Below are 72089 nucleotides of genomic sequence, written 5' to 3'. Positions count from 1 at the left end.
AAGTGTACCATCATGATGCCCTGGACGTCTCTCTGATCAGCGCTTGGATTCTGTAAGTGTCCGTTTATTATCTCTACATGTAAATTTTGGCGTGCGTCACCGTACTAACTTCATCTTCCATTTCATGTAGGATGCTAATTCAGACATGCCGCCGAGAGGCGTACCTACATGTAGGCTTCATGGATCCATCTGTAGTTAACCAACAACAGATACAATTAGCGCCGGAAAAAACCTTTGCGGAAATATACAATTTCCTACACAAACAAACATTCAAGGATTTCATACTACTTCCATACAACTTCAAGTAAGTGTGTGTATACCGTCTACTTTCGATGTCTTTTTCCTTATCTCTACATGTTAGTTAGCTCTAATATGCATGAACATTTTACGCACGCAGCTTCCACTGGATCCTTATTATAATTGAGCCTGAAAGAAGCCACGTCACTGTCTTTGATTCGTTAAGGAAAGATCCGGTGGACTACCAAGAATTGCAAGACATGCTAGGCTTGTAATAATTCTGGACCTTTATCTCTATGCAAAAATTTATTTCCTAAATTTTATCCCTGTTACACTATGTCATTCATTATTCTAATCCGCAGCGCATGGAAACAATTCATAAGGACACATAAAGGTCCATTCAAAGAAAATCTTACATGGAACATAGACTTCCCGGTACGTATGCAGTCTGCACATTTATTACATTGTATAACACGAATATTTCATAACTTATTTTTTTCCGCACTGAAGTGCTTAAGATAGGAACCCGGGAATAATCTATGTGGCTACTACATCTGTGAGCACATGCACAGTTTTTTGGGACCCAAGGGACCGAAGATGACGCCGCACAACTTTAAAGTACGTAAAATAAATATATTACTAGTTAATTATTTTCTAGCTCCTTATATGTATTTGTTCATGTAACATTCACAAATTTCCAAATTATAGATGTTAAATATTCAACAAGGACTCTTGAAGGAAGAAAGAGTAGCGGCAATATGTGAAGGTCTCATTGGATTCATAATGGACGAGGTGGTAGATCCAAGAGGAGAATTTTATTACGATGGACGACAATTAGACACTCCGATCAGCAACACCACGACGGGAAGATCGTAGGAAGATACTTTGATTTATTTGTATATATAATACGCGCTAATTATGATCGATTTGTACTAATTAAGCTAGAGTTGAATTGTGTATATGAATTGTGTATAAGTGTATATATATAGTAATTGTATAATTACAAATCCCATTTGTTTAAATACTAGTTGATTTCGTTCTAAAAAAATCTCAACTACAAGGTTAACAAATTAAAAGGGCCGCGGTACTACTATACGTATACGTGATGCATGCATGAAAAATTTAGGCGTCACGGCAGTGCCATGCAAGCGCCATTTAGTCCCGGTTGGAATCGAGCCGGGACTAAAGGGGACCCCTTTAGTCCCGGTTGGGAAATCCAACCGGGACTAAAGGGACCCCTTTAGTCCCGGTTGGTGTCACCAACCGGGACTAAAGGGGGTCCTTTACTCCTGGTTAAAAGACCCGGGACTAAAGACCCCCCTTTTGTCCCGGTTGGTTTATCCCGGATGGATATCCGAGAGATATGCACCCTACCAACCGGGACTAAAGGTCAATTCTCTACCAGTGCCACCTAGGCCGGCCGGTCTACACTTGCGGCTTCAGACCACATCCCGTCAATTAGAAAACCACCTCCAAAAGCACCGAGCCGCGCACGAGCAAAGACAGCAGCCCCCAGGCCGGTCAGCCCCCAGGCCGGTCAGCCCCACCTTGACACCGACCACCTATAGACTATAAATAGGGTGAAGGTCTCGCTGTTTCGACACACACCAAGAGGAGTTCTACGTTCTTCCACTTTCTAGAGTAGTAGTCGAGATTCCGAAGTCGTCCTCACAAGTCTTGCATAGCTCTCTTGTATCTTTCCATTTGACATTATGAATACAAGTTATCTTCTATCTTTCGAGTCAGCATTACATTCCGACACTTTACCTTTCCCATGTTATTTTGACTTGAGTTGTGGAGTATTTACCTCTAGTTTAGATTCTTGCTTTCTATCTTGCATTTCGGTGTTTTATCTTGCGGGTATTCTCACCCGGACTAGGAGGCTGAGGGGGCCGCAGCTGCGCAAGACGAGGATGATGCCACTTTGACGGATAAGCGGCGCAAGAGGCTGCTGCTCTTCGCCATCTTCGCCGCCACCATCACCTATCAGGCCGGAAGCGGTCTGGCCTGAGGACGGCGACGGCTGCCGCGCGGGTGACACGATCCTCCTCTACAACTACCCGCGCCGGTACGTGGCCTTCTTCTTCTGCAACACGAGCAGCTTCATGTCGTCCATCGCCGTCACCATACTCTTGGTGAACCCAAACCTGTACCGGCCTGCCATCCGGAGCTATGCGCTCTCCGTGTGCACGGTGGCTAGCTAGCATGTTCGGTCTCCTGGGCGCCTACGCCGCAATAAGCTCGCAGCACCTGTGCACATCCATCTACGTGTTTGCCCTGGTGATTGCTCTTGTCATCTTCCTTGGCATTTCTTGTGCGCCATAACTGTCAGGGCGATCCGAGGAGCCAGGGTCCTCTGCAAGATCAAGGGCACCTCAATATGCCGGCCACGGCCAGGGCCAACCAGTGATCAATCACTTGAATGGACCCAAGCCTCACACCCAGCGCAAGTACTTGATACTGCTGGGGATCCTGGCCGCGAGCGTGACCTACAGCGGCGGCCTAAACCCACCGGGCGGCGTGCGGCAGAGCCACGGCAAGCAGCACGAGGCGGGCGACCCGGTCCTCCATGGCTGCAGGAGGGGCTGGTACAGCGCCTTCTTCTACAGCAACTAGCCAACTACACCTCCTTCGTGGTGTCCGTCGTCGTCATCGTGCTGCTGCTGCTGCCGGAGCCGGATCGGGAATCGTCGCAGAAGCAGAAACATAAGGAGTGGATCGATGCTCAAGGAAATCAACAGGACCATCGTGCTCGCCACCTTGTGGGGCTGTGGCCTACGCGGCTGGCTCCGGCAGGGATTGGGCGGCAACCGGGTACGTCATCGCCATAGTCGTCGTTGCCGTGCTGGGCTACATTGCGGTCTACGCCGCCGTGTCCTTTCTCAGAAGGCGTGGTCAATGCTGCTGGCCTGCTGCTGCCAGTGCCAGATGATGCCCTTGCAGCGTGCATATGAAGACGAGAACCACGAGGCCGCGCATCAAGTTCTACCGTGAGTCCATTGTGGCGGTGTGCTGTGTGTTGTCACTGAGAGAGAATGTGATGCAGTTTTAATTTGGTTGGGCTGTTGGACAACTCAACTGAACTTGGGTTGTAACCTCGTGTCTTCCTCTGCTCTCTGCTCTCAACTGAACTGCAGTACTGCACTCATTTCTCTCTCTGCTGCCTGCTCTTTGCTCGACTATCTTTGTTACGCTTCCAGTTGGATTTTTTTCGTGAAACGGGAGGGGTTACCCCTACTACTTCCGTTTGGATTTTTTTTTCCCTGAAACGGAAGGGGTTACCTCTACTACTTTCGTACTTCCGATTGGAATTAGTCGGCATTTCGGATGGCTAACTCAACCTACATATAGTCACTAGTAATTGTTTTCTCATTTATTGATTACCTTCAATTCTTCATCGGTTACTGATATTTTTCTAATTTAGTTTGTTGCTTTTTAATTGATGAAACGGGGAGGTCTATTTATTTCTCATGTTTTCTACGGTTAGAAAATATAATTCCAATAATAAAAAAACATAAGAAGAACATTTTATAGAGGCTCACACTTCAAAAAAATTGATTCAGTGTTTTCTAATACTATAGAGCCACATTTTATATTTTGCACCAGGGTCTCACAAATTTAGGTACGGGCCTATGGGTGAGCACGGGCAACACCCGCTCGAGGATATTGCTCGGGTTAGTTGTTCATACTCATAGGTCAATGTGGCGTGTCTGTCTGCAAGAGGTCGGTATTGATTACTGCAGTGCATTTGTTTCTAATGATGTGCTCGAGGATGGTTGGCGTCTATGGGTACCTGTGGATTCCGTCTAAGGGGGAGTTTGAATACTATGTGCTAAATTTTAGCAGTGTCATATCGGTTGTTAGATGCTAATTAGGAGGACTAAACATGAGCTAATTATATAACTAATTGCAGAACCCCTATACTAATTCACGAGATGAATCTATTAAGCCTAATTAATCCATCATTAGCAAATGGTTACTGTAGCATCACATTGTCAAATCATGGACTAATTAGGCTTAATAGATTCGTCTCGCGAATTAGACTCCATCTCTGCAATTAGTTTTGTAATTAGTCTATGTTTAATACTCCTAATTAGCATCTAATATCTAAATATCTGATGTGACAGGTGTTAAATTTTAGCACGGGATATCCAAACACTCGTAGAGCCGGACACGAAAGAACAGGTGCATCCCATCGCGTGGCTCAGACTGCATGCATCAATAACAAAGGCCGATGTCGATGCCATCAACCATCCTTGACGTCAAGCGAATCTGCGCGGTGGTTGCTGTTCTTGAACCTGAATAGGGAAGGTTTGGATTGGTTGATGGTGACGGTGATGTCGCCCTGTTGCAGGTGGAGCTCGCGAGTAGCACCTCTTCAATCTCGCGTGCCCTAGCACCCACGGGAGGTGCATTGCCCACTAAAGCATGCAGAACTCCAAATCTCGGACGAAGAGAAGGCGTTCGTCCCCACATCGGCACCTTCTTTGACCTTGTGCCCGAGTTCTTTGTGTCCAAATCTCTAATAAACAAAAGCTTTTGGACGACGTGGCCCAATGAGAGCAGTTCTTTGTGTCCAAATCTCTAATAAACAAATGCTGTTGGACGACGTGGCCCAATGAGAGCTGAGAAATTTAACCGATTTTAGGTCTTTAGAATAGATGTCAATTGAAACTGGCATAAATATTGAGAATGCTGCAAATTTGTGAAAAAAAGATATCTGAATGTATCCAAAAACTAAGAAACATTTCACATAAGGTGCTGGATCAAAAAGGTACTCCAGATCCAGGCAACACTATCCTGGCCCAAAAAATTGCCTATAGTACGTAGGCCAACCGGCCACATACACATTGTAAACTAGTGAAAAGGAGAGCCCACAGAACACAGTACAGAGAGCCCATCAGAGGTTGCAGGGTGCTAGGTGTTATCAAAGAATTTTTTCCGTTTATCAATTGATACAACTATCCTGTTATTAAATTGATACAACAAAAAGAAACGACAACCAACCAACATGAAGCCATGTATTACTTGCATTTGTTGTTGATTACAAATTTGCTGTGTTGCGTGCCTTGTGTTGACTTTTGCAGAGTGTAGTTGAGATTTCCATGACCTAAGAAAGCGTAATTAAAGTGAAAGAATACAATCATATGATCCTATTGTAGTCCTCTAGTTGTAAAAGTCCTTATTTCATAAATACATTATTTAGAGGACAGTTGTTAGGCCATCTTCAATAGTTGACGCGCTAGCTCAAAGCTTGTTCACCTCATATAAGAGATAGTAAAAAGATCATATGTCCAATGGTGTATCTAATGGCACATTGCTCAAAGTATATTAAATCCCACATCTCTCTCATCAATAAAGTGTGCAGCTCACTATCTCTCTATGAGCTAGTTCTGAAGAGGAGATACACTCTCTCCTTATCTTCTCTCTTCCATGTAAGCAGAATGATGAAATATCTTTTAATGAACTAGCTGAAATGGTATTGTTGGAGGAGACCTTATGGTGCTCGGAAGAAACCTCAGGTTCCTCCCACCGTAATTATTTTGTAAATCAACGTATTATAGTAATTTGATCCTTTACTAATTAATTTCCACATAGTTCCAAATCACGAGAGCTAGCGGTTCGAAGAAATTAATCTCCCTAACCTGCATAGGGGTTTGGTGTTGTTTGATGTCCACTCGTGCGTAGGAGTGGTAAAGGATTCTCTAATTTAATCTAGCAAATTTAAGAATTGAGCTCACTAAAGATTGGATTGAAATACTATATGATTTTAAACGAAATATATATAAAGTTGGGTTGGATTGTGAACGAAGCATGATGACCATCATCTATTAGCACGTGTGTAGGGAGTCGCCACCGACCATCCAGTCCGTGTGAAACATCCGCAACAAATAGAGCAGGCACGATTTCTCTCCAACCTCCCTTCCAGGAAAAAATCGTGTGCGGCGTGGGCGGTGGGATGCGACTACTGCTGCTTTGCTTGCCTCGCGCAGCCGGCAACAGCAGCGTGAACTCCGTGATCAGCTCCAGCGAGGGCGACGCGGCAGTGCCGGGAGTCTACGACTCTACGTCGTCACCGGTGTGTGACAAACGGATGGAGATTGCCAATAGGCCTCGTTGTACTGGGTGTAGACAATTGGGCCGATTGAACTTATGGGTCGATGATCTGATTGAAAATACCATTGTATCCTTTGCTTTATTTTTTGAAATAGTTTTTAATGCACAATGGTACGGATCCACATCTTTGGTTCCTTGTAATATGTTACTTCCACTTTTTAACCATTGGATCTGTACCAATGAACAGCTCTTAAAATTTTCGAGCACCATAAATTTTCTCTATTTAGATTGTAGTTTTTTAAAAAAGAACTTATTCGTTGAAATTATGTACTGTATTTTTGACCAATTTTATATCGGTACGTCAAACTTGCAGTATTACAAAATTTACTGCACAGACCCAACACAAAATCCTAGCTATGCCATCTTCACAGCTCTAGGTAAGATCATTATTAACTACATGCATACAAAAAAATCAAGTCCAAATTCGATCATTTTTAAACGGACAAATTTCAGACAATAGCTCTAAAAGTCACCTAAATTTTGTCTTTTTATCTTTTAAATGTGATTGATTTGGGAAATAAAACCTGGATAAATGTAGAACATAGGTTAAATACCTTGGGTTGAGCAAAGTTTAAAATTTAATATAATCTAAGTCTAGTCATCCATATCATCATTTGAGGGGCACGCTATAAAGTCAAGTAACGACGTCTCCAATGGAGCGGAGACTCGTCAGCAAGAAAAAAAGTGATATATGTCACCTAGGTACACTACCGGAGAATCGACATTTAGGACCGGTAACCTCTTAGTACTGGATGCCTGATTTGGTATTAAATACCACGCCATCTAGTACCGGCTGAAGTACCCGGTACTAAATGCGCTATTTAATTCCGGTTAGTAGGCTTTGCGCCTAAAAAATAAAGAAAAAATTGACGAACAGCCAGGAGGTCCCGCACACACGCATCATCGCAAGTTACAAGTCACGTGAATTTTATGCGTAATATGTGCATGCGTGGTTCGTAGGATTCGAACCCACAACCTCAAGCCTCACGCGAATCTTTCTTACTATCTGTTAGGGGGAAATATTAACGACCTCCTTATACTCCTTAAACAATGGTCATAAGGGCCCGGGCCCACCTGCGGCGACAGTAACCTCCGCCGGCCTGGCACATATAAGAAATATTCCACTCCGCCTCGCCCGACCTATAGTCCTAGGGTCGGACGCGCCCGACCCCGAGCACAAGGGGTCGGACGCGCCCGACCCGAGGCGCTAGGGGTCGGGCGCATCCGGGCTCACAAGACAGGGATTCGCCTCGCCCGAGGGTGGGCGCAAACCAGCAGATGAGAGCGCGGATCTCGTGGGTCCCCACCGACCTCGCCATAAATGCGACCTGTGGGGCGCCTACCCGGAATGCGGCTCTGACGCGCAAAAAGGTGCTCGCGCTCCTCGACGTGACCCGCCACATGTTAGAGGTATGCCCTAGAGGCAATCATAGAGATGATGATATTCCATTTGTATCCATGATTTATATTGTGTTCCTTGAATATCCATTAAAGGCTACTTGAATTGATTTGCAATTATGTGAATTGTATGTGAAACTCTTTACTTGTATGGTTATTCTAAAGTTGTCCCTAGTCGGTGTTCATGTGAAGACACACATGAATATTAGACTAGCACATGTATTAGTTGACGACTATGTTTCACAAGTCATGGACATGGAGATGTGGAACTAATAATGTGGGCACATGTGGAGACATGTGCTAGGACTGACCCAACACGAGAAGTAGTTCTCTCTTTACACAACATATACGCTTTGTCCTTAGACCTGAGATTGTCGCATGTACTCAAGATGTGGATCGACTTACTTAGGGGCTATCAAACGCTACGCCGTAACAGGGTAGTATGTATCTTGTGATCAGTATGGCCCCTTTGTGTATGCGATGCATGTGTGTAACTCATTCGTGACCTGCGTGTCGCGCGTACGGCAACACGGCTGGAGCCATATGTGTTGTCACTTTAATGTATTTAATGGTCTGCGTACCAATCTGTGATGATCCAAGCAACTATGTAATCTTCATTACTAGCTTCTTTACTAGCTATTAGGCGTAATAGCATGTTCTAGTTCTTGGAGGACTCATCACCAGGAGGATGGCGCACATGGAACATGGAGATGGAGATCACCATGGTGAACAGGTTTTGTGGAGATGGAGATCACCATAAGAAAACGGGCCATACTGTGTCACAACTATGTGAATGCTATTCTGTTTATGTTTTACTTTTTGCATGCTGTGATGTTAGAAGTAGAACGATCCCTCACAAAGTTTAAGTTAGTATGCCCTCCCAACTAAAACTTGCACTGTCCCATGTCTTGTACAATTAGTGGTGGGTCTATGAAATTAGGGTGCCACTAGTTTTCCTTGACTAGACGGGTTTGTGTCGGACACTTACACACATAAGGGTTGGTTTGCTTAACAAGGTTATCTTAACGGTTAAGGACCTTGGGGCATAAAGGTTGGGCACTGAGACATGGAGATGTCACCCAACAACAGGAGTCATATGTGATATGATTAGCAAGAAGTTGCTTACCGATCTACCTTGTTTGCTAGCGGTGATGGTAAAGCTCACTAGTAGACTTGTTAGTTGTGGATCCTGAATCACTAAGTATCAATAGAGGGATATTGATTTTAGTGGCAGTAGATTCTGTTAAAATAGTTTAATGTGATTTGCTCTATCATGGATACGTTTGTCTTAGTGTATTTTGCATTACTTTTATTGTAGATTAAATGGCACCTAGCAGCACTACACCATTTGGTTTGCGTTCGGTCCTTGAGAAGGACAAGTTGAATGGAACAAACTACTCAGATTGGATCCGTAACCTGAGAATTGTTCTCAGAGCTGAGAAAAAGGAAGATATTCTAGACAACCCACTATCAGAAGAACCTGCTGATGATGCACCTGCTGCTGCTAAGAATGCTTAAAAAAAAGCATGTGATGTTAACCTCGAAGTAAGCTGCCTTATGCTTGCTTGCATGGAACCCGAGCTGCAGATGCAGTTCAAAACAAACCATGAGGCGCACGATATGATCGTGGTACTTAGAGATATGTTCCAAGCACAGGCCAGGATTGAAAGGTTCAATGTGTCTAAGGCCTTTGTGGAGAGCAAGCTAGGAGAAGGCGCAGCAGTAGGACCACACGTAATCAAGATGGTTGGTTACACTCAACGGTTGGAGAAGCTGGGCTTCCCACTGGGCCAAGAGTTGGCCACTGATTTCATTCTTTCGTCTCTTCTGCCTAGTTATGGAAACTTCATCTCGAACTACCATATGCATGGGACGGAGAAGGGTCTGAATGAGTTGTGTGGCATGCTTAAAACAACAGAGGCTGACATCAAGAAAAGCACTAGTAGCAGCCATGTGATGGCTATACAGAACAAGCCTAGCTTTAAGAAGAAGGGCAATTTTTGGAAGAAGAAGGGCAAGGCTGGAACGTCCAAGCATAACCCAGCGCCCAAGGTTAAAGCAGGACCTGGACCTGCTGTGGCGGATCCACTTCGGATTAGCTTGATTAAACAGGGTTAAGCCGCCTAACATGCGACACCTATGCCTAAGCCAAGTTAACACGAAGTGCCGTCGGATTTCATCCGATTAACCACTTGAACAGGATCGAGTTAGCAAACTCACATGAAGGTGAGTGGTTCCAGAGAATACAACAAGTCCACTGAGTTAAACAACTTAACCATTTAGTTCGGCCATAAAAACCAACACCAGAGTTTACAAGGTTCAAAAGAAAAACAACAGAAGGTAAAACCACTAGCGGAAGCAAAACGTCGGGGTCGGACATCCCTGGTGAGGCCAACCGGGGCATCACTGATCCCTCTCCTCGCCGTCCAAGGAGGGATCCCACTCGACCGTCCAACCCGGAGGCAGTTGGGGCGGCCAAGTGCCAACAGGAGGAGGCTCAGAGGCAGCAACATCACCTGAAAAAGGAAGCCACAACAAGGCTGAGCTTCTAAGCTCAACAAGACTTAACCGACCGGGGGTGACTACTCCACCACTTCTAGACATGCAAGGCTCTTTGACTGAGGGGTTTGTTTGCCAAAAGCACTAGGTAGATCCCTATTTCAAGTTTTAGCTCCGGTTCTAAGTTCATTATCCGGTCTAAGTTAGCAACTTATTCTAAGCAAACATAGAACCAACCAAAAGGTATATATATATATATATATAACATCATCAAGACCATGTCATCATCATATTTCTTTCTTACTCAGGGTAGCATAACGATCAAGCAGTCTCAAACTGTGAGAGGCAGACGAATCGATTCGAGTTCTTTAACCATGCATGGTGAACCTAACCTCACGACATCCGCCCACCCGGAGGTCGCTTCCTGTGTCGGCCTTCCCCATCAATCCCCTAACCCATGTCGGGTCCATTTCCTCTGGTGCAAGGTTCCACAGACCCAGCCTCTGCTGTTCTATGACCACGCTTGCCACCACGTGCGACAGCTAGCAGGGGAAACTCCGTTCCAAGAACAATGGGGCGACCGCTCACGTCTAGGTTCAATCCGGTACTAGGCTTCCTCATCCCATACTAAGTATGAGGTTAGTACTTTCAAACACTTGATCCGGCCTTAGCAAGTTTCATAGACAGACAGGGCGATCAACCGACCACCAAAGAGTTACCCAAAACCCTGCCCCGTCCATCGTCCTTATAGTTGTGACAGGAGGAAGACAAGCAACTCCTACAACTCGCGAGTGACAGGAAATCACTCGACTTTTACCGTTTCCTATTTAAGCAAAGCAGCTACTCGGTCCAACAGCTAGTGTTCAAATCAAGGGATCTAAGTTATATATCTATGGTTGCAAACAACTCCTATACGTAAATGCACAAACAAGATGCAGAAGGCATGCGCAAGTTTGGAAAACATAGGGGTTTCATGCATCCGGGGCTTGCCTTCGAGCAAAGAGGAAGAGAACTGCTCGACTTCTGGGGCAGCTTCGGCTTCTGGGGGCAGGAGCTCGGCTACACCGTCGTCTTCTGGCGCCGGGTGCAGCTTGTAGTAGCCGTCAGCAAGACGCAGCTCTACACGAAATGCAATGCAAGAGTTAGCATTTAGACGGTTATTTCAACAACAACACTTGCAAGTCTGAGCCCAGAAACTTGCGACAAGTTACAGGAGGGTGGGGAGGTTCAAAGGAGTTGGTGGAGATCAAGAGGTAAAGGTCGGAGGAAAGGAACTTATGATCTGACCCTTAATCTAGAGGATTTGGTGTGCTAGGGGTCCTCAGACTCAACGCTGTAAGGTCCCCAAGTTTTACACATACACCCTCGGTTCAAAGAAAAAGATATAGCCGAGCCCTCGGGCGAGGTGGAGAAGGGTCGGCGGAACAGACAGGGTCGGGCGAGACGGAACCGGGGTCTTGCGGATAAGAGGGGTCGGGCGAAGCGAACAAGGGTCGGCAGAACAAACAGGGTCGGGCAAGACGGAAAAAAGGGTCGGACGAACAGAAGGGTCGGACGAGGCGGAAAAAGTGTCAGGCGGACAGAAGGGGTCGGACGAGGCGGAAAAAGGGTCGGACGAGCAAACAGGGTCGGGCAAGACGGAACAGGGGTCGGGCGGACAGAAGGGGTCGGACGAGGCGGAAAAAGGTCGGCAGCTTACCTTCGGCTCACAAGTAAAGTTTGGGGTCGGGAAGGAGCAGACTTGAGCGGAAGGACTGAAGCACTAAGACTTGGGGGGGGGGGGCGACGTCCGACGGTGCTCCGGCGGCGGCGGAGCTTCTTGTGGACAACAAGCAGCTTTAGCACAGCGCGGAGGAGCAAGCGGCTGGGTGGATTGGGAAGGGCGGCTGGGGAGCGGAGAGGAGAGTTCTTCAGGAACTTAGGCTGTAGCGCTTTGAGCACGAAGCAGAGGAGCAAGGGAGATGGCAGCTAGGGCAAGGGAAACTCTGGCGGGGCTTGCGCATCCCGTTTTATAGCTGCGCGGAAGAGGGAAGGGGGAGCGGCACGAAGGTCGGGGAAGAAGCAATGGAGTGCTCTGCCGGGGCGGCGATTGAGCGACGAGGGCGGTGGAGCAGGACTTCGGGGATGACGCCTTCAGCTATTGGGCACTGGAGACAGGGCGGCGCAGGCGGGGACTTGCCGGTGGTTGAGTTTTGGCGGATGTGGGCATCGTCGTGCGGTGGATATGATGGATGTGACAGAGGGAACGGCGCTAGAAGCGAGGTTGCTCAGGTGAGAGGTCAGGCGGGCTGCTGCTGCGCGGGCGAGCGCGAAGCAACACTCTGTCGGGGCGCAGATCTAGCAAGGCGGAAAGGAGCTGTCGCGGCCAGGGCCGGGGTTGGCGGAGGAGGAATCGTCGCGTAGCGCGGACCTAGGCAGCACGACTGTGAAGGGGCGACGGAAAAACCGGGAAACATCGGGACTTGCAGCCGAGGGTCCGGCGAGGTGATGATGGGCGCAAGCGACGAGGCGCTGCAGAAAAAGTTGCAGAGGGCTTTCGCTGCAATTGGGGAAAAGGGGCACGGGAATCCACCTGGTCGCGGCCGGCGACGGGGCGGTGCGGCAGGTGTCGGAGGAATTGAGCCACGCGGCGGAAAAGCGCTGAAGCGAGCATGCCACTCGAGTGCATCTGCACCAGGAGATCTGGGAAAAAGATTGCGGGTCCACCGGTCAGTCTCGGTTGGTCCACTGCTCAGATTGAAAAGAGGAGGTGTTGTGGAAGACTTAGAAAATCCGGCGGGTGAGTTTGGGTCGGTGGGGTCGGAACTGGAGGCCAGCGGAAAGGAGGGGTCGGTCTCAGGGGTCGGAAGACCTGGAGGTTGAACACTTAGGCTTGGAAAAACTAACACAGGTGATCATGGGCTCGGATTAAGATTGACGCGAAGGATTTTTGTCCGAGGCCATCACACCTGCTCTAGACAAAGAGTGCTTTTACTGTCATGAACTTGGTCACTGGAAGAGAAATTGTAAGCAGTACCTAGCTTCGTTGAGGAATGGCGGAAGTAAGAGTACTTCCACCTCAGGTACACTTCTTATTAATGTTATAGACAACATATTTCTCGCTAATACAATTATTAATTCTTAGGTATTTGATACCGGATCGGTTGCTCATATTTGCAATTCGATGCAGGGAATGGTGAGAAGTAGAAGCGTGGAAAGAGGAGAAGTTGATTTCTGCGTGGGCAATAATGCAAGAGTTGCTGCGTTGACCGTCGGGACTATGCAACTCCACCTCCCGTCAGGATTTATTATGGAGTTGAATAATTGTTATTTCGTTCCTAGTTTAAGTCGAAACATTTTGTCTCCTTCATGCTTGATGAAGGATGGTTATTCATTTGCGAGTGAAAACAATGGTTGTGTGACCTCTAAGAATGATATGTTTATGGCTTTTGCACCCATTGTGAATGGATTGTTTGTTTTAAATCTTGATGGTTCACCTGTCTGTAACATAAGTGCTAAAAGGTCTCGGCCTAATGATTTCAGTCCTACCTATTTGTGGCATTGTTGTTTGGGTCATATAAGTGAAAAACGCATGAAGAAGCTCCATTCTGATGGACTTCTAACTTCGTTTGATTTTGAATCATACGAGACATGTGAAGCTTGCTTGATAGGCAAGATGACCAAGACGCGTTTCACAGGTTTTCCTGAGAGAGCAGTAGACTTGTTGGAACTCGTACATAGCGATGTATGCGGACCAATGAGGACGACGGATAGAGGAGGATTCCAATACTTCATAACTTTCACTGATGATTTTAGTAGATATGGCTATGTCTACTTGATGAGGCACAAGTCTGAAACCTTTGAAAAGTTCAAGGAATTTCAGAATGAAGTTGAAAATTAGCGTGGCAAGAAAATAAAGGCCTTACGATCTGATCGTGGAGGCGAGTATTTGAGCCACGAGTTTAGCAATCATCTAAAGAGTCGCGGAATTGTCCCACAACTTACGCCGCCTGGAACACCTCAGAGAAACGGTGTACCCGAGCGACGTAATCGAACTTTGTTAGACATGGTTCGATCAATGATGAGCCAGTCGGACCTACCATTGTCATTTTGGGGATACGCTCTAGAAACAACAGCTTTCACACTTAATAGGGTACCATCTAAATCCGTAGTTAAGACACCATATGAGATGTGGACTGGAAAGGTTCCCAGTCTGTCTTTTCTAAAGATTTGGGGATGTGAAGTGTTTGTCAAGCGACTTCAATCGGACAAGATCACACCCAAGTTGGATAAGTGCATTTTCGTGGGATATCCAAAGGAAACTTTGGGATATTATTTCTACAACCGGTCAGAGGGCAAAGTGTTTGTCGTTCGGAACGGGGTTTTCCTAGAGAAAGAGTTTCTCAAAGGAGAAAAGAGTGGAAAGAAAGTGCACCTTGAAGAACTTCAAGATGAGCCGATCGGGCAAGACTCAATGAGTGATGCTAACGTAGAAGAACAAGTTGAGATACCCATGGCACCGCCACAACCACAAAGGTCGGCAAGGCTCCGCGAAATGCGGGAAATATTATTGTTGGACAATGATGAGCCTGCGACATATGCAGAAGCAATGATGGACCCAGACTCCGAAAAATGGCAGAGTGCCATGCAATCCAAAATAGAGTCCATGGGAGACAATCAAGTTTGGAACTTGGTTGACCCGCCTGATGGTGTTAAAGCCATAGAGTGCAAGTGGATCTATAAGAAGAAAAAGGACATGGATGGAAATGTTCACATCTATAAAGCACAACTTGTCGCAAAAGGTTTTTGACAAGTTCAAGGAGTTGACTACGATGAGACCTTCTCGCCCGTAGTGATGCTTAAGTCCATTCGGATCATTCTAGCTATAGCTGCATATTTCGATTATGAGATATGGTAGATGGATGTCAAGACAACTTTCCTGAATGGAAACCTAGCTGAGGACGTGTATATGATACAACCTGAGGGTTTTTTTGATCCGAAAAATGCTGGAAAGGTATGCAAGCTTCAGAGGTCCATTTATGGATTGAAGCAAACATCTAGGAGTTGGAACACTCGTTTTGATGAAGTGGTCAAAGGGTTTGACTTCACCAAGAATGAAGAAGAGTCTTGTGTTTACAAGAAGGTTAGTGGTAGTTCTGTAGTATTTCTAATCTTATATGTGGATGACATATTGCTGATTGGAAATAACATTCCTATGCTTGAGTCCGTAAAGACTTCACACTGAAAAATAGTTTTTCAACGAAGGACTTAGGGGAAGCGGCATATATTCTAGACATTAAGATCTATAGAGATAGATCAAGAAGGCTTATAGGATTAAGCCAAGATACTTACATTGACAAAGTGTTGAAGTGGTTCAGCATGGAAGAGGCAAAGAAAGGGTTCTTGCCTATGTCACATGGCATACATCTCAGCAAGACTCAGTGTCCTTCGACTGCTGATGAGCGGGATCGCATGAGTAGAGTGCCATATGCCTCGGCTATTGGATCTATCATGTATGCAATGATAAGTACTCGCCCAGATATTTCATATGCGCTAAGTATGACAAGCAGACACCAGTCTGATCCAGGTGAGAGTCACTGAACAATGGTGAAAAACATTCTTAAGTACTTGAGAAGGACTAAAGATATGTTCCTCGTATATGGAGGTGAGGAGGAGCTCGTTGTAACAGCCAGGAGGTCCCGCACACATGCATCATCGCAAGTTACAAGTCACGCGAATTTCATGCGTAATATGTGCATGCGTGGTTCGTAGGATTCGAACCCACAACCTCAAGCCTCATGCGAGTCTTTCTTACTATCTGTTGGGGGGAAATATTAACGACCTCCTTATACTCCTTAAACATTGGTCATAAGGGCCCGGGCCCACCTGCGGCGACAATAACCTCCGCCGGCCTGGCACGTATAGGAAATATTCCACTCCGCCTCACCTGACCCATAGTCCTAGGGTCAGACGAGCCCGACCCCTCACTACAAGGCTCCGCCTCGCCCGACCCCGAGCACAAGGGGTCGGACGCGCCCGACCCCAGGCGCTAGGGGTCGGGCGCATCCGGGCTCACAAGATAGGGATTCGCCTTGCCCGAGGGTGGGCGCAAACCAGCAGATGAGAGCGCGGATCTTGTGGGCCCCCACCGACCTCGCCATAAATGCGACCTATGGGACGCCTACTCGAAATGCGGCTCTGACGCGCAGAAAGGCGCTCGCGCTCCTCGACGTGACCCGCCACATGTTGGAGGTATGCCCTAGAGGCAATCATAGAGATGATGATATTCCATTTGTATCCATGATTTATATTGTGTTCCTTGAATATCCATTAAAGGCTACTTGAATTGATTTACAATTACATGAATTGTATGTGAAATTCTTTACTTGTATGGTTATTCTAAAGTTGTCCCTAGTCGGTGTTCATATGAGGACACACATGAATATTAGACTAGCACATGTATTAGTTGATGACTATGTTTCACAAGTCATGGACATGGAGATGTGGAACTAATAATGTGGGCACATGTGGAGACATGTGCTAGGACTGACCCAACACGAGAAGTAGTTCTCTCTTTACACAACATATACGCTTTGTCCTTAGACCTGAGATTGTCGCATGTACTCAAGATGTGGATCGACTTACTTATGGGCTATCAAATGCTATGTTGTAACAGGGTAGTTATAAAGGTAGCTTTCGGGATTGTCAAGAAGCATGCTATGAGACATGGTCAATCAAGATGGGATTTTCCCCTCTCTGATTGAGAGTGATATCTCTGGGCCCCTTGAGTGATCGGATCCGAAAATGCATGACCATGCTACGTACGGTTAAGAGTTAACCTAGAAAGGGATTCCGAATCATAGGATCGAGAAAGAGTGGTCGGCTTGAAGCTAGACCAAATATCATGAGGTAAAGCGAATAGCATGTATATAATGTTGTGATGGTTCATTTGATATGATCTTCGTGTGCGTATAGGAGTTGGCACGTCTTGCTAGAGGCCGCTACTGACTATTGGGCTGAGTAGGAGTACTCGGGCCATGTCTATACGTATCCGAACCCATAGGGTCACACACTTAAGGGGTTGGAAGCCCAATTCGGATGTGATCCGAGTTGGATTAGGTTTAGAAGTACTAATGGGCCTCGAACCCAAAGGCCTATTAGGAACCTCTATAAATAGAGGGGTGGGGGCGCCCTAGGGTTTACACCTTTTGGCGAAACACATCTGCTACGCCTCCCACTCCCTCGCCTGTTGCAACTCACGGACCTAGCAGTCCGGCTTGCGACACTTCCTCCCTGCACGTGTGGATACCTTGGAGGTGTTGCGCCTGCAGCACTTGGACGAGCCACCGACGAGCTACGACAAGCCGCCAACGAGCCACGACGAGCCGCCAACGAGCCATGACGAGCCGACGACGAGCCACGGCACGAGGGAGATCTTGCTGCACGTGGACGAGCTGCTGAGGAGCTGCTGGACGTTGACGTGATCGACTACATACGACTACGCTGATCGACTTCGCTGCATCGACGCGAATCTACATCTTCCGCACCAGTGTGTCGAGTGGTAATCCCGTGATCCTTATACGACAGTTTTTCTGGTTTACGCGGTAGAAATTTTTTTATTTGCGCTAGTGTAGCCTACCTCGTATCCCAACACCACAGTCTTCAGGCGATACACTGTAGCCACGACCGCACGGGGCTACAGCGGCACCGTCCTAACTCTCCCCTGTGGCCTTCGTAATAGGGCACTCATTGCCCACACCGCCTAGCAATGGAGGGAGCGCCATCCGGTTTACCGCACGGCCCGACGGCAGGGGCATGTTGGCCGCGCCTCCCGGTCAGCACACGAGGCTACAGGGGTCGACCGCCCTCCACGACGTGCACAACTACAGTGGCCAAACATCATCATCATCACGCATGGCTACAGCGGACGGTCGCCACGCATATCTCGCATGCCCGGCTACAATGGCCGACCGGAGACAGACAACCATCCCCCTCCGGTGATCATGCTGACAGAGGACAGAGACCGGGAGGGAATGCGATGACCCCGGAGGCTCGGTCTTTCTCCCTGCGCTGTTACTTCCCTGGACACCTTCTTCACTCCCCTTCGGCTCCAGGATCAAGTGTAACTCATGTGCCCTCCTTGCGCTATAAAAGGAGGACCAAGAGGCCCGATACAGGGACGGCTCTCAAGTAACCGAACACCCCCCAACTCACACTCTCTCCTCACGAGCATTAGTGCACACCCACAGAGATTTGGGACCAGCTTCCCTCTCTCGCCTGTTTGTAACCCCTACTGCAAACCCTGCGTGAGTAACACGAGCAGCTTCCCACACTAGACGTAGGGCTATTCCTACTCGAACCAATATAAATCCCATGTCCTCTCACGCAACCATCCGAGCCTTACGCACATAGAAACAAATTCACTTGCTGTAGTCTTGACTCGTAATTCTTGACAACGACAGTTGGTGCGCCAGGTAGGGGACCTTTGCACGTACGACGATCATCACCGGCTTCGGATGGCCAACCGCGACATCGGCTTCACTCCCGGCTCCCCACGGGAGAAGGAATCGAGCTAATTCCTCTCCTCGTCCTACCCGCTCACCCCATCGCCTCCGGCTCTGCCGCCGGAATGGTGGTGAGCCGCCGGGCGCGCACCACGGGGCCTCCTTCGGAGGAGTGGCCCCTTGGCCTGCGCAATGCCGCGGCGACTTACGATCATCTCCTGGCACGATCTATGATCGTGCCACCTGCAAACAACGAGTTTGTGGGCGTGATAGGGACAACCTCTGATGCTTGTTCCGACAATGGGAGCCACCACCCCTCGCGTGAGTGCTTCATGGCTAACGTGCACTCCGAGGGATCCAACGACAACGACACCGAAGGGAGGCAGTGCACTCCCCCACCGCACACCGCAACTACAACTGGGGCCCTCGCCAGGGTTCCAGAGCGACCACGTCTGCCGGAGGCGCGCGCGGCGCTCAATCAGGAGGTCGAGCGCCCTTGCAACGAAGGCGGAGCACGTCAACAGGCGCACGATGTCCAGCGGTGCATCTGCGAGGACGAGGATTGTCCTCAACTCTTCGCATGTGGTAGCCAGAACATCGCTGCTGCACCGGCCTTACTCCAACGACTCCCTGAGCGAGCGACGCCCGAGGAGTGACAGGCTCACCAAGAGGTACGCAACTTGCTTGAGTGCGCTGTAGTCCAGCAGGCAGAGAGCTCCGTGTCCGGGTGACGCAGGCACAATGTCAGCAGGGCAGTGCCCACCGCGCCTCCTAAAAGGCGTGGGGAGTCCCTCCACCAGCCTTCCCCTGGGGGGAACTGGGCTGCGCCCGCTCGACAGACCCCACCGCCTGTAGGCGGTGGGGCACCATCCGTCCACCGGCGCGTTGGTCCCGTCCACGATGCTCGCGACACCTTGGACGCACGGAGGCGCTCCCGCCCGGACAGGGAGGATGGAGCGGACTGCGGCTACCACGTCCACCGTGGTGGCCGCTACGATAGCGAAGAAGATTGGAGCCCAAGCCTCGACCCAGCAGGGCCCAAGGCCTTCTCCGCGCGCATCCTGAATGCGCCGTTCCTAGCGCGCTTCAAGCAGCCCACCAATGTGGCCAAATACTTCGGGGAGACGAACCCCGAGCTTTGGCTCAGCGACTACCGGCTTGCTTGTTAGGCCGGTGGGGCGGATGACGACCTGTTCATCATTCGCAACCTCTCGTTGTTCTTGGCCGACTCGGCACGAGCCTGGCTAGAGCACATTCCATCAGGTCGGATCCGTAACTGGAACGACCTGAAGGAAATCTTTGTGGAAAACTTTCAGGGCACGTACATGCGCCCCGGAAACTCCTAGGACCTCCGGAGCTGCCGCCAGGGGTCGGATGAGTCCCTCCGGGACTACATCTGGCGCTTCTCCAGGAAGCGCACCGAGCTCTCCAACATTACCGATGCCGATGTCATCAGAGCCTTCTTAGCGGGAACCTCCTGCAGGCCCCTGGTCCACAAGCTGGGACGAAGGGGCCCGTGGACCACCGAGGTTCTCCTCAACATCGCCACCAGCTTCGCCTCGGGCGAAGAGGCCGTCAGGGTGATCTTCGACTGCTCCAAGGGCAAGGCAAAGCGGGAGGAGGACGCCGACGAGGGCACCTCCAACCGCCAGCAGAAGAAGAAGAACAAGCAATGGCACGAGGCTCCCCTCGTGGCCGTTACCGAGCGAAAACGGGGATAGCCGCCTCCTGATGGCACCCCCAGCTTCTTTGACAAGTTGCTTGAGGGACCGTGCCTAAACCACGAGTTCCTTGCCAAGCACGTCTACAAGGATTGCAACTTCATGAAGAGGTACTTTGTGGGCAACCCGGTGAAGGGTGACCGGAGACGGAAGCCCGAAGAGGAAGAGAAGAAGGACGTCGGAGAGAAGGAAGATGGCTTCCCCAACATGGACGGTTGCTTCATGATCTTCGGTGGGCCGGCGGCCTACGACTCCAAGCGCTGCCGAAAGCTAGAACGCCGTGAGGTCTACACGGCCGACCCCGTTACGCCAACCTTCGTCGACTGGTCAAGGTCCGCCATAACCTTTGACCAGTCTGACCACCCGGGGCATGTCCTGCAGCCAGGACCCTACCCCCTCGTCGTCGACCCTATCGTCGGCACAAAGCGCCTCACCAAGGTGCTCATGGATGGTGGCAGCGGCCTCAACATCCTCTACGCCGAGACTCTCGATGCCATGGGGATCGATTGATCCCATCTCCGTTCCAGTGAGGCGTCGTTCCACGGCATCATGCCGGGAAAACGGGCAATGCCCCTCGGGCAGATCGACCTACCTGTCACTTTCGGGACTCCTTCCAACTTCAGGAAAAAGACCCTCACTTTCGAGGTGGTGGGTTTCCGTGGGACCTACCATGCCATCTTGGGGCGGCCATGCTATGCCAAGTTCATGACCATCCCAACTACACCTACCTCAAGCTCAAGCTGCCGGGGCCCAACGGGGTCATCACCGTCGGCACGTCTTTTCAGAAGGCGTACGAATGTGACGGAGTGTATGGTTTTCCCGGTTCCCTTGCACCGTACAAGGGTACGAAGTACCATCTCCCAGAGTTTCAAAGTGGCCCAATGTTAAAAGGTATGGGAGAGACCTTTAATTACGCACATTCGTCCCTTAGAAATGATATCAAGAGATCTTTTGGAGTTTTGAAGATTTAGTGGAGGATTTTATTGGATATACCAAGTTTTCCAATGCACAAGCAAAGCAAAATAATAGTAGCATGCATGGCAATTCACAATTTCATCGAGAGAATGCTATTGCCGATAGGGGGCCTTTGATATGTGCAATCGTGATGAAAATTTTATTCCTTTCGTCGAACCATCAAACTCTCAAGGACATGGACGAATACCCAAGCAGGGGACGAAGATCGTAACATGAACGAATTTCGTGATGAAATAGCTAATGGTTTGTACAATAGATCATAGCTAATGTGTATGGTTGTGTTGTAAGGATATTGACAATGCACTGTATTCTTTGTTATTTCATGTTTATTGGACAATGGAAATATTTGAATGTGTATGGTTGTGCTATTTAAATGTATTTCTCCTTCACTATTTGGAAATGATGCCGGTCAAATGAGAGAAAAAGAGATAAGTTAGAGGGGCAGCGCTACAACCGGCCAAAAAGTTGGTGCATAAAAAGAAGAGATGTCATTTGCCACCAAAGATGCTAAAGTTTAGCACTCTATCAAAACATCCTAATATCCTAATGTGCTAAACTTTAACCCTCCATTTAAGATGCTAAAATTTAAGATGCTAAACTTTAGCTCCGCAACTTGTATCAAACGCAGCCTAATTACTACAATTTGGCCCAACCTCAGGTGCCAGACTGTCGTGGGTCCAACCTCAGCGGCTTGTTGGGTCAGCTGCAACAGCAGCAGGCAGCCAGCAGCTGGCCCCAACCATGTGCGCCGCTGGCGTAAAGCTTCGGGTCCCAGCGCGTTCGCTATCTGCCTCCATCCGTACAAATACACAGCTCTGTCGTGTACCAAGAACCAACTACCAAAGCATGTTGACAAATAAACTATGGCTGAAATAGATCAACCTGTTTCTCGCACAATGTAATGCCCGGTCGCTTGAACAGACAAGCAAAAGAATGAATGTGTTTGCCTCCCCCTCCATTGGTTTTAATTTGGACACTGTCTGCAAACGGGGAATCAACTGTCACCGTTGGACCCAGAAGACCTAGCCAAGTCGAACTGCCATCTGTACACTGATCAACTCGGCATATCGAGACTTGAGTTGTTGCTGACTTCAGTATCAACCCCAACGAGGACCTGTTTGGCTCCCACGTGCTAAAATTTATCACCTGTCACATCACATGTCTGATACTAATTAGAAATATTAAATATATGCTAATTACAAAATTAATTATACAGATGGAGTCTAATTCGCGAGACAAATCTATTAAACCTAATTAGTCCATGATTTGACAATGTGGTGCTACAGTAACCATTTGCTAATGATGAATTAATTAGCCTTAATAGATTCGTCTCACGAATTAGCCTAGGGATTTTGCAATTAATTTTATAATTAACTCATGTTTAGTCCTCCTAATTAGCATCCGAACATCCGATATGACACGGTTAAAGTTTAGCACCTGGTATCCAAACATCCCTGAATCATCGAGGGATGCAATAGCAAGCCATAGTCAACGCCCAAGAGGACGGCTGCAACAGATCATCAGAGGACCGAGACTGCAGGAACTCAATCCTTGAAGGCTTCAACAGGAACATCATCCGAGTATCAGGCTAATATTGGAACGCAGCCCGTCCTGCAGAACACACAGAACATCGAGCCATTGTCAAGGACACTCTGTTGGATTTAGGTCCATATGTGGTCCAATATGAAAATTCCAAAGCATGCACAAGCTTTAGTCCCATATTGCTAATTCAAGGAGAGGTTGCCTTGCTTAAATATGGGATTCTCCTCTCTATGCAAAGTAGGTGCAAATGAGAGAGAAGGAGGCTATTGCTCCACGCACGCACAACTCGCGTGTATTTTCGCGTGACTTGTGACGAGCACGATGCGTACATGTACAACAGTTTGTTGTTTGTGCAATTACTATTTTTTTATGCTGAGCCTAATGGTGATTCAATGTGATTGAACATGATAATGACGATTCAATGTGATTGAAACTGCCGTTTTAAACAGCAATAAGGTGTGTTAGTTTCAACAATTTGATGGCAGTAGTTTTTGTCATTCAAATTGGTAGTTTCTACTGCTTGATGAACCTGTTTAATGGGATAACTGATGCACTACGAAGGTCTATAACACCAGGAGACGTTCTGGTTGAATGGACGCTGTTATACGCTCCTCTTCCCACTCGCTGTGCTGAATCTCTTGCTGCTGCGCCTCGTCGACCTTCGAATTCGACGTGCACCGGGCTTGAAGGAAAGTGGGATCTCCGAAACCACTGTTGCGAGAGTCATGCACGGGGTGGCAATCATGTTTTTGGGCAGCGTTTTCATGCGACCGCTTGGTGATTCTGCAACATCTTCTTCAACACGTTCGACTATGTTCTGCGCGGGATCATTGAGTAATTTTGTTGTGCAATCTTGTTTTAGATAGTATGTTACCTGCTTACTTGTTTTATTTGCTTGCATCATTTTTTATCAATATGTTTTTCCTTCAAATAAAATCTTGAATGTTTTTTAGACACATATTTCCAACACACTCTTGTTTCACGGTTAACATTAATCACCAGCACAGATGCAACCTTCTGAACGCAATCAACCTGATCAAATGTGAACTCGACTGAGCTTGCTCAATCAGAGATACAGAAAAGTAGATAGGTTTGTCTCCCAGCGTTTTCCTCGTGTGTCCCTATTTTATCCTCAACGGCCCTGGTTCCATTCTTTTCGTCCACAGAGGAAATAGACGGACCTTACTAAAGCTATTCCCTTTGATTATCGCATCTCGCTTTGCCTGTTCCACTTCGTGCTCGTCCATATCCGAATGCTCGCCCATGATGGTTCTGAGATGCTCATGACGTCATGTCATGACACGCTGCCATAGGACGTCATATCAGGGATCAATTAGACAATTACCGCATACACTCTGGCCTCTGGAACGAGCTAATTTGCACTGCATGTTTCATAATACTCCCAAAGGATGCCTGAATATGTTGCATAAGTTACTTTCAACGAACAGGAACCCCAAACGTGTTGGTCTGAACTCTGAAGTCCTATCCAACTCACCCACTGAAATCTGAACTTTATTACTTCTGTCGCAATTGGTATGAATTTTGAATTGATCAGATCACTATGAATTATTGATGACATCAATCACGCTAACAGCTCAGGGTCTCAACTCTCAAGTCTTCTTTTCCCAAATAGAATGATAATAATGTTTTGTGCCTCTGCCCTGTATCTGTCCCTGACAGTGGCATTATTATTTGCCAAAAAAAATTCATTTCAACTGCTTGTTGGAACAACAGCAAAATTATTTGCGAAGTCTCCTCTCCCATATTGGGATTAATCCAAGATGTAACATTTCATATCTTCGTACGTGTACAAAGGACACAAACCGGCTTACGAAAAGAACCATGAATCACTTCAGTGTGTTATCATGATCCTCGATGCATTATTGCATAACTTTACATGCAATTCGCATGATTGTGAAGTCCTGATTCTCCAATTATGCCACTTTCCATGACAAACGATGAGAACCATAGGCACTTAACTTTGTGGTACTTGTTAATTAGAGAATATTAAAAAGGAAAGGTGCTCAAGCAACATCACAAGAAAATAGGGTAATCAGATGACTTACCAGGTGGCCTCGAGCATACTTCCAGCGCTCTACAGAAATCCCGATGGGCACCAACCATAGGCCATAGCTGCTGTGAAGCTTTGAATTTTGCCATTTAGGCAGCATCACCAACTGTACTCTGTACAGCCTTGCATCCTCTCCAGGAAACAGGGCATTTACCCAAAGACTGATCAAGTATACAAAGCCACCAGTGGCATCTCATTGAACGCACGACCAATCAGTTCCTCGAGGTGTTCCAGCTCACAGATTGCAGCCTGTCTTGGGCCTTAAACAGGTGTAGCCTTCTGCACTGTACCATACTCTATGCGTCAGCATCATGAAATGTGCAGACGATCTTGTGCATATCACAGAGAATAGCATGCTTAGGGCACTTGGTATGAATGATTGAAGCTTAACAAATCAGAGACTGGAAGGTGCACATGACTTCATTCTTTCTGCTTGCAATTTGGGTTTAGCTAACTCGTGTACAGCTATGCAATGTGGTCAGTTGGGACAATCACGTCTCCCAAAGTCGTGTCTTGAAAACTTGGTATAAAATAGGCAAAGTCTTCCCTGATCAGAGGTCACATATAATAAGCAATAATCAAGTTCACAGACCACACTCTGTCTAGGTCTGAGTATTGCTATTCTCCATGACATCAAGAAGCTTCCATGATGCTTGGAGAATCATATTTTAGGGAAATCTTTCAGATAGAAAAATATGGAATGAAACAAGTATTGGAGCTTGAAGTAAATAAGGTTTAAAAGAAGTTGTAGTGATGGGAACAAACTTCTGCTTTGTAAACTGAAAGCCGATATGCAGAGAAAACACGTTGCTCGCTGCCAAATATGAAGGAGTCATGTACACAAACAGAACCGGAAAGACCACTGATACCAGTTAAATTGCAACACAAGCCTGAGAAAAAGGAATGGAATCAACTTTAAATAAGAGGACTTGATAAGTCATCCCACGACTGAGACAAGTAGATGCCAGGAGGACCCAATTATGCCATGCCCAACGCTGGTGAGATGCTCACCCGGCTCAGCTCTTTAACAAGAAGGCCACTCCATGCCTGGGCATTAGAGCTGCCCCAAGGCGCCTAGTTCACCTTGTGCCACCACCAGTTAAGCCAATGGCTTCCAGCAACGAAATAGCTCCCAGCAATCCAATGGAGCCTGGCGACCAAAAGGCCTCCAGCCAGCCTGCTGTGGGCAACAAGCCTTCCAGTCATTCCACGGAGTTTCAGCTGCGGAAGTACCTCCTGCTACTGGCCACACTGGTGGCGACGGTGACGTACGTCGCCGGGCTAAACCTGCCAGGGGGAGCCTGGCAGGAGGACACGAAGGATGGCCTCCACCGCGCAGGCGACCCGATCCTCCAGTACGCCCACCACAGCCGCTACCTCGCCTTCTACTACTGCAACGCGACTGCATTCGCCGCATCGTTGGTGGTCTGCCTCCTCCTCCTCGTCCTTGATGGGACGAACACAGGCTGGGAGGCTCTGCTGCGTGTGGTCATGGTGCTCGATTTACTTGGCCTCATGGGGGCCTATGCTGCTGGCAGCTGCCGGGATACATTCACAACAATCTACTCTGCTTTGCTGGTCTGTGCCGTCTTCGCCTACATTGTAATATCTTTCTCTGCCTTTGTCATCTCCAAAAATTCGGTGCTGGCGGTGGTGCTGCCCAAGAAGCAAGGCGATGACACCGAGAAGCAAGGCAAGGATACCAGCACACTTGAGCACGAAGACGAACTGCGGGAGGTCTTGATGTTGCTCGCGACCTTTGCAGTCACCATCACATATGTGGCCGGGCTGAATCCACCAGGTGGCTTCTGGGGCGAGGGCAACCACAAGATGAGCGACCCGGTTCTGCAGGAACACTACCTCAGCCGCTACCAGGCGTTCTTCGTCTGCAACACCACCGCATTCATAGCATCCCTGCTCATCATCATCCTACTCGTGGACAAGAAGCTGAGCAGCAATAAATCCGTACGGTTTGTTGCTCTGCACGGGGTCATCATCACAGTGCTCTTTGGCCTCATGGGCGCATATGCTGCTGGGAGCTGCAGGGAGGTCGACGACACCACCTATGTCGTCTGTCTCATCGGTGCAGTTCTCGCGTACATCTTCCTCCAAGCGGCGCTTACCAAAGCGGTAAAAAAGAAGGTTCCCAGTCCCATACATGAATCTCCTTCCAAATGGCTGAAACTGAAAGCAATAAAGAGTTTCTTGGGATCAAAGCACCAACCTGAACGAGATCAAACCGGCAGCGGGTATGTATGCAACTCCACCACCACCTCTGCTTCATTAATTCTAACTTGAGATTAACTCTTTGTATCTGCACAATTACTAGGAACACACAACACGAAGAGGCGGTGGAAAAGGCCCGCTCTCTTGTTCTGTTGCTTGCTACTCTTGTTGTGAGCATCACGTACCAGGCAGGATTAGATCCACCAGGTGGCCTCTGGCCTGCCGATGGACGTGCTGCCAATGGGCGTGATTATAAGAATGGTGACCCAATACTCCTCACAACGCATCCTAACCGGTACAAAGTGTTCTTTTACAGCAACTCAGCAGCCTTTGTGGCATCCTTGATCGTCATCATAATGGTCCAGAGCAGATTTCTGCTTAAACGCCACACACTGGAGGCAGCCATGATACTGGATTTGTTCGGTCTAATAGGTGCATATGCTGCAGGGAGTTGCAGAGATGAAATCACCTCCATATATGTTGTCGCCTTGGCAGGAATTGTCCTTGTATATGTGGTGATCCATATCATCTTCTTCACCCTAGATCATGAGGACAACCGTCGAGATGCTAAAAAGTTGGAGAACAGGCGTGAGGTGCTGCTGCTCCTTGCGATCTTGGCTGCGACACTCACTTACCAAGCTGGATTAACACCACCAGGTGGCTTCTGGTTGGATGATGAAGATGAACACCGTGCAGGCTACCCGGTCCTCTACGATAACTACCGTCCACGTTACAGTATATTCTTCTACTGCAACGCGGCAAGCTTCATGGCATCCGTAGCTGTCATTGTTCTCCTTGTGAACCCAAACCTATACAGGCCAGGCATACGGTGCTATGCACTATATGTATGCATGGTGGTGGGCATGTTTGGCCTCATGGGAGCCTATGCTGCTGGGAGCTCCCGGGATTTGCGCACCTCCATCTATGTGTTAATATTGGTTGTTGCTGTGTTTGCTTTTGTAGCCTTGGAGGTAGTCATTTTCTGGGTTTACCCATACCTAAAGAAACTTCTATCAGGAGATGTTAACAAGGAAAGTGGATCCTCCGGCAGCAACACAGAACAGAAGACAGGTCCTCAAAGTGAAACTACAGGAAAGACACCAGAAGCACAGAAAGAAAAGAACATGCGTGAATACTTGATGCTGCTAGGAGTCCTGGCTGCGAGTGTTACCTATCAGAGTGGCCTTAAACCACCTGGTGGCCTGTGGCAGGAGGACAGAAATGGTCACTCTTCCGGTAATCCAATCCTGCACGACATCAACAAAGGCCGGTATTATGCTTTCTTCTTCAGCAACTCCACTTCCTTCATGGCTTCCATTGTCGTCGTCATCTTGCTGCTTCCATGGACCCTGCACAAACATAAATTGCCCCTCTGGCCAATGCAGACAGCTATTTTGCTAGACATGCTCGGCCTCCTGGGGGCTTATGCAGCAGGTAGTACCAGGGATTGGGTGACGTCCAGGAATGTCATCTATTTGGTCATCCCTGTCCTAGCCTATATTGCAGCCTATGCAGCAGTGTCACTCTTCCGCAAAAGAAGGCGATGTCACAACTCGCCTGAGGATGTCTGATGAGCATCATTTATCTGGCAATGATGAAGACCAAAAGTGATGAAGTTCTTTGATTTCTACTTTTTTTTCAACTGAGTCCTATGTTTGTAAATTTGTATTAAGATGTTGTGTTGTTTATCCATGTGTTCTCCAAAAGGTATTTAATGGGCATATCAATGAGTTCTTATAAGGTTTAGTGTAACCTAGGAGAAAAGATCCCTTTCACTTTCTGCATTTTTGCCACTGTGCTAGAACTATAGACCGATAGTCAAATACCAAATTTGCTAACGCCAAAGCCAAAATGTGGTTCCAATACTCTTTATCCATGATGCTGCTAAGATTTTGGCTTCATGTAGTGATTTCTAGCATTCTGCTCACTGGAAACATTATTGAGTTACAAAGCCAAAAACAATTCGTTAACTTGTGGTCTGGAGGACCTCAAAAGAGGCCAGTGACTATGACATCATTATTGAAGCCTCTGCTAACTCCATGGACATGTTCATGGAGCTGACAAGGGAAACAATAGAGAAGATTGTCTCTTTACTATTCAAAATTGAAGTTTGTCCAAATGATAACCTTTTACCCAGGTTAGTTTGAACCTAGTAACAGGAATTCATTTATCAACCCAGTAAGTGGGGTTTTGGGTACGTACCAGGAAAAAAACCAATAGACCAAGGGCAGATTTGACTTTTACAAATTTTATCTGAATTATTCAACAATGTCAACTGGTTACACCTTCTGAATTGAAATAGAGCAAATTAGCGCGCCCACCAATACTTCTTACAATTTTTTTTGTACTATTTGGTTTCATTTGTACATTTCGGCATGTCTCTGCTGTACTGTTCATTTAAAAATGATTTTTGTTCTTTCTCTACCAAAAAGGATCTCTCGACCGCTGTTAAGAATTACCAAATGACAGAATAACACTCAGTTGAGCTGATCTAATACATCTGAATCACAAAAAGCAAATATCTAAGGGCTTGGCTACTTTCTCAAAAGATGTCATTTCATAGTTTGCAGACACCTCAAATTTTTCAGTACTGAAATTTCCAATCTTACGCCAGGTATGTCAATGTTTGCTTCCTTTTAGTTGATCGGACTGACTTCAATCTTGTTAATTAGTAGAAAGGATAAGTCATGACATTCACAGCATCTGATAAGGAAAAATAAGCTTGAAATTCACTATGACAAACTAAAAGGCCCACTTGCCATCTACCCTCATTAATTTCTAAGGCGAATGTTGCTTTTTCTTGTCGCCATTATTTTATCCATTAATTTTCTATAAAGACCAGACTACTGCCTTGGCAACATATTCTAAAACTTAAATTGAGGAGTTTTACAAAAAAGCATGCACCGATTTGGTCAGTGATTACTTTCAATGTAACTGGTAGAATTAATTATTTTATAAGAATATATAAGAACTCATGAAACCTTGTGGCTCTGTCCAGCTTGTCCTCCTAAATTGGCTAGACAGCAAGACAAATTTTCCGCGTAATTATTGCCCCCTATTGTTTTTCTAGGATTCCCGTGCAGTTGCTCATATAAGTAATAGAACTATTTGCCCTAGTTGACTTCCATTTCCTATTTTCTTTAATGGGAAATCCAAGTTGCGTTGTTACATATGATAATTTGAGGCCAATTACAATAGTGTAGTCCGGACTCTAATCTTCCCTTCCAACTAAGACTCTCAACACCTATATGCTTAAGCAATCCCACAATGGGCAGTACAAGTATAGGACAGGAGAAACAGTAACCACTTGGCCAAAGACGTACCTGGCATCCAGTACCGAAAACCCGGCCACCTTTCTAGTTCGTGCCATCGTGGCCCAGAGCCACGAGATCGCAATCCACGACACAACATTTAGGCTAACAGCTTGAACACGTCTTTCAGAGGCATTTCGTTGAACATGCGCCAGTGCGGCAATTCGCAGCTTGAACACGACATGGAGATGAACCTGATCATCCATCGCAGCGGCGGCGTCCGACACGGCCGTGTTGGCGGCGGAGCGGACGCGGCAGGACCCCCCTCGACGGGCTGAGGTGCTACACCGGCGGCTGGAACATCAACAACAGGCAGTACCTGGCGGTGAGTTCTTGGTTTCTCGTCGTTGCCCGTTCGAAGCTCCTGATGTTCATGTCCTCCGGTGACCCGTGTGCTGTTGCGTGCAGTCTGCAGGTTTCAGCGCTGCACCGGTTGGGTGGAAGACTGGAGTGTGCTACAGATCTTGCGGCTGGACTGTCGGTTGAGGAGCCGACGGCTGCTGACGAGTCGGATCAACGTGTCGTAGCGCATCTGCTGCCTCATCGTACCACACCATTGGTGCTGCAGTTCTAAGAGGATCCTGGACGCCTGCCCCATGCCGATTTCTGGAGAAGCTTGTTGGCATTGCGGAGCTGTCGGTTGGGGTGCTGATGGAGATGATGCCTACACCGAGGATCTTGGAAAGTAAGCGCCTGGAGGCATTCCGTAGTTGGTGGGTGGATCCAGGCTGGCGGGTGTTCCTGCCGTTGCCCATTGCGCCAATGCTGTTAACGGCGGTTGTACAGGAGGGACTGGCGTGAGCTGAAACGGTACCCGTGATGGAGAAGGTAGTGCACCGCTATACCTTAGGGGCAATGGGGTGTTGTCCCCCCCCCCCCCCCACTCTACATCTGCATCGGTTGAGGAGCCAATTGGAATATGCTGGGTGCCACCGAAAGGTTTCTAACTGGTGCGCTGATAGGAGGAGCGTAAGCTGATCCCTGATACCCCTGCGCTACACCGTTGGCCATAGAACTAATGACGGCGTTGTACACCGTGTGGGTCATCACCTTGGACTGATCAATCATAGCCTGATAAATAGACTGCTGGATCATCTCAGACATCTTCCCCGAGTCTTCGGCGATGGTGATCTGGCGAGGAGTCGGAAGAGCGGTGTTTGTGACGGGTTCCCCGCTTCTGGTACGATTGTAGGATTGCAGGCATGCCTTCTTGAAATTTTTCATAGCCTTTGCCAACTCATCCCTCTGGTCATCCTTGAGATCTGCCTCGGTAACTTCAATGACGTTGTCTTCCGAGATTTTGGCAGCATTCGACATGTTGGATCTTGCTTCTATCCCACTGGGCGTGCCAAAAGTGTGTTGATGCTAAAAATCGGACGATGACTCCTGCCCCTGCGTCGGACACACGACCCGAGAGAATCTACTTAGCTCCTGTTTGAGTTATCACCCTGGTGCGGTTCGCGCAGCGTGCTAGTCAATCTGACCTGTTGATTGACAAGGAAGGAAAGGTGTTAAATTCCAAAGGTTTGATCGGCTGAAGTTCTAATCTATTTCGAAGGATGTATCAGCAAACCGGCCGAATTAGTGAAAAGATAACCAGCTATGAAACAGCCGATGATCACGTGGCAGTTGTAAAAGAAACTACTGGAGTAACCTAAACAATGCTACAGGGACAACACTTGGAACAGATCTAATTGGTTGTATGATGATAAACAAAATATTAATGTAGCCGACAGTTTGTATCTCAAGCTGGATAATTGGTGATGAAAACTAAAATAACAAGTCAAACCTATAATTCTAGTAAATATCGACAACTGGTGAATAAATCTAAACGAAACAATAGCGATGCGCCCGAAGTTAAAGCTTAGATATTACTCGATACGTGGAACTTACAAATTGGCCGGAGGTCGTGTTGATGCAGTCCTACCAACTCGCATGAACTCGTGAAAAGAAAAAGGGTTTGGCGAAGTCGCCGACTTCAAAATAGAGTTATGTGAAAAAGTAGATTTGTATTGATGATTATTGTGTTCTTTTACAAGCCTTACGAGGCACCTATTTATACCCTGCTACAACTGATTTCCTAACCGACTATGATTTTATCTCTAATTCAAAATAATAAATATTTACACATGGATACAACCCGCATCGGAGTTGAGCACTATTGAACTTTTCTATGGGCCAATCCTCGTCTTCATCTAGTCACCACCTTGGCCCATTTTAGGCCCACATCGGCCAAACTACTCTGGCTCCCAATCGGCCAGTCTTCATCGACTCCCTCGGCTAATCGGTCGAAACACTGTAGTATCGGCCGATTCCCCCAGCCACAGCTACTTGCTTATCCGCATCGGCCACTTTTCTTTCCTTGACGCCGACCTTAACACGTGTCAAAAACTAGCGTCAACACCCCTTGACGCCGCCGCCCTCCCGGAGCACCGCCGCTGGTCACCCGACCACCTCCTCGCCTCCCGGAGCGCCACCGCGGCCCCCTCCCCGACGCTATCTCCTCCTCGATGCCGCCGCCCTCTCGGAGCAGCACCGTCGGTCACCCGAGCACCTCCTCGCCTCCTGGTGCGCTGTCGTGGCCTCCTGATTGACGCTGCCAGCCACCTCCCCGACGTCGCCAGCCACATCCCTGACACCCGCCGCCGCCACGCCTTCCTCCTCCCCGCCGCTCCGTGATGCCATGCCGCCGCTCCTCCCCGACCACTGGCGCGCCGCTCCTACTCGAGGAGCCGCTCGTCCCTGAGGCCGTTGCGTCGCCTCCGGCCCTCCCCGAGGCTTTCGCGCCACCACTAGCCCTACCCCCCCCCCCGCCGAAGCACCTCTTTCTCTCCTTGGGGCCACATGGTTGGTTTTTTTCATGCAAATATAATTACTGGATTGCAAATTATTGTAGAAAAGAAAATGTAATAATAAATGTGGTGTTTAAATATTTATGGATTGCAATTTTCATGAGTAATAAATATGTATAAATTGTGAAAGGAAAAGTTTGTTGTTGATATGTATAAATTCATGAATAATAAATATGTATAAATTGTGAAAGGAAAAGTTTGGTGTACAAATATTTATTGATCTGCATAAATTCTTGAATAATAAATATGTATAAATTGTGGAAGGAAAAGTTTGGTGTACAAATACTTCTTGATATGCATAAATTCACGAATAATAAATATGTATAAATTGTGGAAGGAAAAGTTTGGTGTACAAATATTTATTGATATGCATAAATTCATGAATAATTTTTAATTGCAATTTTTACAATTTTGCATATTAAGAGCGATGGACAACAATGAGAACAATGTTGAATCCTCTGTGGAGGATTCTGATTCTGACGATGATTGTGGATCGTATTCTACTCCACCTGAGTACGAACCAAGCCCACATAGGTCTCGCAGGCGTCTAGACGAAGATGACCCTGAATACGATCCAACCGCGGATCATCAAGTACTTGCATGCACATTCATATACTAGCTAGTGATGCGCTTGTTGTTCGCATGAAGATGATAAACTCCAACTATTGCTTTCTCTATAGAATGATGACCAATCCTCGGTTCATTCCCTGCCACAACGTCGTAGAACATCTACTCTGCATAAAGAGTAGGTACATACCTCTGCACCACAACCTTCGGCTACTACTGCTTCTAGTAGTAATCCGAAAAGGAAACGTGGAAAACGAAGCCGAAACTAGATCCCTGAAAAAGGTATTCTCATAATAGAAGAGATTGGCGCCAAAGGTGAGCCCATATTACCTAAGGGGAAATCTGCTAGGTTTCGGAACATGTGTGGAGCTATTGTTAGGGATAAATTGCAGACCTGGATCAGGACTAGTAATTGGAAGAATGTGCCTACCACTACAAGGATGTATTGTGGGCTACATTGAAAGAAAGGTTCATTTTTCCTGAAGATCAAAAGAAATTCGCAAGAAACTTTGCTAAAGGCCTCCTTGGGAGATGTTTAAGGAATTGGAAGTCTACTCTTAATAAAGAATATGTACAGAAAGGCAAGAATGATAGGGAAGACTTCAGTAGGATTCCTCTAGAAATGTGGGAAGAGTTCATACAATAGAAGAACACGCCGGAAGCAAAAGCTCTGAGCGAAGAAAAAGCTGGTTTACTGAATTTGTTTGAAGGCTTGGATGAGCGTACCAGGAATTGGGTACTACCTCGAATTCTGAAAGTAACACCCAATGATAAGGTTAAATTCAAACACCAAACAACAGACAAAATTACGCGAGGTTGGAACAGCTCGCCGAGGTGTAAAAGAAGGGTCTTTTCAAGCCGGACAGGGAGAAAGATTAGCTAACCGCCGCAATTAGAACCGCGGAGCACTCGGGCGTGTTCGATGGATGTCTTCAACATTACCCTGGGGTAAAGCATTCCCCAACGACCAAGCAAGCTATAGGAAGCACGACCGTTATAAGCAAAACCTTGAAGAGAAGATGAGAGAAATCGCCAAGCAAGAGTTCATGGAGTTCTTGGCTAGCCAGCAACTAGCAAACAGGGCTGACCCACCAGTATCCGAGGGTCAACAATAGGCAGAACCAACCATGCTGCTTGCCCACACAGGATTCGTTGCTCTGGGTAGTGTTGGCTTCATTGCAAACACGAGGTATCCCGTTGACGACATGCAAGCGGATACACCATGCAGGTTGGTATACCTTACGGAAGGAAATAAAATAAGTTTTGAGAGGTCGCAACCGGCATGGCAGTAATGGGTCATGTGTTCCCAAAGGCACCCCCGCCAGAATACGCCTAGGTGCAAGTTGCTACGGTGTTGGATGAGTCGTGCAAGATTAACATCCGTACTGATGAGGGGATTGAGGTTCTCGGTGATGTGATGAACCACTACATATTGTGGCATCGCCGAGATATCGTTCTAAATAATGCATCGCCAGAAACCTCACGGCCGAGCCAAGATGTACCCCTTCTAGATTCAAATGTTGACACGGAGCAGCCGACGTTGTCACATGTGTAGGGAGCAACCGATGAGGGTGAGCAGCCAACGCTATCACCTGTCCGAGAAGCTTTCAATCAGGATGATTGGACATCACTACTCTAAGGTGATGAAATGGTAGATGATTTAGAAGTTATTGATCCAACATCACCTTCGCCAGCATCTCCACCTCCCTAGAGGCTAGCTGTACCTCGTATGGTCAACACATATGATCAAAAGGCTCCATCAACAGAAGTTGATAAGTTTTTAAACGTATTGAAGAAGAAGGCTTCATCTTGTTGTGAAAGAACTGTAACTTGCGGCGCCTCTTGGCAAAAGGAAAATGATCAAAACCTCAATTTCTTTGCATCAGATGAAGTCACAATCGATTATGAGCATGTCAAGGCATTCTTATTTCAGTGGGATCTGTTGGAGGGCCCATGGGAACTTAATAAGCTACATGGATGAATCATGAATGCAATGAAGCAAGGCATTCGAGCAATCACTGCGCATGTCCTAACTAAGGTTTTCCTTGGCATACTCGATTATAAGATTGTGATCAATTTCGAGGATTTGCATAGACTTTAACATCGAGAACACCTCGACATGAATCTCATTACCATATGGTGCTTGTAAGTCCACATGTACCGCATACAAGAGTTTTAAATATATACGTATATATTTTATATGTCAAGCACCTGAGCGACCTACTCTGCAAAATGCAATGGAGGGAGGAAGAATTGACGAACGGCAGGTTCAAGACAGCGTACCTTGACCCAGCACGAATAAGTGAGCCAAAGCACAAGCTCAAAATGGCGGAAATGATCAAAGCACAAATGGAAGCAGCACAGACACAAGCGGAGAAAAATACTATAAAATCAAAAGCCCACGGAGATGAAATACATAAAGTGTCCGTATACATTGCAAGAGTAATGAGGAAAAAGGCTGATAAGGATCATATCATGGCTCCTTACAATTTTCAGTAAGCTAGCTAGTTTTAATTACTATATATATACTTGGTGCTATTTAATGCCATCTATAATATAAATTATTTTAATATAATGCAGAGACCACTGAATTTGCATTATTATTTTACCCAAGCTAGGAGAGCAGTGGTCCTCGACTCAGCTAGATTTAGTAGAGATAGGTATAAGAAATTTATAGGTATTATACAAAAGTAAGATATTCCTTGGCAGTACTTAAATGCATGTTGATATTTTATGGACCTAAGTTGTATTACTAACTCTTGTCTTTATATCCTGCAAGTGCGTACAAGCTTTACATTCTAAAAGGCAGGGACCACGATCCAAAAAGGAAGAAAGTTATGAAAATAATATATCATAGATTCATAAGAACATAAAAACTTGGTTTTTTCATATAATGTAGAGTTGTCATTAATAACAACTCATCATTTTTCTATTTGATTGCAGTGCCACAAGCAACCTCCCGGCTCTGTGCTATGCAGATATTACGTGTGTGAGTTCCTCAGAAACAATGGGAGGTTTCGAATGAACCCTTAAGACATAAGTCTCTTATACACTGCCATGTGCTAACTTCCTAATGGTAATACATCGTAAGCTTCATTTACTGTATACCTGCAGATGCCTAGGATCGACACTCACGATGCCAAGCTCGAAGACAAATAAATCGACAATATCTGTAGGGACATGGCGAGGTTCATCCAACGCGAGATTCGTTATGAGGATGGAGCATTCTTTAATAAAGATGGTATGTTGATGGCAGATGACTGCAAAGATCTTCATAGATGGGCGTAGTAGTTTTAATATTAGCGTGGCAAAGAATAGCTCTAATCCAAATGTTGGATTTTTAGTAATGTGAATTATATATTATGTACATGCAGTTTTGAATAATGTGAATTATATATTATGTACAATGCAGTTTTGAATAATATGAATTATTTATTATTCAAGTTTGTTGTTATGTGGTTGGAGATAAATATCTCAATTTGACGACTAACAACTAGCGAGAAATAGAAATTACAAATAACTCACAGGAAATAATATATTGGATGGGAAAAATACGTATTCCTAGCGGTTGGCACAAGCACCAGCCAACACAGTAACCATCTGTGCTGGCAGGTGATCTAACCACCCGCCAGCATAGATGTAACCACCCACTAGCACAGAAAGCATCTGTGCTGGCGGGTGGCTAACGTCGCTCATTAGCACAGACAACTCTATACTGGCGGGCAAACGACATTTGTGCTGGCTCAAGGTTGCTAGTGGGTGCTCGGCCCATCAACACAAACCTCTTTTTAGCTGCCAGCATAGATCTTCTGTGGCCTAGTGTGAGTTGATTTTTAATGAACCATGTATGATTATTTGCCTTACTATTGTTGGACTTGACAAGCATAGAACTTGTACATGCTGAAGAATGTGCAAGCTGATACACATGACATACCTTCACTTTGTAATATAATGCACATTTTCATTTGAAATGTGGACGCGTCTTCCGACTTAGGCCCTGTTTGGCATAACTCCAACTCTGGGTGGAACTACTCCACTCCAGAACTCCAGGTGGAGCCAGCTCTGGATGGAGTTGGAGCTGTCTGGTGAGGGTGTTTGGCTGAGAGGGTGTCCCTAGCTCCAGAAAAGAGGAGTTTGAGGGTAGATTGCCTTTCTTGCCCCTGGTTCAATTTGAACTACTTATCACCAATATAAAATGAAAGTGCATGCATTGAAGTTCAAAATAATAATATAAATTACATGTTCCAAAAATTTAAAATTTTGAAATAAATTCATAGTTCCAAAATAAGGTCGTTACAATAATCATTGCACTAATTCCATGTTAGGGCAATTGATGTAGCCATACTATCACGAAAGGTATCCATAGTCACAAAGCTTGATTCCGAAGTTGATCCATCGGAGGCATGTTGAGACACGGCATACTTGTTGTATCTTTCAGGAATAGTAGGCATGTAGGTAGGATCTCTATCAAAATTAGCAAAGTCCACATCAACGCTAGCATGTTCACGTATGAAATTGTGTAGAACCATAGTAGCAGCAACAATCATCTTTTGTGTGACCATTGAATAACCGGGCATCTTGTAAAGGATTTGCCACTTCATTTTTAATACTTCAAATGAGCGCTCAATAACATTACGAACAGATGAGTGTATACAGTTGAACTTCTCTTTTGGAGTATTTGGTTCCATACCTCGATGCCACTCGGGTAAGTGGTATCTTTCACCCTTGTATGGAGCGAGGTACCCCGGACGATTAGGATAGCCCGCGTCTACAACATAGTACTTGCCTACACATATGTAAAATAAGATAAGTTTGTGCATACAAATATGAAAAGGAACATAAGAAAAAATCTTTACCTTGAGGAGGATGTGGGAAGACATTTACATCTGCTTCCAAGGCATGGTACAATACACTAGTGTCATGCAAAGAACCCGGTTGACCCGCAGCCACATAGGTGAAGCGCATATCAAAATCACAAATGGCAAGCACATTTTGAGTTGCAATTCCAGTGTTACCAATATATCTCACTTGTTCTTCAGGTGATAAGTACACACGAATATGGGTTCCATCAAGTGCCCCAATGCAATCCTTAAAGTGTGGATATGCTCTCTTGTCATTCCTAATCCTCTTGTGCACATTGCGAAAATTAGGATTTTTTGGTCTCAAGAAATCTTGTGCCATGGCAACCACAAAATCTGGAACTTCATGAAATTTTCTACTAATGGTTTCACCTGAGTGTTTGAACTTATTTTGTACTCTTCTATTTGACTCACACCCACCACATGTGAATAGGAAAATGGCCAACATTTCATAAGTATTCACGTGCTTCGATGGTTTTAATCCGTACCTCTCAACCAACACATCATGAAGATCCTGAAAAATAGCCTCATTCATCCGAAGCATTCGATGGCACTCCCCTGGAGTGTTTACCGTCTCCATCAGCCATCCCATTCCACTTTGTTGTGAAAACATAAACCTCGGCGGTGCCTTATCCATATATGAGTCATGATAACTTTGTGCTAGCTTACCACAGCTCTCAACCATATTAAAAAAAATTCACCATCAGACTCACTAGATTCATCAGACTCACTTGAGGACATCTGTGAACATTGACATAAACAAATGTAAGATACAACTGTCATACATAAATAAAATGCAATAAAATAAAATGTACCACACATGCGACAAAAATAAAATAGTAGCATACACAAATGACATCACTCTCACTAAGCCAATTTCTACTTTTCATATTTGTCCTTGTACTTCCTCCTAAGCCAATTGAACCTAATCTCATTAGTAGGCAAGGTCATGAACATCTCCCTTTGCTCCTTCTTCACAAACAGTTCAGACGTCATGTAATGTTCATTGCTATCATAGCCAGCCCCACAAGCAATCACAACCTCCATTACTTCATCAATAGAATATTTTCCATGTCTCTTAGAAAAATATTCATTGGCTGAACTTGCCATACTTGTTACTGCTTCTTGAATTAGAAGTGCATTTTCAGACTTCGCCTTCTTACCACTTCTATCAATAGACCTTGCCAATCTTTTGCCACTCGCAGGTGGAGGAGTAATACCAATATCCTCCTCTTGTGTATCCGGAATGAATTCATCATCATGCGGCTCACAATTGATTTCCTCATCTTGTGTCTCGTCAACATTTTCTGGTGCTTCAACATTCACAACATGAGGACCAATGATCAATACCAATAGTAGTAATGTCAGAAAAACACTTGGCTAATTCATCTTCATTCTCAAGACCCTTCTTTTTGAACTTTCCACAACCCGGAATTTCCTGAAATAAGAAAAATAATAGTATTATTATAAGCATTACCAACAAAATCGACATGTGCAAAACAAATATATCATCAAAATTGAACCAACTTACAGCTCTAGCTTTTTTCCACCATTCGTCATCCATAGCTATAGTCTTCTTTATAGGATCCTAACCAGTCCCTGTTTGCCTCAGCATTAGTTTCTTCCATGCCTTGAAATCTTCCTTTAACTTGTCCCATTTGTTCTTGATCTGAGCCTTCGTAACCGCTATTCCAGCCCTTTCTTTGAACCCTTTCTCAACCTCAGCATACCCAAGTGCATTCAAGTGTGTGTTTGACCGATTTCCTTTTCCAACTTGTTCGGCAAATAACATACACAACACCCGAGTGTTCTCCGAGTTCCAATCAATTTCAGGCATCTATCCAACTCACAAATGTCATATTAGAAACCATTAATCTACAACATTGGTACTGTCCAGTTTACCTAATTAGAAATCAATTTATTCCTACTAATCTCACATTACCTAACAAATCAATTTATTCCTAACAAATCAATTTATTCCAATTTACCTAATTAGAAATCAATTTATTCCTACTAATTAGAAATCATTGGTACTGCCTCTGATTCACTTAAAAATATATAAGATAGTACGACTGGTCACTGAATAAATAACCATATAAGCTTTCTAAAATGCAGTCACAAGAACAGCCTGATATGAAATTGCTACCACAATACTGACAATCCACCAAGCAAAGAATGCAGGAGCCCTAATAATGACTTGTGCATTCATCTGATCTGTCAGAATAGGACATGAAAGAAAGGTACTTTCCATCAATCCATCTCAACTGCGGCCACATTCATCTTCTTATCTTCTTACCAGAAAATCACGCTCAGAGCCAAAGGGAAATACCTTTGAACAGAACAGGCGGTCGGCCGAGATCTTCGGCGGCGGGCCGCTCCGGCCTTCGGCGGGGCGTTGCGGCCGCCGGGGGGCTTCGACGGCGGGGCGAGATGGCCGGCGTCGGGGCTTCGGCGGCGGGGCACTGCGGCCGGCGGCGGGCTTCGGCGGCGGGGTTTCGGCGGCGGGGCGAGACGGCCGGCGTCGGGGCTTCGGCGGCGGGGCACTGGCGGCGGGGCGCTGTGGCTGGCGGTGGGGTGCGTCCAGACGCGACGGGAGGTGGAGCGAGGCGGCTGGGCGAGGCGAGGGCAGCTGGCAGCAGGGCTCGGTCGGCCTGCGGCGGGCCCGGACGACGGGTCTCCGGCCGCCGGCAGGGGCTACAGCGGCGGCGCGGCTAGGGTCGGCGCAACCCTAGCCGCCAGCGCAGGTGCAGGCGCGGCCAGACGAGTAGTCACGCGAGAATGAAGAAGGAAGAGAGGTGCGAGGCAAATAGAAAGAATGAAACGTTATCTTTGTGTAATAAGTGGCAATGGTGGGTAATTGCCCACCAACTCCACGAGGAGGTTCAAAAGAGGACGTTTTGGAGCAGCAAAAGGGGTACTCCAAAACTCCAGCCTCAATTGCACTACAGCTCTATGGAGTTGGTAGCTCCATGGAGTTTTAGAGTTGACGTGTTTGGCTGAATTTTTTGCTGGAGTCACTGGAGTTACGGAGTGGAGCCGTGCCAAACGTCCCGAAAGGACATAAACTTATGGGTTGAATCGTAACAGAGCACTCAGTTGCAAGTTCGAGCACAGCAAACCTATCGGAAAACCGGAGACAATATGTTGGATTTTTTTTTCAAAACAATGTGTTAGATTCAATGAATTGCTAAAAATCAGAAATTAGGCATCAAGAAAAATGGCTCGGGCGATTTGAGAGATGCAGCTCAGTGCTCACAAAAGTGCATGGTTTACGCCCACGTACGGAGGATTTTGAAGCAAAACCGGTGTCAGTTTTTGAATAATCTTCGGAAATTAATGGCCGATCTTTTCTAATGCGATATACTGACAGGACCTGAAACAACTTTTTTCTTATGAAATATCGATACATTCCCTTGCATTAAGAGCATGATTAATAAGCTTGGCTATGATTACTCATATCTAACCATACAATAATTAGGCCCCCTTTGGCAGGCCTTCTTGAGCGGCTTCTCCATCGACTTCTCACGAAACCCTGCCAAACGGGCAGGAAGGAAACGGCTCCGCTCGAGAAGCCCCGCGATTCCCGCTGAGAGGAGCCAGGAGAGGGAGGAGAAGCCCAAAAAACAGGCTCCCCACGGCTTCGTCGCCTTTGTGGGGCTAAAGTCCTCATCTTGCCCATGGGCACACGGGGGTCGGAGGATGGCGTGGGCACGGGCGCAGGGAGGTCGGAGGACACCATCGGTGGTGGTGCTTGTGCGGGGAGGGTGGCAGCGGCGGCGTGGATGTGCAGGGGTTGAGGGCGGCGATGGTGCGAGCGCGGTGTGGAGGACGGCCAGCGGTGGCGCGCGCTGGGGCACAGGGTGGGACGGAGCTGGAGGGTGCCGGAGCAGAGGCACGAGGCCACAGGTGAATGGATAAGAAAGAGAGAGGAAGGGAAGGAAAGGGAGAATGAATAGGAAGAGAAGAGAAAAGGAGAAAGGAAAAAAGAAAATAAAGAGAAAAAGGGGAGGAGGGGAAATAAAGAGAGGAGAAAAAATAGGAAGAAAAGATAAAACCGAAATAGAAGTCAAAAGGTATTATAGATATTTTATCATTTTTATTCATGTTATACAGCTACGAGAAGCCGTTTTGCCAAATGTTTTTCCATCCAGATAAGCTGAAGAAAAAAAAAGCTGCTTCACCGAAGAAGCCACAGCCGCAACCGTTTCAGCTACAACTGCAGCCCTACCAAACGAGCCCCTGATCTCATCACACATTCCAATATTTACTTTTTAAATTAGGTGGGCCCACTCATCTGGCGAGTGTGGCAACGCTGGCAGCCTCCCGCCCTGGCTGCCCGCTGGTTCGTCGCGTGCAGGAGCCCCAAAGACCAGTTCACTCTTTCTTCTGTTTTGTGTCTCCCATGTTAAATTTTGGTGATAGGTGATGTAACTTTGCTACTAGCTAGGGCAGTCCCAACCCAAGACACTAGCAATAATTTTATAAGCTCCACGTACATCATCAAGAAACTAGTATTATACACTACTCTTTCAATGCAAACACCACTATTCCATACTTGATTTAATATTACCCATCTCTCATTATATCTTGGATAGTGTGTAGAAACTAGTCTCATGTAAGACATGCTTTCCTTCTCTTTCTTTATTTACTTCTTGCCGCATTATCTTTTATCACAAGTAGCAGCTCATTTAATTTTATGGATACCATTTTAGTTATTGGGTTGGACTGCCCTTAGCCAAGCCGCTCTCTCCGTTCGGTGGCGAGTACCCCAGAAAATTTTAGCATGGTGGCAACCGACCTACGGGTTTGTGGGGTCAAGTGAAGTGAGCCAGTGGTCTTTACTGCTGGCCGTCTGAAGCTTTGAGTTCATCCAAGTTGGCACTGCACTGCACTTGATCAGAGCCATGCTTGAATATGAGATGTGTGTAAATTAAAGACCATTGGTCCGGATACAGGGATGCAAGGTCATTGGGTTAATTATCTGAGACGCGAGTGCTGTGTTTAAAAATCTCGGTCAGAGAAGCAAGGACATTGCGATCGTTGTAGACTCGATATGATGGCTGGGAATAATAATGAACCGGGATAAATTCACCTAATCAAAACACCATTTAAGTAGTCATTTTACAAAAGAAAACTATTATCGCTGTATTTCCTACAAAATAATGCTGATGGACTTGTAATCGAAATTAAAGTGATCGAAGTTCTAAAATGTGGTTTGGCAAAAAGAAAACAAGAAGTTCTAAAATGCGTTTGCACGCATCTTCAAATTTTAGATGAAGCACCTTTCAAAAGAAAACCTTTAAAAAAAATTAGAGGCAGCACGCAAGTACAGTAAGCCGTCAAGCCTCAGCCCTCAAGAGGCGTTCTCGAGAGAGAGAGAATTACGGCAGCAAAAAACATGGTCGAGAGTCGAGACTCGAGAGTAAAAAGTCCGGCTCGACGTCGAGGGACCCTCGCCGGAATCGCCCGATAAGGTGACAAAACATGCCCTTCGGTGCGTCATCACTTGACCGGGGCGGGCAAGGCCGCCGTACCGTTTGGCCGGGCCTCGATGGACCATCTACCAGCGCCGCTCACCCGGCCACGCCCGCCAGCTGTTCGACGCAACGCCGGAACGGGGCCCGTCCGCGGCCTCGGCGAGTGTACGCGCGACTGGACATCCCTAGGCTGCCAGGAACGGGGGTAGGCGGCTTCGACCATCAGTCCTATGACTCGTGCGCATTACAGTGCTAGATTACCTGTGGTGTGAACTCGTGCTTTTCTTTGCAATGCCGGAAGGTCAGGGAATATGATTTGCCTTGGCGCGGTCACCGGATTCCATTTCGGCACCTCCAACCACCCACCTGCCCGACATTGCCTTCCAGGTATTACAAAATTCTAGCAGCTTGTCTTTTGCGTATCCGTGCATCAATTCATTTCGTAACAACTTGGCAACGGCAGTGAGATCTGAGCACTAACACGCACAACACACAGCTCAATTTGCTATTAAGTATTAACAATTGGGCATGTCTTATGTTGAGTCTGAACATACCTCGTGACTCCACTACTGAGTACTGACTGGTGCTTGGTATGTCATTCTTTATGATGCTCAAGATGTTCAAGCTTCACTGTTAAGCTATTCAAAATTGGGATACCGATTGAGCCCAGATTTGGCTTGATACTGGTCGAAACAGCTTGCATTAGGCTTTTTAATATGCCATGAGCATCAGCTTATAGATTTAGTTTTATGCGCATAACTGGGCATTGTGGTGGGGGCTAGCGAGATGACCACCCCCTCGTCGTGTTGCTGCCTTTTGGAAAAAGCAGTTGCTTTCAGCTAGTCATTCCCTCTAGATGTATTATTCTTCTCTAAATGTTCACACCATCCCTGACAGTGAGTGAGCAACTGATCCGTCTTTGAATTTTATTACCGTGTTCTCCAGTCTGAGCTTTCGTCATCTATGTTGCTGATTGCTCTGGTACTTTCATGTCAGTATGTGAGCATTGGAATGCCTTCCAGTGTCAGTTAACCCATTTAGTTAAGATAAGCAGTCAAATCCAGTCACCAGAGTGTGTGGCTGCAAATATTTACCCCGTTATGTAATAAACAGTAGGTCTTATCCTTTTCCTTTTGTAGAGAGAAAAAAAAAGACTTTGTGCTTGCACTTTGATGTCCTTCTGAGCTCCAAGTCCAACCAGTGTGGACTCTCAGAGTTGACTGGGTCCCATTAGTATGAGTCATTCACGGTACGTTGACAAGTCATACATGCATGCTCTAATAATTCATATAAGTTATCGTTTGTGGGGTATACCAATCAAGCCTCAAATATGTCTTCTACTTGCTATCTTGGTTTTGGGCATTGACCTCTTCCAAGTCTTCGTCTTCTTTCTTTGCCAGCTGCCAGTTTTGTCACTCGTTTTGTTCAGAACCATCCTTGAATTCCCCTTATTCCATATATCTTCTCTAAGCCAAGATCACTTGCTCTCTTCTTCGGATGCAAGGTTAGAGGGAAATTTCACCTGAGAGGTCGAGGTTCACAACCTCTGTTGGACCTCAAGCAGCCATATGGCAAAGGGCGAGCAGCCCAAGCTTGCCATTGCTCTGACCAGCACCGCTGTTACTCCAGAAGCAGGAAATAATCACAGTGAAGACAGCAACACTCATGGAGGCAGCACAGAGGAGCTTGGCACGGTCACCGGCAACACCAGGCAAGAATCCAGAGTCACTGCAGATTTTGAGCTCCTGTGGAGACTGCGTAAGTATCTACTGCTGCTTGGAACTTTAGCTGTTAGTGTTACATATAATGCTGGATTAACTCCACCTGGAGGGTTCTGGTTAAACAACACAAAAAAAGGGCGTGATGGACATCATGCTGGTGACTCTGTCCTTCGTGCTCTGTTCTTCCAAAGACACGAGGTATTCTTTTACTGCAATGCAACAGCCTTCGCTGCATCACTTGTCCTAATCATCTTTCTTCTGAGTAAAAATGTGACAAGGCAGAAGTTATGGCTCCGCTCCATGCAACTTACCATGATTCTGGATCTGTTTAGCCTAATGGGAGCCTATGCTGCTGGAAGCTGCAGGGCAGTAAAGTCATCCATTTACATCTGGGTTCTGGTCTTTGCTGTTTTCGTATATATTATGATCCATATCCTAGTATTTATACTAGTTGTTCCAAAGTTTTTTTCGGAAAAAAGATTTGTTCCAAAATGGCTGAAAGAGAAGGTGCACTCTGTGCAAGGTTGGATTCTATCCAAGTGTCATAAGAGCCAAAGGAACAGTCCCCAAGAGAAAGATATAGATGAAGCTCGCAAATTCATTTTCATGCTTGTGACTTTCGCTGCTACTGTCACATACCAAGCTGGGTTGAGTCCACCGGGTGGGTTTTGGGCTGAAAATGAGCAAAATAAAATTCCAGCTACATCTATGCTTCGCAGTAAAAACCTTGCTAGATATAATACTTTTGTTACTTTCAACTCGACTTCCTTTGTTGCATCTTTGGTCACGATCATACTGCTTCTGAGCCCAGAATTGAGCGGGCATGGTATAAGATCCAAAGCGGTGACTGTTTGTGTTGTTGTTGACATATTGGGCCTGATTGGAGCATATGCTGCAGGAAGCTGTAGGAGTATGGTGACATCTTTCGGTGCTATTTTACTTGCTGTTGTAGTATGGATCTTCTTTGCAGTTTTAGCTGGGACATTTGTTAACAGATCTGTAGCAGCCTGGTTTGAAAAGATCAGACCAGATTTTATGAAGTGCATAAATAAACTTGGCCGGGTCATTTCATTGAACTTTGGCAGCAGCCGATCAATAAATACAGTGGGAGAGAATTCTGTTGCAAGTCATCGGCAAACTGCAGGTTGTGAAACAGAACCAGAAAGTGCTTCGGTACCAGAATGCCAGCTTGCATACAATCAGCAAGTTTCAAATACCAAAGAGGGTGAATCCTCTAGGGAGCATCAGAGTCCAGGCAAACAACAAACTGCAAACAATGAGGAGGTTGGGTCCAGCTCAGAGGATGCATTTGTGAATGACAAGCAAGCAGCAAACAGCAACAATGTCATGTGCAACCTGGAAGGTCAATCTTCAGACCACAATTCAATTGCAAATGAGGCTATGCCTGAAATTAAAACAGGTAATCCATTGACGATATTTTGGTAAGGTAAAATACTAATGACAATATGTCTTAACTCTGATTATCAACCTACAGAAAACATTCAAGTTGCGAGTATGGAGGAAAAATCTTCATTGGTGGATGATCTTATGACTCCAAATACCATAGCTGGTATGTCTAACCATGAGCATCAATTGGATGATAACCAGACAGTTGAAAATATGATTGGGCAATCTTTGTCTACTGATGATCATGAATCTATATTCATGCCGGTGGAGTGCTTGCCCGAAGACAAATTGTTAGCCAATAACCATAATGGAGCCACCAACAATCTCAAGGAAGAGAAAGAATCTTTAGAGAAGCCTATGGTATCCATTGAGATAGAGGAGGTGGAAAATAAAAATGCCACGAGACCTATTGAGAATGGAAACACTGGCATGCATGAAGTAGCTCCCAGACAATATGCCAGCAATGGAAATGCGGGTGCCAATCCAACTGATGAACATCTGAAGAAGTCTCGTACATATCTTCTTCTTCTAGCCATTCTTGCAGTATCCCTGACATACCAATCAGGTTTAAATCCACCAGGTGGTTTCTGGTCACAAAGGGAGAACAATAATTCAACTCGTGATCCCATCCCTAAAAATAATCACCATCGGCCCTACCACTTACCTGGTGATCCCGTCCTTGAGGACACTCACCATCCACGCTATATCACATTCTTCTATTTGAATGCTATCGCTTTTGTTGCATCCCTTGTAATGATTATTATGCTCCTAAACCGGAGGATGAGCAACAAGGTCATAAAACGATATGCACTGCAGATAACAATGATAGTGGATCTTCTTGCTCTAACAGGGTCCTATGCTATGGGGAGCTGTAGGGAGACAAAGAATTCCATATATATCTGGCTGTTGGTGTGCCTTGTACTGGCTTATGTGGCTGTTCATGTTCTGATATCAATACATATGGTACCTGAAGGTTGCAGAAAGGCTGTGGCAAATAAGCTTGAGAACTTCTCTTGCAGATATATATGGACAAAGGCTTCGTTTGGGCACAACCAGAGAAGTGATGTTAATGATAATGACTGTGAGCTTGGTCACAATCAGGAGGGCGATGCTGATGACAGGAACTGGGAGCGGAGGCGTAATTTATTATTGATGCTTGCTGTTCTAGCGGCAACAGTCACGTACCAAGCTGGCATGAACCCTCCAGGAGGTGTATGGTCTGATGACAAGGCGGTCAGTGGTAAACCAGGAGATCCAATCCTTCAGCAGAACAATTTAAAGCGTTATGATGTGTTCTACTACTCAAACTCACTCTCATTCGTGTCATCTGTAGTTATCACAATACTGCTTGTGAACAAGGAATCCTGTGAGCATGGTATCAAGTCCTATGCACTACGAGTATGTTTGGTGGTGGGCTTGGTTAGCCTCTTGATTGCGTATTCTGCAGGAAGCTGTAGGAAAGCAAGAGAATCTATTTATCTCATCATCATTGCTGTTGCAGTTCTGATCGCCCTTGTGGCTCAAGTGCTTCTGCTCTCCTCAGCACAAGATGGACTAAGAGGGCCAACTGGAGAATCTATAGAACGTGTGCTTCAGCTGCTTTTTGGTAAGGAGTCATCCTGGCATGGAACTACTTCTAAGCAGCAAGAAAGCTCTGGTCATCCTGAGAAAAATGTTCGAAAGAGGCACAAGTATTTGATGCTGCTTGCAATTTTAGCTGCCTCCATCACGTACCAAGCTGGCCTCAACCCACCAGGTGGTTTCTGGTCTGATGATGATGAAGGCCATGTGGAAGGCAACCCAGGCCTAAAACCACCTGGTGTCCTGTGGTCTGATAACAAAGGTCATTTGGCAGGCAATCCTGTTCTTCTTGATATTAATCCTCAGCGCTACGAAATATTCTTCTGCTTCAACTCTATCTCATTCATGGCATCTATTGTTGTAATCATGTTTCTGTTGAATAAATCTGCCCGGAAGAAAAGTGTGCCACTAGAGGTATTGCACTTGATCATGATACTGGACCTGCTGGCCCTCATGACAGCTTTTGCTGCTGGAAGCTGCCGGAAATTCAGGACTTCAGTCTATGTGTATGCTCTAGTAGTCGGTGTTGTAGTATACCTTGTTATTGTAATTCTTTTGTCAACTGGCATTGCAAAATGTCTGAGGCCGCCGGAGAGAAGTAGGTTTCCCTCTCAGAGAAGTCCTATTCGCGATTCTGCAACTAGCACACTGATACCTGAAGACCAAGATTGAAGGTTCCATTCCTTTGGTAATAGTATTAATTTAAAAGTTTGTTTTGCTGGATTATCTGGCCATATTTGTTTTTCAGTGCACGTTTTCAGAGTTTGAACAGAATTGAAATTCAGTTATGCTGTATGATGTTCAGTTTCTTTAGATCGTAAATTTGGGTACAAACCTGAAGCTACATGTGTATGCATTAGGTTCAAGTTTACTTGATTCCAGTGAACCTGAAAGTATTTTCTTTACTTGATTCCAATACACTGTTTTGAGAGCTCGGTTCTGACATGGAAGCTGACAGTGCCATACTGCTATGGCATTGCCATTCGTAGTCTTCAAGTTTGAGCTCTGAAGGTCCCATTCCAACGGGAATCATTGTTAGATTGAAATTCTGTTTGACAATATTATCTTCAATAAGGGCTGTGTTTTTGTTTCAATGAATGTATTTTGACTTCAGACGAAAATGGAAACCGGTGGTGCTGTCTGCTCTTCAGCTATGGAGATTATTTATGCAGATCATTAATTTGTACGAAACTGGTGGTGAGGTGAAGATCAAGTAGCCGTCATGGAAAATAGTCCTGCTGCTTTTGAATCTCTTGGAAGGCGTGATGGTTTGCTGAAGTCCTGTAGTTCCTCATGCTCTGTAAGAGCACACTGCACACCTTGATGTATGGTTCCCTCATGTTGAATTTTTTTATTTTTAACTTTTTTTATTTATTTTTAAAAATAACCTCAGCGGGATTTTATTTGCGCAAATAACCCTTTTGGTTGCGCCAGATCGCCTGGCACGGCAGGTAGCCTCTGCCGCGCTGCATGCACTGGCGTGGCGGGCCCTGCCACGCTGGCGCGGCGAGTCTACGCTACAGCGGCGCGCCGGCTCCCTTCCTCCTCACCCCCTCCTTTCTTCCTCCTCCAGACACACCAGCGCCCTTAGCTTGTTGCATCACCCCCCGCCGCCCCACCCCCAAATCCACCCAAAATCCGGCGATTTCGGTGGGGGAAAGTAGTGGAAATCGATCCCTGCTTCATATGGAAGGTATCCCCATACTTTTTCTCGTGTTTTACCGTTGCATTTGGTAGATCGGAGGATGTTTAGGTGACTTAGGGTTAGGTTGATGATTTCAATTTTGAATGAAATGCAATGGTGTTTAGTGTTAGATGATACGTAGTTCATACGCAATTGAGTCTCTACCCGCGATATTGACGTGTAGAACTTCTTGAATGCTTCGATTTAGGTATATATTCATCCAATTGTGTGGTTTATATGTTCAATTAATTAGTCTCATATTTTTGTTCCTTAATATAGTTGCTATAGTTGATATGTTTCAGTGTTTGTATTTTGTAGATGGAGTGTTTACATTTTATCGAAATGATGTATATAGCTCGTATGGATTACGTGTGTAAAGTTTATTTGTGTATTAAATTTGTGGCACTTGATGTCCAGGTGAGATGACGTCGTTTGGTTGTGAATACAAGCGGCGTAGGTGGTATGTGCGTTATGTGGGCGAGTCCAATGGTGCTGGTCCCGTACCTCCTGCCCTTCCGGTACCTCTTTGTAGATGTGGCGTGCAAGCAGAGGTGAAACAATCAAGGCATCCAAAGACAGCCGGAAGAGCCTTCTATGTATGCAAGTGGACTTTTGATCCAATGCCTGCCGCACCTTGTGATTTCTTTCAATGAATCGATGGACCCGACAAATATGATCCTAGGATCCGTCTATTCCCATATCATAGCACAGAGCTTAAACCATACCATCAGTTTAGGCGTTGGGTTCCTCCTCCACCAAACCCACCTAGGATGACCGAGGAGGAGAAGCAGGAGGCTGCTTGTGCAAGTGTGGTGTTCCTGCTAAGCTTATGCGTCCTAACTTAGGGGATCCACCTAAGTTTACTCCATTCTTTCGATGCTCGCTAAAGACTCATGTAAGTTTATTATGAGAATATTAGTATGTCATTTAGCTAGCAGTTATAATTTTGCAGTATATTGTTCATACTTTTACTTGATGTTATTGCTTGGAAGTTGGAGCAGCGTTTTCTAGTTACTTTACGTATGAGTAATTCACGTCACCATTTTTTTGCAGGATGGGTGGCTGTTGTGTGATTTCAATGAGTATATATACGGCCTAATGGCAATGTGGCCAACGGAGGAGCAAGTGCGGGAGTTCGAGAGTGGAAAGGCACCGTGGCCATGTGTGTCCTCTCCTAATGATAGATGCAAGTGTGGTATATTGGCAACACAAGGTGTGGTGCCTTCTGAACTTGGATATGGTTCGTTCTGTGGAAATGCACATGGCGATTACTGGGTTAGTAACTACTCGTCTCTTGTGTGTTATTAAGGTTGGAACTTGTTTCAAATTTGTAAGAATATGAAATTGTTGTTGCAGGAGGGAAGGACATGTGATTGGGAAGATTTTTCTGGTCGTTATGATTTGTTATTAAAGTTGGGTAATACATCGGAACCATGGAAGTCAAGGAAACAACAAAAACTTAAAGAAAAGATTAGGAAGGAGTATGATGTGTCTATCCCTGACAACGACTTGCTTTGGGGGAAAATATATCAAGATATGGTGCATGAGACTGGAGTGGAACCTGAAGAACTTTATGCAAGGGAAACTATTATTAAGTATTGGAGGCAAAATAGATCCAAGTATCCATGACCTCTAATTGAAAATGAGAAGAGAGAAAATAGGAGGAAGTTGCAGGAGGAGAGGGAGTTGGAGAAACAAAGGTTGAGGGAGGAAAGAGATCACTTAGGTTATGTGGTTGATCCGAATGCGAAATACCCTAAGGGTTCATGGGAAGAATATTTGCAGCAGGTTAGGGCAAGAAAGAGAAGGATTGAAATGGAAGAGTTATAACAAAAAGCGAAAGAGGCACAGATGGAGACGATGAAGGCTCTTGTTGCCGATTTACCTGTTGGTAAGGTTAATGTCGATAAGAAAGGGAAGAGAGTTGTTGTTGCCGGGAATGATGATGATGACAAGTTACTATACAAAGGTGACTCGGACTAGATGAACGTGTTGTTATAGCTGGATCATGTTTCTCTTTAGTTGTGAAAACTATGTTCATTTATGAGAAAACTATGTTTATGTTTATTCTGAGAATTACGATTAGTTGTCAAAAACTATTTTTATTTGTGAGAGAACTATGTCCAAACGCATCAAAGTTTCCTCTCCGAGCTAGTAGTCAGCGCTAGAGTGTGAAAAAAATATTAGTAGCTTCGATCAAAATTTCTAGCATACTCGCAAGTCATGTGAGAACCGATATCACCATCAGAAGTGCTTACCTGAGATCCTGAAACTGAAAGTAGCTCTCGTCCTCGTAACCGTAAATAAATAATCTAATAACATCTGAGGTTGAAGAAAGCTATTTGAGCCACGTGTGCATGATGGACCACAAGTGCAAGCAAATTGGGATGCTAGTTCAACCTCATTTTTACTCTCTTTTAGATCCGCTCTTTGTAGTGAGTACTTTCTCGTGTCAAAAAGGTAAGAAAATGAAGGCATTTGTGATCTAATAACAGTAGAAGATGAAGTACGAATGGGACAACACGTACCCCTAACATTTAATGCACGTGTGTATGCCGTTCTTCTTATCCATGATTGCGCACCGGTCTGATCTAATCCCATTGCAGAACAGTCCATGGACGTCTTGTTAGTACCCTCTGCCTTGTGTTAAATGTAGCCAGAATTACCGAGCCTACTACTAAACATTATTCTCTATCCTAACCACGGGCTTGCCGCGCCACTCCGCCTGGCGAAGCAGCAATGCGCTGCCCGGAGTGGATGGGGCTTGCCGCGCGAGAAAGAGTGGCGCGGCAGTAGTGCTCTGCCGCGCCAAACGATACAAACTTTCAGTAGTTTTCACCCGGGGGGTGGGCCTTGCTGCGCCAGACGGAGTGGCGCGGCAGCAGTGCTCTGCCGTGCCAAGAGACCCAAACTTTCAGTAGGTTTCGCCCGGGGGTAAGGGCTTGCCGCGCCAGGCGGAGTGGCGCGGCAGCAGTGCTCTGCCGCGCCAAACGACCCAAACTTTCAATAGGTTTTGCCCGCCCGGGGGGCGGGGCTTGCCGCGCCACTCCGCCTGGCACGGCAGAAGTGCTCTGCCGCGCTAACTGCACAAAAGTTTCAGTAGGTTCGGTGGTTGGGCACTCCCACGCCTAAAACATTAACTATTTTCTGGACTGCTTGACTTCCGCCGAACATTTTTTGTTCTGATTTTTCTTAACCTAGTTTCAACCACGAAATTATTCCATATCTCCGTCCATAGGCGGTATCCTACCTGTACGAACATTTACGAAAAAATACACGAAACACAATATGTCATGAAGCAATTCCAATAGTCTTTTACACACGTGAAATAATACCATTGTACGGACAGAAATAAACCTAATATCCAACTTAGTCTTTTACACGTGATAGTTCCAATAGTCTTGCACACACATATAACATAAATTGCACACCTAGTGCATCACACTTGAGACATGCAATGTTCAGTGTCGTGGCCGCCGGTCAACCGGAGGACTAAAAGGATCTCTTGGGGACGCTCCCTCCTTGGATGCATGGGCAGCACATTGGCGCTGCCAACGTCGCTGTGGTCCCGGGAACGACGCCGCCGGCGTGGCATCCGGGTACGAGGTGCAGGTTCCTATGGAATAATTGGGCACAAAGCATAAAATTTGTATGACACTTCGGGAGTGAACATTAACAATCTAGAATTGAATTTGGGGAAACTTGTGAATGTACTTGGCTGGACTCTCCCTACATCTGAGTCACAGGTGGAGCATCGATCATGCCGGAAATCTCCAGTTCCTCACCATATGTAGGGTCATCATCCTCAGACTGCTCACCTTCAGAGTCCTCGCTTGCCTGAGGGGATGCGGGTTCCTTGCCTCATGATCTCCTGCTAGCACCTGCAGCAGTTGACGGTGTTGCAGCCCTGGGGGGAGTCGCCAATGGAGTCCGACGTGATCCCGAAGAAGTACCCTGGCCATTGCCCCCGTGGTGCACATCTGAGGATGACATGCAGTTCATCCTCATGGCTATTCGCCTGTAGCTTTTCCGAACCCTCCGCAACATGTAAGTAGCATATATTCACCACTATGATATTGATAGGGTTACAAAGGTAGTACGAGTATAAGTGGAAATTAGTTTGGGCTTCTACCTCTGCAAACTGACGAAGCAGACCATCACCGGATCCGACGGCGTGCTCCATAACCACGCCCGCCTCGTTTGAGAGCCTTGCAAGCTGATGTCCCTGTACCCATAGTTTTCATTCCATGAGTGATCAATGTTACGATACTATGACTACAAACCGAAATCTTACCATGTAGTCGTGAAGAGGTGCACGCTCAGGCTGTGTCCCATAGCGTGTCACTGTGTTGTACGCGTCAGCTATGTCGGCGCCTGAGTCAGACGATGCATCGTCAATGGGCACATTACTCCAAGATGGTTTCACTTTAGTTCTCATCAAAGTACAGTACCATCGTATGTACTCATTGTTTGGTCCTGGTCGCCAGTACGGTCCACCTTCAGGATCGCATCCTTGCTTATTCTCCCACATGACGAGGTATTGACCATGCTTCACCCTCCAATCATTCTCCTTATACCTCTTTCTGCGGTCGATCCTGCATCAGAAATTAGTGAAGTATTAATATAACATGTTAAGTATGTTAATTGAATAACCTCCAATAGTTATTTATTCCTGCGTACCTGTGCAGCTGCTGCGAAGTTGATAATTCCAAAGGAGGGCACGGTTGCATCCTCCCAAAATGCCGCATCACCCTATGCGGCATATGAAACTCTACGACGTAGTACAATATCATTGGCGTGGTGCACCTCCACAGCTCTCTGTCTCTGTAGCACGTCGGTGAAAATACGATCTGGCTTAGCTGCTCACGGTCGTACGGTTTCCATTCAACCTTCAAAAATTATACGGAATGAAGTTTAACAAACTCTGGTGAGCAAATTACCTGGTGCTGCGTGAGAACATCAAACTCGTTTGTGTAGGCCCTGTAGCGCCTATCAGGATTGCCACGAACGGGCCGCACATGCTTCCACACATGATAGAATGTGGGATGAGCATCGTCTCGATGTCATGGCTGAAATTGCAAGTAAGTCCAATTGGTCACATGATACAACAGTTTTCGAACATTAAAGCAGAAAAGGGAATTAGCCGTTGTGACTTACATTGACACGGAGACGAGAAGGTCGACCCATGGGCATTCGCTCCAAAATCCAAATCTGCAGCATATAAGTGCACCCTTCAACATTGGAATCCCTCGCTGTGCGCCTGCAAGCCTCACATAGCTGTCTGTACAGCCAGGCAAGAGCCACTAAGCCCCAACTGTAAAGGGCTATGTTGTCCCAATGCTGACCCAAAATGGGGAGAACCATCCAAGATACTGTGTTCCCAGCTGCATCTGGAAGGAGGAATGTGCTGACAAAGTGCCATAGCCAAACTCGAGCATATCGCTGCACAACCTCGTCATTTGCTCCCGGAGGACAGACGTTGAAGTGCTCCCTCAACCATGTCGAGCTGACACCGGAGGTCTTCTTCGAGTTGTCTCCGTCCTCTGGCTCTGGTGGCCTAATCCCAATATGCATTTCAACCATATCACGCAAATTCTCATTCTGTATAATTCCCGTCACTGGCTGACCATCCAGTGGAAGACTGAGTATCATAGCGACATCCTGCATTGTGATGGTCATCTCTCCGAACGGGAGGTGGAACATGTGAGTCTTCAGACGCCACCTGTCGACCATAGCGGTCAAAAGCGGTCCGTCCATTGGAGGGAGACCCCCGACAACCTGAACAGCGAGATCCAAAAAACCTGCTCTCTGCAAGTACTCCATGTACCACTCATCCCACCTAAGTGGTGAGTGCACCCTAGCCCTGAGTGGTTTCAAACCCTGCAAAATATTATAAGATTATTAAAAAATGAGAAGTCAATCCATTTGAGAATAACGGGCTACTAAAGTGGTAAGTAACACAAATATGATACAAATGACATTTCCAGTATGAAATTGTTTACATCGTACACAAGCAAATAGTAATGATAGGCACATCCTCAATTTATAAGAACATTTCATACGAAAATCTTGCAATTCTCATCCTAAGGTATGCATTCATCAGCATAAATTAGCAACCATTGTTAATAACTGATGTAGTACCTCATTTAGGTCCGCGAGGTGGTGGGCACGGTGCTGCAAGTTGTAAGCAGACTTAAGAAGAGAGTACGCCGGGGCCGCCATCCTAAAGAAACAACAAACAAGATCGTTAGTAAAAAGCTTCATTATATGATAAGTACGGTAACTATGATAATTTACTACTATAAAAAAGATAAAATGATAACCATGCAAAATATGAGCAACGCGCATACCCTATTGTTCGAAGAACGCGGCCTATTAATGTTCGCCCTAGATTTTGTGCCTTTAGATTTTCTATTGCGGCGAGTGCAATTCCTAATGATCTTGTGGCACTTGGAGCAACGATTTTCCAACTTGTCCATATCAAAATCACCAGTGTCATAATCTGCAGAAAGCCTCCCTTCCGACACGTCCATGTCGCCTGTGAAACGCTTCTTCTGCCTCCTTCCTACTTTATTTCTCATCAAATTGGGGTTATGCCGGCCGTTGTGACGGATTAAGGTAAGGTTGAAAGCTTGATTCCCATATTTTGACGGTGTGCTCCCTAGAGTACAACGGTGACATGTACAAGGGGCTTTCATAGTTAAGACCTCTTGCCTTGCAAGCTGTAATGAAGTGTGAACATGGCAGGTGCAACAATTGAGGAACGTTGCAGGTGCACGAAACTTCGTTCAGATCCAGTCTGTAGTGTCGGCCTCCATGACTCTCACCCCCAATGTTAGTCGTACCGTAACTTCTTATAGAATACACCATCCTTTCTGGCCCATACGGTTCTGCTAAGTGGTGCACGGATCTAAGCTCAGCCTCTGATAAATAATCATCTGCAACTTTCCCAATTCTCTAGCCTTCATCCAACATTGCACGTGCCTTTTGCCATCGGTCCACAAAGTAGGCGTTGCATTTTTCGAATGAGTATTCAATAGTTCCAGAGACGGGCCTACTTCGGATGCCTTTAAAAACTGCGTTGAGTGATTCCGAGTAGTTCGTGGTCAAAATACCCCAACGCATCCCTCCCTCATCGAAAGCCTGCGCCCATTTATCCTTGTCCTCTATTTCAGCCTTCAACCATTCTTTTGCGTCATCGTTCAAGTTCTTCACTAGATCTTCTAACTTCTCACTAAATTCTCTCTCCGTATGAACCTTGCATAATATCTTCAATTTTCCAATCACACGGTTGCTCTTCTGCCGACGCGACATGTTGGCAGCAAAGTGCCTCGTGCACCACCTATGCACAAGTGGTGGAAAACCATCCATGTGGTCCTTCGCACAATTTAGGATTCCATGATGCCTATTTGATATCATACACACTATCCGTGAAGGTCCAAGAACATGTAGCCGAACAAGTTTCATAAACCATGACCAACTCTCATTATTCTCACTCTCGGCCAAAGCAAAAGCAAGAGGCACAAGCTGCTGTTCTGGATCTACACCAACTGCCATCACTAATGTACCCTTATACTTGCCAGTCAAGAATGTACCGTCCACAGGTATCACAGGACAACAATGTTGAAATGCCTCACTACTTTGAGGGAAGCACCAAAATACCCTTTGCAGTATATGCTTCAAAACTCCATTGTCAGGATGCCTCATGCCACATGAGTCGATGCACCATTTAATCCCGGGATTGTAGTAGGTTATAGCTGAGAGTACCCTAGGAACCATGCCGTACGACTCCTTCCAGTCGCCCCAAAGCAGGACAACGGCGTGTTCCTTCACCCGCCAAGCCTTCGAATACTTCACACGGTACCCACTAAAGGCGAAGATGGACTCCACGAGTGATGGCACCGATATCTCGCTATCTTTACGGATAATGCCTAGAATACGCCGCCCAAGGTACTTTGTTGTGCACTGTACATGCTCTCGCTTCGGCTGTGACGACCGACAAGTATGCAGTTGCACAACATTTGAAATTCTCCAGTGTCCGGTGCTTGATATTAGCCGAGACCATACACGCCAATGGCATCCTTGCTTGCACATCACATTGTATCTTAAGTTCTTGTCAGAGTGAACTACGCTAAAAGGTTTGTGTAACCTCACTGCGTAGTCAGCCAAGAAAAACTTCAGCTCCTCAAGACTATTGAACTTTATCCCCTTCTTAATCACTGGACTCTCACCAACGGACGTCCCTTCGGCATTCACCATACTAGATTCACATATTGCTTTGTGGACCATACTGATGTCCTTATCATTGGGAACGGATGGCGGTTCGACATCACGTTCTTTTAACAACCGCAACTCGTTCCGGGTGTAAGAAAAACAATTGTACATACGACGAATGCCTTCTACTTCTACATCATGCACGGTTGCGGTGTTAAATTGCGGTCCATCCTCTTCATTTTCTACCCCGTCGTCCTCATATTCATGCCCACCACTCTCAAATAGTGATTCCTCCTCTACCTCCACACCTACTACCCCATCTTCCTCGAATTCACAATCTTCGAAACCCATAGAGACATTATAAACATCTATATTTGCTTCATCCCTCTCAAAAATGTTATTGGGAAAATCATCATTGGCAATAACCAAGTCAAAATCACGTTCTGTTTCACCTAACACGTGATGCAACATTTCTGACTCCTGGGTACCATTATGGTTCACTACCGCCACTTCCTCCCTCATGACAACATTTGGGCCAGGCATACGAACAATTTCGACTATAACCTCCAAACATGCAACATTAGCTTTGTGCACTACATCCTTATAGTGCTTCCAATTCGCATCGGATGCTAACTTCATGATAACATAATGAGCTCTAGCTTTCCCACAATCAAAACAACCTCTCAAACTGATCTCATCCACTCTACATCCATACTTCCTCATTACACGGTCAACTAAATCACTAAAACTTGGAGGACCCTCGAAGAATTCAATTGACTCATTCATATTCTCTAACTTCCCATTTTGTTTCACAACACCACCATCAAAAAATCGAACTAAACAATCCATCTACAAAATACAAACATTTCACCATGTCATATACACTACACATTGCACATATTCGACATATCAACTAGAGACATTACATATATTGGATAAATTGCAAACAAAAAATATACATGTCATATCAACTATACAATTCAATGAATATATACCTAAATCGACAAGTTCTACACGTCAATATCGTGGGCAGAGACTCAATTGCGTATGAACTAGTATCATCTAACACAAAACACCATTGCATTTCATTCAAAATTGAAATCATCAACCTAACCCTAAGTCACCTAAACATCCTCTGATCTACCAAATGCAACGGTAAAACACGAGAAAAAGTAGGGGAATACCTTCCAAACGAAGCAAGGATCGATTTTCACTATTTGCCCCCACCGAAAATGCCGGATTTTGGGTGGATTTGGGGGTGGGGTGGCGGGAGGCGGCGTAGGAACTTCGGGCTCGGGCGGGTCTGGAGGAAGAAGAAAGGAGGGAGGGAGGAGGAAGGGAGGAGGAAGGGAGCCGGCGCGTGGCTGTAGAGTAGATCCTGCCGTGCCAGGTGGGCTGGCGCGACGAGCGCCTGCCCACGTCAGCGCCCACCCGGCGCGGCGAGTCGTTGCGCCAGCGTGGCAGGGGCCGTCGTGCCAGTGGATGTTAGAGAGTAACCCGACTTGGATTAAAACATGCAGTGTCTGCAATGAACTTTATGGGTTGTGCAATGCAACACTAATCTGTGACATCACGTGCTGTGCTGCTATAGTTACGTGCAACATTTCTTTTTCTGCGGAGAGTGGGGACTATCCATTATACATTAATGTCATCTCATGTCGGATCGGCTATACATGAGCAATGATGAAAATACAATACTGTAGCATTTTATATTTGAACATCGTCAAAAGAATGGCAATCCTTAACGGAAAACTTTCAGGTAGTACCAAGGATATCTAATATAGAAATTATTTTGTCAACATGGGGGGATAGCACATACAGAATCTCCCTTTTATTACAAGTAGATATAACCTCTCCGTTCATTTTATTTAACAGAAATAACACATACACAGGGACAAGTAGGTACCCAATAGTGTTTTCTGGGTTAGTTGATTAATTATGATGACACGCCACTTTAATTTATTTCTTCTAAATTATTTACACATAATGTCATCCTAAATTATTTGAGATGATAAGAATTATTTTTTTATTCCATACCTGTTTAATTTGCTCCCACGGGTAGTCGAACTCAGGGTTGCTGGGTGCTACTCAGGTGCTCTAACCACTAGGCCAGAGATCCTTTCATAGAAATTCATTATTATTAGAAGTGTTTTTAAATTCGGATCTAGTAGCGGATAATTTTTAATTTTTATCATCCCAAATAATGGATTTTGCAAAATCACCATTGTAAACGTGGACTTCGCAAAATCACCATTCGAAACGTTGACACATTATTTTCCTTGCCATTTCCTCCTTTTAGTGATGTCTTTTCCATTTACCTTTTTCCAGACTTCTGAAAGGACTAAATTACCCCTAAGCGCTTTACATTATCTAGCTTTACGAATGGGTCGACCTCTATTTGTCGCCGCCACACGCCGCCGTCTGTCCATCCCCCCGCTGGCCACCGCGCGCCACCGTCCGCACGCCCACCCACCCGCTGGCCGCTGGCCTTGTTGCCCGCCGCCCGGCGCCCGTCGTAGGAGCACTGGAACACGATGGTGTCCTGCACTAATTGCTCCGGCAGCCATATGGCCAGTTACATGCGCGAAGCTTGGAAGGAGGTGCAGCTGTTCTGGAGCGATACATTTGCAAACATTGACGGATAGCTTTGCGATTCCGTTCAAAACTTGGATTGGGTTCCATGCTGCCAGCGTGAGTCAGAACGAGACTCAAAGCATATCAGGACGTACTGTATCTGTATGCGTATGTGATAGCTTCTCTGTCCAAATTACTATTTGTTTTGGCTTTCGTGCATTTGGTTAACCTGTTGATTTTCGAAAAGTAGTTGTGAGCTGTGGAAAAGTAGCTGTGAGCTGTGGGCTGTGGGCTGTGAAAAACCCGTTTGGTGGAACAGCTATGGCTTTTGAGAAAAGTAGCGAGCGGACCCCACATGTCATTCATAGCCCATCCTACTCAACCCTCTCTCTGTCTCACTGACGAGCGAACCCCGCTCACCAGCCCCTTCTTCCTCCTCCAGTCTCTCCTCCCCTCTACCAGACCCGACGGCACTCCTCCCGTCCGCGCCAGCCTGCTGCCACCACCCGAAGCTGCTAAACCTACCCAGCCACCTCCTTGACACCACTGCAGGCCTCCCGAGCTCCTCCCCGTTGGGTACTCGAGCTTCCCCCGCCTGCCTTTGCCCCGCCACCTGGAGCTTAGTCACCGGCCAAATGCTCCCCGCCTCTTTCACTAAAAACTAATTGGGCACGTCCCTGGCTCCCTCACCTACCTCTCCACCCATCTAGACCACCAAGTTGCCTTCTCGAGCATGAATCCACCGGCAATCATCGTATTTTCAGCCGCCTGTGCCCCTGACACGCCATGGAAGCCCCGTCGGTGAACTCCTACCTACGGCCATCCTCTTCATTGACCGGTTAGGAACTGCGGGGAGGGGCGATGCGGCAACAGAGCCCGCGCGAGGCCGCTGCGAAGCTTGCGCCCGCGCCCGCGTGGCGGTGGTAGAGCCTATGCGCATGAGCCTGGGCCTCGCTCGCGTGGCCGCGCTACAAGAAATCTACCGGTCTATGACGAACCTAAAAGTGTCATAAATAGGTTTTTTGCATCATAAATCGTGATTTAGGACGCTCAAGTGACGAAAACCCTTCGTCATTAGTCGAGCGTCATAAACCACGACTAGTGATGTTCCTTATTTCGGTGCATTTCGTCCCAGATGTTGTCATAAAACTGTTTCAGAGGTTGCGCCATATTGGACAAGAATCCAACGTGGCTCCGACGTGGTAGGGGTGTTATGATGATTTCGGTTCGTCACAAATTGAAGCCCATTTCATGTAAGAGTCTTTATGAGCCCAATTTTGTTGGGCTATTTTTAGCCTATTTTATGTTTCCACGCTATTTTTTGCCAAAAAATGTTTGTTGCACATCATATTGGGTCTTTTTTTCTAGGTCCTAGCCCATCTAACGAAGAGCCATTATTGCATTTCGCAGTACCATATTGACCCCTTTTTTCTGGGCTCTAGCCTATTATTACATTTCTAGTGCCATATATTCAATTTTGGCTGCTGATCACCATCACAATCACAGACATAAAAACAGCTCATTTCCAATTCTCATATTGTTCATATCACCATCAGTGAATAGTTCACCAACAATAATAATGCAACACACAACAAGATAAGCATCAACAATGCAACATATTATAAAAGTTCATGAGTAACAAACAACAAGTTCACTAGCAACACACTTCAGTTGAGGGAAGCATTCACCTGGTTCTTACTGGTGCTCAAGTTTATCAGGCTACAAATAAGAGAATGCAACTACTTTGTGGTGTTCTTCAAAACTTCGAGCTCTTCTGTCTGAGACTTCAATGTTTTTCTTGTGTTTCAGCCATCAATCTTAGTGCACCCATCTCAGACTCATGTTCGATAATTTTTTTTGCCAAAGTTGTGCCCCCTGAAAGTGCATCTAGGCCCCTAAGTGGGTTTTGATGAATTGAATGACAAAACGATTAAAGGGCTAACTTGTTTGTTTAAGATTGTGAGCAGGGATTTATTCTCATATTTATGATGTGATATTATCTCATAAGTTGAATATGTAGTATATGGCTTACAATAAAGAAAAGCAAGCAAGTGTGTGATCCAGTGATGAAATTATATGATCAATGACAACCAAGGGTGAAGTAAAACTTGGGGATATATTTTATGATTGGTTTATAAGTCTTCTAATCATTTGATAGCTTGATTGACAAGTAAATGGATCATTAAGAAAAGAATAGTGATATTCACAAATGGATATTGCAAGACTTCATGTGCATATGATAAAAAGATATGAGCTTATGTGTTTACATATTGGTCTTGTTATTGAAAGTTTGCAATCCATGAGATATTCTTTATCAATCAAGAACAAGCATTTGAAGAGGATTTCAAATGTGATTTCATTGTTCATGTCAAAAGCAAAGCTAAACTCAAAGTGGTAAGAATAGGTGAAGAAATCAAGCGAGATACTAGAACGAGCGACTAAGCAAGTTTTGGTCAAGCGATGGCTTGGACAACATGTGTTTTGCTAAGGTGAAGTGGCTAGTATCTGGGGGGTTTCAAAGTATCATATCTAAGCCTTATCGAGGGAAACAATGTCGCGCATCTAATCTATTGTGATTGGTAAAATGTAGTGACTTAACGATTCAAGTATATCTTATCATGAACAAGGTAAAATCTTAAGTCACTAGCTCAAGATGATAACTATGTTGAGAGCCCTCAAATGACTATTGATCAAAGTATGGTATGGATGAAGACTTACAAGCTCAAGTGGATGATATAGTTTTTATATTTATTCTTGAGTATAGATATGTCGTACTATCAAGAGGGATGCAACACTAGCTAATTGACAACACTAAGAGTGCTCCTAGTTGACCTATGTGATATTGGCTTTAAGAAAACCCTTGAGTGAGCTAACTATTCCAGCTCAGCTAACAATGGTCAATTCAACCAGTGGATGGACCGAGAGTGAGTGTTTGAGAGTTTTTGGGCTAACTCAGCCAAAACGGTTTGACCGGTCTAGGGGTTAACAGAGCTAACGGCTAACTCAGCCAAACCGGTCTGACCGGTTTGACAAACCGGCCTGACCGGTCTAAGAGCAATAGCTAATTTTTCAAACTAGACTGGTCTGATCGGTCTAGCAACCGGTCTGACCGTTTGATCAACTCCAATGGCTAGTTTCTTATTTGTGGGGTTATATATACCCCTTGGCCCTCTCCTTGGTAGGCTGCTGGTTACACAAGACTTGGACATCATCTAGTGACCAGAAAAGCTCTCCCCAACCTCTCTTTGTGAGACTCGAGTGATTTTGAGAAATCTTTGAGTTGGGTTGAGAGAGTGATCTTGTGTGAGCATTAGTGAGCTGAAAAGAGCAATCCATAGTTTGAGCACTTGTGGTTCGCGTCGAGAAAACCTTTGAAGCATTTGTTACTCATGGAGATGTGCCTCATAGATGGCTAGGCATCGCCGGCTAGCTCCCAAGGTGTGGTGAGCAGCGGTAAGTTTGTGAGGGCTGCGATCTTGCCTCCGCAAGGAAAAAGATCAACTAGTGGAGATGAGAAAAGTGGTTGAAAGAGACCTGGCTTGTTGGAAGGGAATTGAAATAGACTCGTATTCCAATAGGCTCCTTAATGGACACGTAGGATTCATTGCGGTGAATCTGTACTTTGGATAAACAAAAATCCTCGTGTCTTCATTTTGGTTTGCTTCACTTGTTGATTTCTAGCAATTTACTTATGCTTCTGCTTCGATCTACTTGGGTGTGCAGGGGATACTTTGCCTTGTTGGAAATCATCTACAAAAGAAACTCTCCAAGTTTGGTTGGTGCTAGAAGTCAATGAGGGACTCCAACAGCACTTGCGTGCCACCCTGCCAGGACCGGTCTGACAGGTTTGGCCTGGGCAATGCTGCTGAGTGGGTTGAAGTTTTATAAATTGATTAACTCGCCTATTCACCTCCCCTCTAGGTGACATCTCAGTCCTTTCACCCCTCCTTGTTTCTCACTCTCAAGATCAACTTGAATTTCTTCTACCTACAGTGCAGTACCAACCCTAGTCCTTTTCTTCGAGGGTGGGTGAATGCAAGCAACTTTCTGAAATGTCCTAGATTGGACAACATCAGCCACTGCTTCGGCAGCAGTCTTTGGTTGGTCATCTCCAGATTGGGCGATAATTTATTCCATTCGAGCCTAATAAAACAAAGAAAATGAAAGGTCTCACAAAAGTACTCACAAATGTTCCTAGTGTTGTTGCAAAGAAGAATGCAAAGTAAACAAGTACTTACAATGGCTGCCTGTACTGGAGCGGTGTAGCCATTTTTGCTGCAATGGAAGTTCTTGAAAAGATCAATTGGAGTTGGGTCTCCTTCAACATGCTTTTCCCTCTAATATGATGTGAAAACAGACATAAAATGTTAGCTTGGAACAGGGAGCATGAGTAGGTTCATCAAATAAAGTATAGAGCAAAAACATGGTTTGTTCAGTTGCTTACCACAACATGAGCCTGTGCAACGTATCTTCGAGATCCTGTGCACTGAGGAAACCTGACCAGTCCATGATTACCGGTGTTTATAGTACACCTCTCCTTTACAGTAATGAAAACTTGTGTATGATACATGAATAAGAGGAACAGATCATTACATGCAAATGTGCTAGTGGTAAGTTGAAGTTCTATCATACCCTGTGAGGTTGGCTAGACCATATTGTAACCAATTTGTACCACTGGTCGTCATCCAGTGTGGTCACAGGAGATTTGATTGGGACTTCATTTGATGGAAGATCATTGAAGAATTTTTTTCTTGAGCCGCTACCTCCCCTATCTCTGTTGCGACTTGAGCATGTCAGTGCATGCCTCTATGACATGTTGATTAGTGGTGTCAATGTCAAATTGTCCATATATTAATCACAGCACAAGAGTAGTCAAAAAAATGGATGAAAAGAAAGGATGCAAAGAACTATGGTAGTAGATGAGTCGATATATACACACCACTAGTTTGCTAATGTAGTTCTTGAGATATTTTTTATTATCGGTCTTGTAGTCCTTCCAGCGAGTAAGGATCGATATATGCCCACGCAGTATGATCTAACCCTCTGATGCAAACTTTGCAGCTTGCATTGGTGCCTTTGGTCGTTTGAGCCCTTCTCGAACATGGATTAGAAGCTTGGTGTGTAACCCACTGCTTATCTTGTCCAGATCTCTGCCCAACCTTCTTGAATCCCATGGCACTTGTGCTCTTCTGGAAGGGCGTGCATCACCTAACAATTTTGTTACGGTCATACAGGTCGTGTGTGTTAATAATGATTTTGTTGCTAATTGCGACGTTCCAATTTTTTGGCTTTGGGAAAAAGAGATCAAATGACTTGCCTTCACCAGTCATCATGTTGATGATGTCCTTAGTGTGGGTGGCTTTTGCTTGACCTTCGGTTGGCAATTCTTGGGAATCAGGAGTCGTCCCATCCGAAACTCCTACCTGAGCTAAAGCAAATTCCTTTATCTTGGTCCTAGTCATTCTAGGAGGCATACTGTCAGAGGCATCAGGTGCTCGAATTCTCTTGGACAACCCTCTTCCCCCGCTTACAGGTATGCTACCACTGATCTGATGTGACAAATTGCATAAACAAAAATAATGAGAAGCAATCCTGCATAACTGATATAAGAAATTTGGTAGGCAACAACAACATTCACCTCGTGTTGGCTTGTCTCTTGGTCAGATTTAGGCCGTTCCTGAGATAGGTCATACTCCAGATCTAGATCTTCACTTCTTCTTTCACTGGTATCCTTTATTTTACCTTTTCTAGACTGGCAAAGAATGCGTGTGAGTTTTCAAATGCCGAGGGAAGATAGTACACTCTGGTTTCTTAAGATACGTGCAACCCTCGCCTGCTCGTATGGATGGAGCTCCGGTTCTTTAAGTTAGGAAAAGAAAGAAACTTCTGTAAAATTATCCAACCATTGTAAAAGAAACAAACTGCTATAAAAGAAACAAACTGCTGTAAAATCTAAAGGTATAGCACACAAAAACAAGATCCAAGATAGGATGTTCCTAGCTAAAACAAGATCTAGGAAAGGTTGTTCCTACACAACCTTATACGAGCCGAAAGGGCAAACTACTCTAAAAAAATAAACTAATGTAAAATCACAAAGGTACTGGCCCCCAAAACAAGATCCAAGATAGGATGTTCCTACCCAACCTTGTACTAGCCGAAAGGACAAACAAGTAAAAGAAACAAACTAGTGTATACATGAGAACTACCAAATCTGCTAACAAATAATAAAGTAAAAGTAATAACAAAACCAAACAAGGAAACTCTTTAATCGCATCACCGGGGATGCTGAACTAGGGAAGAAAACATTGTACCTGGTTGTTGACATTTCCTTTGTAAGACCTTCCCGCCTGGTGCCATTGCGTCACTGCTGGTCCAATGGAGGGAGATGGGAAATGGGCAGCAGCTATGAGGGGAAGATTGTGGATGGCGGTGAGTAGGTGAAGATTTGGGATGGCGGCGAGGAGGAGGTGAAGATTTGGGATGGGGGTGATGAGGTGAAGAGGAACTGATGGTGGAAAATTTTTTGATGTGAAAGATTTGGGTGGAGGAAGGAAAGGGACGGGGTATTTGGCCAATTGGGTGGATGGCCCTGTCACATTACCAATATACCCTTTTACAATGGTGGTGGATGAAATAGGGTGCTGTTGGGAATGGGGGAGGAAAATTGACATTTCACATCTGTCAGTCCGGGCGTCCGAATATTTGAATAGCGTGCTGGAAAGATTTTGGGGGTGGTCCAGCGCTAGGTAATGGTGACCAAAGGATGTTTCGCTTAGTAGAATATTCCAGACAAAAATCTGAATAGTAGAATGTCTAGTAGTCTATTCATCGACGTTTCTTATTCTTGGTACAATTCAGCGGAAACTGTACCAAAACTCTATTGCTAGAATCAGGAGAATCTGGACCCAGATTCAACAAATTATAATTCGAAATCTTTGGTATATCACGAGAACACCTTCAAAAAGCCGGATATTCCGTTATTTGGTACCACTCGCTCCATTTATGTACTGCTCTGCTTATATTGAAGTACGTTGTTAGGTATCACTCCCTCCATTAATAAGGCGTATGTAGATAAGTGCAATAACGGAGATAGTGTCATATCATATCACGTCTTATAAACAAGAACGAAGGGAGTATTTAGGATGGATAATTACTATATATGTTGAGTTTTACATTTGAAAACCTCCCGTCTATTCGGTGTGCTTACTACAATTAGAAATCCTTGTACCATCCTGGAAACATTGGAAGTCCTTGTTTGATGCCTTCCATTGGATGTGTTTACTACTTAATCATGTGCACATTGGAAATCCCTTTGGTTGCATGTGGTTACTTACATGTCAACATTGGAAACCAAAAAAATCTCCCTTCGATTGGGTGGGCTTACTACTTATGCATGTGCACATTGGCAACCAAACATCATTTTTCCCGATTGGATTTGCTAACTACTCAATCATGCGCACATTAGAGATCAAACATCCCTCCCTCCAATTAAATAGCTCCCTTGGATTAAGTAGCTCCAGACATAGTTTTGGGCTGCATTGAATATTACAAACAAAAACACTACGAAGGTAGTTTTGGGTTCTTTTTATCAATGGCATCACTCATTACATGATGGTGAGGTTGGAGAAGTCTCATTTTTGGATGGTGGAAGACTAGACCCTGCCACGCCTGTATTCCCGCATGTATCCATAATCTCAATCCACTCCATCGACTCAAACACTTGGAAATTTGAGTCTTGAACGTCCCTAGAGCAGTTTGATGATTTAGCTTCATCCCCAATTTGAAGGCGATGTGCCAGCCTATCCGCTTGGTCATTATGTATCCCATTGGTGCCAAACTAGCTATAAGACTCGTCCGCCTCCGGTACAAACTCCACCAGATCACCAATAATTGAAATCTGAGCACAAAGCTGAGGCAAATATTATTATAAGGCTCAATGAAATAGTTGGTTCGTACATGACAACGAAACATTTATTGTTCAAATCGAATACAACAATGAATGGAAATGAAAGAATTGTTTAACATTCTATCTCTTTGTCATTGGGGTTGAAGAAGGTGCCGATGTAGCAGGATTGTTTGATAGAAGAGGGTCATCAGGAGCTAGAGATACATGATTATTTGGAGGAGGAGCAGCAGTAGGAGCAGGTATAGCAGAGCCTTCCGACGTAGTTGGAGCAGGAGCCGGTGCAGCAGAGCTTTTCGACGTAGTTGGAGCAGGAGCAGGTGCAGCAGAGCCTTTCGACGTAGTTCAACTAGGAGTAGGTGCAGGAGAGGCTTCCGACGTAGTGAGACCAGGACCAGGTGCAGGAAATCATTCCGACATAGCGATACCAGGAGCTGGAGCCACCGTAGGATCATCTTGAGCTTGCAAAGTAGTGAGACTAGGATCATCTTGAGTAGCAGGGTAGACACTTCATGATCATCCGAATCTGTAGTTGTTTCCACCACAGGATCTTCCCTTCGCTATTGTGAGGCAGCAATATCAGATAGAACCATTAGTATTGATGCATTTGCTTCCTCACAATCGCCACCCTTCTTTGCGGGAATAAGTGTGGAATCCTTTTCTGTCAGGGTCATCGTTGATGTCAACAATTGTGGAATTCCAGTTGAATTGTGATGCAGCACAGAGGCCTTAGAGGTTTTACCTGGTTCAGTTGGAGGTTTTACTGAGTAGCAGGGGGTTTGACCAGCATGTGGGAGTTGAATTTGCGGTGGTGGTAACCCGACATGCTGGTGCAACTGATTGACAATGGTAGAGATGGTGGTGAACATAGTGTTCATGTTCTAGTCTGCCCTCTGTGTCACCTGCTCTAGCCACGCGAATTGTCTCTCCTCCTGACAAGCCAGTCTCTCATCCAACTGTTTCTGTAGCTTGGCCATACAAAGATTATTTTCGGCTTGTTTCTCCTGACCATCAATCAGTCTCTGAAGAATTAAGGCAAGCTCGACCAGCTGGCTGGCTATTGCTGGAGTGACCAATACTGTTTCTATAGCATATCGCGATGCACCTATCTCCTGGTCATGAGCGACTTGGAGACAAGATACATTCGTATTTTCCTCCTCAGTGCCTTCACTGTCAAAGCAATCGTTCTCATTTTTGTGCTCATCAGGAGATGTCTCATTCCTAGCCCTTAGGCCACGACGTCTATCTCTAGATCTCGCTGGCTTGTATAGCTTGTATACTCTCTACTTGACGACGTCGACGCAGACATTGTCAGCGCGTTCCTCTTAGGGATGACGTGCAAGTCCCTAATACACAAGCTCGGATGTGTCAAGCCCCGGACCACCCGCGAGCTGCTCGACATCGCTACAAATCACGCCTCTAGCAAGGAGGTGGTCAGGGCGGTCTTCAACAATGGGCGGGATAAGAGCAAGGCTAAGAGCGAAGACTGGGATGAAGGCCCCTCCATGCAGCGGGGCAAGAAGAACAAGAAGGATCGGCAGCGCCCAACCGACCCAACCTTGGTCGCTGCGGTCGACCGACCGGGCAAACAGCCCCAGTCGGGCCAGCACGATGACTTCGAGAAGCTCATGGAGAGTCCCTGCACCAACTATGCCTACCCTGTCAAGCACCTCTACAAGGACTGCGAACTCCTCAAACACTTCCAGCAGCAAGCCGACAAGCCAAAGGAGTGCAAGGGCAAGGAGGACGCATCCAACAAGGAAACCGCGTTGGGCAAGGATGGGGACGGCTTCCCTGAACCTGAAACCTGCCCCATGATCTTCGGGAGATCCGATGCCGACTACTCCAAGCGGCAACACAAAGTGCGTTACCGAGAGGTATGTGCTGTTGAGTCAGCTGTCCCTAGTTTCTTGCGTTGGTCGAACCATCCAATCACGTTCGACCAGAAGGACCACCCCCCTGCATCCCCCGATTGGGTCGGTACCTGCTCGTCATCGACCACATCGTCAATAGGAAGCACCTCACTCGGGTGCTCATGGACGGGGGCAGCAGCCTTAACATCATATATGTTGAGACCCTGGACGCCATGCGCATCCCCCAGTCCAAGCTCCGACCGGTGAGCGCGCCCTTCCATATCATGATCCCGGGGAAGCAGGCGTACCTGCTTGAGCAAATCGACATGTCTGTCATGTTTGGCGACCGCGCCAACTTCCACATGGAGGTCTTAACCTTTGAGGTGGCGGATTTCCCTAGGTGCTACCACGCCATCCTGGGTACGCCAAGTTCATGGCGTTCCCCAACTACACCTACCTCAAGCTGAAGATGTCGGGACCACATGACACCATCATGGTGGAAAGCACCTTCTCGCATTCCTATGGGTGTGACCGCGAGAACTTTGAGCTCGCCACCGGCCTCGCCAACTCTGCCGAGCTCTCGAAGCTCGGGAAAGAGGAGGAGTTGGCAATGCTGGACTACAACGAGCCGAGCATCATGAACGCCTTCAGCCCGACCGAGGAAACCAAGGCACTGGAGATTGACCCCAGCGACCCGACCAAGATGGTGCAGGTCGGGACCAAGCTCCCAGCAAAATAGGAAAGCGAGCTCTTCGAGTTCCTGCGCACCAACTGGGACGTCTTCGCATGAAAGCCTACTGACATACGGGGGATCCTG

General features: G+C 46.0%; 2 protein-coding genes, 1 long non-coding RNA gene and 1 pseudogene across 3 annotated transcripts; 3 read left to right on the top strand and 1 right to left on the bottom strand.

The window, feature by feature from the left end:
* Positions 1-26019: 26019 nt before the first annotated feature.
* LOC101785777 lies at positions 26020-29021 on the top strand. Its single transcript, XM_004965205.4, has 2 exons — positions 26020-27292; positions 27373-29021. The coding sequence occupies exons 1-2, from the start codon at positions 26151-26153 to the stop codon at positions 28838-28840; spliced, it is 2610 nt and encodes an 869-aa protein (XP_004965262.1). The 5' UTR covers positions 26020-26150; the 3' UTR covers positions 28841-29021.
* A 1137-nt stretch (positions 29022-30158) lies between these two features.
* LOC111257028 lies at positions 30159-31522 on the top strand. The gene is made up of 2 exons (XR_002677434.1): positions 30159-30905; positions 30989-31522. It is a non-coding gene; the product is annotated as an uncharacterized LOC111257028 (long non-coding RNA).
* An 8123-nt stretch (positions 31523-39645) lies between these two features.
* On the bottom strand, positions 39646-40695 carry LOC101758932 (annotated as a pseudogene).
* A 4949-nt stretch (positions 40696-45644) lies between these two features.
* On the top strand, positions 45645-49975 carry LOC101785371. Its single transcript, XM_004965204.2, has 2 exons — positions 45645-47476; positions 47552-49975. The coding sequence occupies exons 1-2, from the start codon at positions 45904-45906 to the stop codon at positions 49714-49716; spliced, it is 3738 nt and encodes a 1245-aa protein (XP_004965261.1). The 5' UTR covers positions 45645-45903; the 3' UTR covers positions 49717-49975.
* The last annotated feature ends 22114 nt before the right edge of the window (positions 49976-72089 follow it).

Source organism: Setaria italica, chromosome IV (assembly GCF_000263155.2).
Source record: "Setaria italica strain Yugu1 chromosome IV, Setaria_italica_v2.0, whole genome shotgun sequence".
Classification (NCBI taxonomy): domain Eukaryota; kingdom Viridiplantae; phylum Streptophyta; class Magnoliopsida; order Poales; family Poaceae; genus Setaria; species Setaria italica.
This window is presented reverse-complemented; position numbering and strand designations above follow the sequence as displayed.

Coding starts and splice junctions, on each gene's coding strand:
- LOC101785777 (XM_004965205.4), top strand. CDS start 26,151: ATGGCTTCCAGCAACGAAATAGCTCCCAGCAATCCAATGGAGCCTGGC. Junction 27,293..27,372: donor CGAGATCAAACCGGCAGCGG/GTATGTATGCAA, acceptor CACAATTACTAG/GAACACACAACACGAAGAGG.
- LOC101785371 (XM_004965204.2), top strand. CDS start 45,904: ATGGCAAAGGGCGAGCAGCCCAAGCTTGCCATTGCTCTGACCAGCACC. Junction 47,477..47,551: donor TATGCCTGAAATTAAAACAG/GTAATCCATTGA, acceptor ATCAACCTACAG/AAAACATTCAAGTTGCGAGT.